Source organism: Salmo salar, unplaced genomic scaffold (assembly GCF_905237065.1).
Source record: "Salmo salar unplaced genomic scaffold, Ssal_v3.1, whole genome shotgun sequence".
Lineage (NCBI taxonomy): Eukaryota > Metazoa > Chordata > Actinopteri > Salmoniformes > Salmonidae > Salmo > Salmo salar.
In genome coordinates, this window is record NW_025548478.1 from 200190 (window position 1) to 272278 (window position 72089).

The 72089-nt window shown below is 42.5% G+C and overlaps 1 long non-coding RNA gene across 1 annotated transcript; it reads right to left on the reverse strand.

The window, feature by feature from the left end:
- Positions 1-52189: 52189 nt before the first annotated feature.
- On the reverse strand, positions 52190-58232 carry LOC123733091 (uncharacterized). Its single transcript, XR_006763570.1, has 3 exons — positions 58158-58232; positions 57226-57279; positions 52190-52219 (listed from the first exon to the last, which is right to left on the reverse strand). It is a non-coding gene; the product is annotated as an uncharacterized lncRNA (long non-coding RNA).
- Between the last annotated feature and the right edge of the window lie 13857 nt (positions 58233-72089).

Sequence of the window (72089 nt, forward strand, 5' to 3'; positions counted from 1 at the left end):
TACAAGTGTCATACATCATTTAAAAGCTTAGAATCTTGGCAATCGAACTGCGTTGTCAGATATCAAAAAGGCTTTACGGTGAAAGCATAGGTTTCGATTATCTGAGGACCACCCCACAACAACATATTTTCCAAACAAGCACAGGCGTCACAGAATCCCAAATAGCGATAAAATAAATCACTTACCTTTGAAGATCTTCCTCTGTTTGCAATTCCAAGGGTCCCAGCTACAGAATGAATGGTCGTTTTGTTCGATAAAGTCCTTCTTTATATGCCAAAATAGTCTGTTTAGCAGGCGCCATGACTTCAGAAATCCACTCCTTCAACATGCAGACAAAGAAGTTCTAAAAGCTACCAGTAAATTTCGTCCAAACAAGTCAAATAACGTGTCTATATCATCCTCAGGTTGTCTAAAATGTAAATAAACTATAATATTTCATACGGAAAGTACTGTGTTCAATAGGAATGACAAATTCGCAAGTGTGCACGCTCTCCATCGCGCGCAAAAACACTGATGTGACCCAAGCAGTCAGCTCACTGAAAGTGTAAATATTTATTTATTTTTCAAAATAGAAGCCTCAAAACCTTGAATAAATACTGCTGACATCTAGTGGAAGCTATTATGAATTGCAATCTGGGTGACAGACATAGGAGTTTTCAATAGCTTTACAAACTATGAGCCTGTGATTTTATTTATTTATTTTTTGGTCGGATTTTCTTCGGTTTTCGCCTGCCATATCTGTTCTGTTATACTCACAGACATTATTTTAACAATTTTGGAAACGTCAGAGTGTTTTCTTTCCAAATCTACCAATTATATGCATAGCTTCTGGGCCTGAGTAACAGGCATTTTACTTTGGGCTCGCTAGACTCTCCGAACTTCCAAAAACTGCCCCCTAGCCCTAAGACGTTTTAATGGTCCTCACACTGTTCATGCTCTCATTTCATAGACGCGTACTGCTCACCTGTTCATCTCGTAATGAATAATGTGGAAATTGAGCAAGTTGAGGTGACTAAACTGCTTGGAGTAACTCTGGATTGTAAACTGCCATGGTCAAAACATATTGATACGACAGTAGCTAAGATGGGGAGAAGTCTGTCCATAATAAAGCCGTGCTCTACCTTCTTAACCTGTTATGGCTAGGGGGCAGTATTTTCACGGCTGGATAAAAAACATACCTGATTTAATCTGGTTACTACTCCTGCCCATTAACTAGAATATGCATATAATTATTGTCTTTGGATAGAAAACACTCCAAAGTTTCTAAAACTGTTTGAATGGTGTCTGTGAGTATAACAGAACTCAAATGGCAGGTCAAAACCTGAGAGATTCCTTTACAGGAAGTGGCCTGTCTGACCATTTCTCGAACTTCTTTGCCATCTCTATCTTTTACAAAGGATCTCTGCTCTAACATGACACTTCCTACGTCTTCCATGGGCGCTCAGAGCCCGGGGAAAAAACAGAATGTCGTCATCCCAGCCCCAGGCTGAAACACATTATCGCCTTTCTCAAGTGGCCGATCAAGGGACTGTGGGCTTAGGCGCGTGACCTGGCCGCCCCGTCTTTGTGATTTTTCCTCTGTTTGCCGAAAAGGAGATTCCCGGTCGGAATATTATCGCTTTTTACGAGGTAAATTGCATAAAAATTGATTTTAAACAGCGGTTGACATGCTTCGAAGTACGGTAATGGAATATTTAGACATTTTTGTCACAAATTGCGCCATGCGCGCAACCCTGATTTACCATTTCGGATAGTGTCTGGGACGCACGAACAAAACGCCGCTATTCGGATATAACGATGGATTATTTTGGACCAAACCAACATTTGTTATTGAAGTAGCAGTCCTGGGAGTGCATTCTGACGAAGACAACAAAAGGTAATCAAACTTTTATAATAGTAAATCTGATTTTGGTGAAGGCTAAACTTGCCGGGTGTCTAAATAGCTAGCCCGTGATGGCTGGGCTATGTACTTAGAATATTGCAAAATGTGCTTTCACCAAAAAGCTATTTTAAAATCGGACATATCGAGTGCATAGAGGAGTTCTGTATCTATAATTCTTAAAATAATTGTTATGCTTTTTGTGAACGTTTATCGTGGGTAATTTAGTAAATTGTTAGCAAATTCCCCGGAAGTTTGCGGGGGTATGCTAGTTCTGAACGTCACATGCTAATGTAAAAGCTGGTTTTTCATATAAATATGAACTTGATTGAACAAAACATGCATGTATTGTATAACATAATGTCCTAGGTGTGTCATCTGATGAAGATCATCAAAGGTTAGTGCTGCATTTAGCTGTCTTCTGGGTTTTTGTGACATTATATGCTAGCTTGAAAAATGGGTGTCTGATTATTTCTGGCTGGGTACTCTCCTGACATAATCTAATGTTTTGCTTTCGTTGTAAAGCCTTTTTGAAATCAGACAATGTGGTTAGATAAAGGATCGTCTTGTCTTTAAAATGGTGTAAAATAGTCATATGTTTGAGAAATTGAAGTAATAGCATTTTTAAGGTATTTGAATATCGCGCCACTCGATTCCACTGGCTGTTGACTACATACCCTAGAGAGGTTAAAAGAGGAAGTAAACATAGACAAAGCTATATTAAAATTGTCAGTCTAGAGCACCAGTGAAAGGGATTTCGAAATGGGAGAAGTTAGGAGCAATTTATATAAGGACGGTATTTGGTATCATGATAAGTTACCAATACTACCTAAGTCATTGTGAAGAGATGCGGCAAGATTGACACATGGGCAGAGCCATGTGTCAAAAGGGGGGATAGTAGAGCAGGTTCGGAAACACTTTGTGGCCTATTGGATAACGTACTACTTAAAAAACATTTTTTATAATAGATAAGTATATTAAATGGGAAGAAGCGGTCCCAAATTACTGGATGGACATGATTAGGGTAGTTGGTTTACTAGGATCTATCTCTTTAAATAATGGATTACATTTTAGCTGATCAGGTAAACCATATAGAATGCCAGAGTTAGGGAGGCCAGAACAGGTAGACATAGAAGTTGAAGATATACTAACAGAACACATGGTTAACCAAACCCGTATGTCCGAGACTTTGTGTCCAACAGGTGAATTACAGGAGAAGATGATTCACTCAATCCAACCAGGAGACTGGGTGTGGATCCAGTCCCTAAGGAGAAAAGAACTGGAAGCAGCCACGGTGGGAGGGCCCATACCAAGTGTTCCTGGTAATAGCCTTCGCAGTGAGAATAGCTGAAAGAGCTACCTGGGGTCATATCACACATTGCGGGAGGGTAAGACACACTGACACTGTCGAACAATCAGAGTTAGGAGAAGAACCGAATACCAATAAGGTTCGGGGTTACCTCTCTAACGAAGATTCCCTAACCCGCCCGATCCTCACTGTGTGCGTTCATAGAAGTGAAAGTGTGGGTTGGCCTCTAGCCAGTGATATATTCACCGGGAGGGGGTGGGGCTTTACAGGGGTACTGGTCAGTCTGAGCTGTCTGATTGTGGGAGCCATATTCCTAATACACCATGAACCACTCGAGAAGTCAGAAAGTGGTAACTTGACCCATAGTGTAGAAGATGAGGAGTTTTTATGGCCTAGGTACAAAAGGTCACTCGATCTGGATAAAAAGGAAGTGAGAGTAGAGGTAGGGAAGGATCTCAATAGAGTTCTATGCAGACCAAATGGGGTCCCTAACCTCCTGGCAGTCTAGGACTCGGACTTCATGGGGAAGATATCTGTGTAGATCCCGGTGTAACTCATGGAATCGGGTCATAGCTCACACAGAGAGAGAAGGCTATGTCAATCCACACACCCAATATAGAAACAGATGGAGTATAGTGAAGGCCAGTGTTTTTGACTGCAATCCAGAGCAAGGGAAGTATTGCTTGAAGATAGGAATGACCATTAAAAGCATAAAGAAAGAGGATTTAGGGTTATGGTATGTTGGCCTTGACCAGACCATTGTCGACACTGCGGTACCATTCTGAGTAGTAGAGGTTAGGACAGGAGATAGTTCTACCGCCAGCCAGAATACCAGTAGTACCCCTGATAAAACGGACATTACCCGTGTAGTCATCCAGAGCCAAGGACCGGTGAGGATAGTTCAGACGAAAGATCTTAAGGAAGTGATTGAGGTGGAGACTTGGTTTGGGGATTCCAACCTATGGCTGGAATGGATTCAGTATACAGCTAGATCAGTAGCTAAAGAAGAAGGTTATGCCTGCGCAACAGCCAAACTTCAGTTGACAACCATCCCCTTTCTACCCGATGGAATTAATTTACCAAGGGGAATGGCCTGAATGGTAAAGCTGTTCATGAAGGCAAGGAAGCCAGACAGTTGCACTGATCTGCATTATCTGTATCCTATGTGCCCATTAGATCCAGACTTCCCCTTTCACAGTCGCAGGAGGAGACTATTATTGTGTGGCTCGACACAACACACACGGATGGAACGTAGGGGAAGTAAGAACATGCAATAGGACAGAGAATGTTACAACTGACACGACAATGAGGGACCTGACTGGGTGGTTGAGTTCCGAGGACTTTAGTAAGATAAAAAGGCCGAGAGCGGATGTCTGGTGGTTGTGTGGAGGTATGAAGCTGTGGCCAAACCTGCCTGCAAATTGGACTGGTATTTGTGCATTGGTACTGTTAGGCATGCCCTTCACCCTTATACAACACAAAGACCTAGTGCCAGGTGAAAGAGAGGGGAGGAGTGCTCCGTCAGGGTCCTTTGATGATAGAATTTACATTGATAGCATTGGGGTTCAAGGGGGGGTGCCTGATGAGTTTAAAGCTAGGAATCAGATATGGGCTGGATTGGAATCAAGTCTTTTTGGTGGTCGACTCTCAATAAAAATGTGAATTGGATAAATTACATTTATTATAACCAACAGCGTTTCATCAACTATACCAGAGAGGCAATTCCAGGGTTAGCTGAACAGACAGCTGCGACCACTTTGATGGTATTGCAGAATAGAATAGCTTTGGATATGCTTCTGGCTGAAAAGGGTGGTGTGTGTGTGATGTTCGGATCTGAATGCCGGTCTAAACAATTTAGCTCAGGAGTTAGCAGAAAATTCCGGGGTGGACACGGCACTCACGGGATGGTTTGATAGTACGTTCGGAAAATGGAAAAAGGTTGTAATCACTGTGTTGTGGGCTGCTTTCACCTGTATGACTGTGTTGATATTATGTGGTTGTTGTTTGGTCCCTTGTGCGAAAGGTCTCATTTCCAGGGCTCTGGAGAGATCGATGACGGAGCAGATGGTGAGATACAGACCGATTCCAAGTTCAGACCAGTGGGATGACAAATACCTACCGCCGAGCCTGGTGGAGGATTCATTCAATTATGAGGAGCCCATGTTTAGGAAGACTGTTTCTCTAAATGAAGGTCATAGCAAAAATCCTAATCCTGACTGGACATAGGCTTAGAACAGTCATTGATAAGTATGTAATGAAAATACATGTATTCGTTTTCTTTGATCTAGTTTGATTTTGTGTGACATTTCTGAATCCAATAAAAATAGATGTGTTATAGTGTATGTGAAATATTTAGCCAATAGGGTGGATTGTAATGGGAATAATATGATTAAACCTCTTGACGGGCTCGTCCCGTATGCGGACGGACATCCAGCGAAAAAATCCTATCGCCATTAGCACAACGATTTTTTTATTTTTTATTTTTTCAAATATAGGACTATGTTATATCATTTTATTGATACACCTCTCCTGAATCGAACCACGTTGTCCGATTTCAAAAAGGCTTTACAGCAAAAGCAAAACATTAGATTATGTTAGAGGAGTATATCGTAAAAGTAGCCACATAGCCATTTTCCGACCAACCACATGCATCACAAATAACCAAAAAACAGCTAAATGCAGCACTAACCTTTGACAATCTTCATCAGATGACACTCCTAGGACATCATGTTACACAATACATGCATTCTTTTGTTCGATAAAGTTCATATTTATATATAAAAACAGCATTTTACATCGGCGTGTAACGTTGACTAACTATTTTCCCTCAAATGCATCCGGTGAAACAGCGCTACAATTTACTAAATTACTATTCGAAAACATTTTTAAAATGTAATATTGTCATTCTAAGATTTATAGATGAATATCTCTTGAAAGCACCTGTAATGCCAGATTTAAAAATAACTTTACTGGGTAATCACACTTTGCGATAAAAGGGGATGCGATACTCAGAAAATAGGCTACCGTTACAGGTCAGCGCCATCTTGGAACAATCGCATATCAAATCTAGTCTTGTATACTATTGTCAATAATCCCTTACCTTTGATTATCTTCATCAGAAAGCACTTCTAGGAATTCCAGGTCCACAACAAATGTATTTTCGTTCGAAAAAGTTTATCCTTTATGTTCCAATAGCTTGTTCTTGTTAGCGCGTTCTGAAGGCTGCACCAAAAGTACCGTCGAAAAAAATGCATTTTTTTTATTTAGGTTTGTTCAAACATGTCAAACGTTGTATAACATAAATCTTTAGGGCCTTTTTCAACCTGAGCTCCAATATGATTCAAGGGGGATGATTGCATTGTCTTTCAAAACGTTTTGAAAGGGGAGGGTAGCCAGGGGAGCCGGCGTCATAATGGTGATGGCCCTCTCCGTGTGACCACGTTCCACAGCGTGTCATTCAGTCAGTTTTCACAGTAGAAGGCTCAAATCACTTTGTAAAGACTGGGGACATCTAGTGGAAGCAATAGGAAGTGCTCAATGAACAATTGCTCACTGTGTGAATTACAGGCAAAGTGGTGAAGTTGAGTCCGCAATTCAGAAATCCACATCCTGTTACGATCGGTCTCGGGGTTTTGACTGCCATATGAGTTCTGTTATACTCACAGAAACCATTCAAACAGTTTTAGAAACTTTAGGGTGTTTTCTATCCACAATTATTAATTATATGTATGTCCTAGCTTCTGAGTTTGAGTAGGAGGCCGTTTAAAATGGGCACGAATTTTTTTCAAAAATCGCTGTAGCGCCCCCTATCCTAGGCGACCGTCAAGAGGTTAAAGGTTTGACTAAATGATTTCACCCTGAAAAGGTATAACCAAGTGATTATAAGATGAATGTACTAATGTGTGTGTGTCGGAAAAGTTGAAGCTTAATGATTTAGCAATGTAAGCAACCAGACAGCAGACAACTTGTGACCACTGTGAAACTGATAACAGGAAGAAGGTCTCCCCAACCAGGGAGGGGAGAAACCTTTAGGCTTGCAGTAGATTATGTAACATGGGGCAGGATATGATAAGCAATGTATGAGATGGAGAAGACTTGTAAATAAGCATTGACAGTGTTAAAGAAGAGGAGGGGCATTTGTAAGGGGTATGACATATGGTATGACCAAATGTCAGGTATAAAAGGCTGTGTACATTGTATGATATTCAGAGCTCTCGTAAATAAACATTCTGACCAATTGTAGGCTGGCTCTCCGTCTGCTTCATTCAACCAGAATCTTACACCCTCTGGGGGGCAGACTGAGTAGTTTAATTGAAGTTCGGTTTATGAACATTGGGAACAGAAGTCCCATGACAGAAGGTAGAAACTAGGGCCTGTAGGACCTGCCTTGTTGACAGTGCTGTTAATAAGAAGGTAGAGCAGGGCTTTATTATGGACAGACTTCTCCCCATCTTAGCTACTGTCGTATCAATATGTTTTGACCATGGCAGTTTACAATCCAGGGTTACTCCAAGCAGTTTAGTCACCTCAACTTGCTCAATTTCCACATTATTCTTTACGAGATGAACAGGTGAGCAGTACGCGTCTATGAAATGAGAGCATGAACAGTGTGAGGATCGTTAAAAGTCTTAGGGCTAGGGGGCAGTTTTCGGACGTTCGGAGAGTCTGGCGAGCCCAAAGTAAAATGCCTGTTACTCAGGCCCAGAAGCTATGCATATAATTGGTAGATTTGGAAAGAAAACACTCTGACGTTTCCAAAATTGTTAAAATAACGTCTGTGAGTATAACAGAACAGATATGGCAGGCGAAAACCCAAAGAAAATCCGACCAAAAAATAAATAAATAAAACCAAATCAAATCAAACAAATTAATTTTTATAATTTATTTATAAAGCCCTTCTTACATCAGCTGAGATCTCAAAGTGCTGTACAGAAACCCAGCCTAAAACCCCAAACAGCAAGCAATGCATGTGAAAGAAGCACGGTGGCTAGGAAAAACTCCCTAGGAAAAACTCCAAAGGAAAGGCAAAAACCTAGGAAGAAACCTAGAGAGGAACCAGGATATGAGGGGTGGCCAGTCTTCTTCTGGCTGTGCAGGGTGGATATTATAACAGAACATGGTCAAGATGTTAAAATGTTCATAAATGACCAGCATGGTCAAATAATAATAATCATAGTAGTTGTCGAGGGTGCAACAAGCACGTCCGGTGAACAGGTCAGGGTTCCATAGCCGCAGGCAGAACAGTTGAAACTGGAGCAGCAGCACGGCCAGGTGGACTGGGGACAGCAAGGAGTCATCATGCCAGGTAGTCCTGAGGCATGGTCCTAGGGCTCAGGTCCTCCGAGAGAAAGACAGAAAGAGAGAAAGAGAGAATTAGAGAGAGCATATTTAAATTCACACAGGACACCGGATAAGACAAGAGAAATACTCCAGATGTAACAGACTGTCCCTAGCCCCCGACACATAAACTACTGCTGCATAAATACTGGAGGCTGAGACAGGAGGGATCAGAAGACACTGTGGCCCCATCCGATGATACCCCCGGACAGGGCCAAACAGGCAGGATATAACCCCACCCACGTTGCCAAAGCACAGCCCCCACACCACTAGAGGGATGTCTCCAACCACCAACTTACCGTCCTAAGACAAGGCCGAGTATAGCCCACAGCGATCTCCGCCATGGCACAACCCAAGGGGGGCGCCAACCCAGGCTCATATTTTGTAAAGCTATTGAAAACTCCTATGTCCGTCACCCAGATTGCAATTCATAATAGCTTCCACTAGATGTCAACAGTATTTATTCAAGGTTTTGAGGCTTCTATTTTGAAAAATAAATAAATATTTACACTTTCAGTGAGCTGACTGCTTGGGTCACATCAGTGTTTTTGCGCGCGATGGAGAGGGTGCACACTTGCGAATTTGGCATTCCTATTGAACACAGTACTTTCCGTATGAAATATTATAGTTTATTTACATTTTAGACAACCTGAGGATGATATAGACACGTTATTTGACTTGTTTGGACGAAATTTACTGGTAGCTTTTAGAACTTCTTTGTCTGCATGTTGAAGGAGTGGATTTCTGAAGTCATGGGGCCTGCTAAACAGACTATTTTGGGATACAAAGAAGGACTTTATCGAACAAAATGACCATTCATTGTGTAGCTGGGACCCTTGGGATTGCAAACAGAGGAAGATCTTCAAAGGTAAGTGATTTATTTTATCGCTATTTGGGATTCTGTGACGCCTGTGCAAGTTTGGAAAATATGTTATTGTGGAGTGCTGTCCTCAGATAATCGAAAGCTATGCTTTCACCGTAAAGCCTTTTTGAAATCTGACAACGCAGTTCGATTACCAAGATTCTAAGCTTTTAAATGATGTATGACACTTGTATTTTCATGAATGTTTAATATATTTCTATTTTGAATTTGGCGCTCTGCAATTTCACCGGATGTTGTCGTAGGTGTTTCGCTAGTGGTCCGCGAGCCCTAAGAGTTATTAAAACCATGTGCCCTGATTTAGTTAAAACTGGTTCCATCAGAGCCCTTACAAAACCTTTTACAACTGATTCATCACTGTCATACCTTATAGGGTCCAGAGATTTCCTGGTTAGGTCAACAGAGATGGACAAACTCTGGGCCCCAGGGCAAAAAAAATTGCCCCCCCACTCTGGGACCTATGGTTGCCACCAGTCTGCTTGCCGTTCTCAGTTATCGTCAGGTTCTGTATGTGGATGATCAGGGCTTTATTCAGAAAAAGTTTCTTGGGCTACTTTGATTTGCCAAGTGGGCGATATTTTAATTCCGTGTTTATCTTCATGGACAAACTTGTTGTTCTAACCTACGATGGCTCAGCTTCAAGGGAACGTATCTGCTATTTGTATTTCCAGCTGAGTCCCCTCCTGTTCCATGGTTTAACCTCTATGGGCTAGGCGGGACGAATTCGTCCCACCTACGTAACAGCCAGTCTAATCCAGTGGCGCGATTTGTGAATCGTTTGAAATACTATTACTTCAATTTCTCAAACAGCTTTTACATTAGCATGTGACGTTCAGAAAAAGCATACCCCCGCAAACTTCCGGGGAATTTACTAACAGTTTGCTAAATTACTCACGATAAACGTTCACAAAAAGCATAACAATTATTTTAAGAATTATAGATACATTACTCCTCTATGCACTCGATATGTCCGATTTTAAAATAGCTTTTCGGATGAAGCACATTTTGCAATATTCTAAGTACATAGCCCAGCCATCACGGCTAGCTATTTAGACACCCGGCAAGATTAGCCTTCACCATAATAACATTTCCTATAAGAAAAATGTTCTTACCTTTCCTGTTCTTCGTCAGAATGCACGCCCAGGACTTCTACTTCAATAACAAATGTAGGTTTGGTCCCAAATAATCCATAGTTATATCCAAATAGCGTCGTTTTGTTCGTGCGTTCTAGACACTATACGAATGGTAATCCACGGTCGCGCACATGGCGCATGGCGTGACAAAAAATGTCTAAATATTCCATTACCGTACTTCGAAGCATGTCAACCGCTGTTTAAAACCAATTTTTATGCCATTTATCTCATAGAAAAGCGATAATATTCCGACCGGGAATCTGCAATAAACTAAACAGCCGAATTAAAATACTCCACGGGGGCTAATCGCGCACGCGCCTCATTCCATTGTCACCTAATGGGACACTTGGATGAGGTGATAATCTGTTTCAGCCTGAGGCTGCCTCGTCAACCTTCATGATTTTCCCGGGTCCTGAGAGCCTATTGGAGCGCTGGGAATTGTCACGTTACAGCTAAGATCCTTACTCTTCAATAAACAGATGCAAGACGCACGACTCCTTGTTAAACAGGCCACTTCCTGCATGAAACCTTGTCAGGTTTTTGCCTGCCATAGGAGTTCTGTTATACTCACAGACACCATTCAAACACCATTCAAACAGTTTTAGAAACTTCAGGGTGTTTTCTATCCAAACCTGAACAATAATATGCATATTCTAGCTTCTGAGTTGGTGTAGGAGGCAGTTAAAAATGGGCACATATTTTTTCCAAAATTCTCAATACTGCCCCCTAGCCCAAACAGGTTAACAAGTGATGACCACTCCACTACCATTGTAAACTACCTCCTCACATGAACTGGAAGCCACGTCTCATGTGGCCCACTCATCCACTGGCACATTGAATGTTTCCTCTCCAAGTACTGTGAGGAAACCCCTGTCAATTTTTCTCTCATGACTTTATGTAGAGTCAATCACAATCACAATCACAATCACATTATTACACATCTATGATTTGACTTCTTGCTTGGACTAACTCATTCTTAGCTCTTTTGTCTCACTGTGTAGTGTTTTTGTGTTATTGTCTTCCCAGTCAAATACTGTCCTGCACTGGTCAAGCCTCTGAACACCTCAACTCATGCCTCATATCCTCATTCAATCACTGCTGTGATCCCTTCCCAAAATGGTGTAAGTAGCCCTCTCATTCCTATTCCCCATAATATTGTACTATAAGTGTCTTTATTAGCCTCTATGGGCTAGGCGGGACGAATTCGTCCCACCTACGTAACAGCCACTTGAAGCCTGTGGCGCGATTTTCAAAACCTTAAAAATCCTATTACTTCAATTTCTCAAACATATGACTATTTTACAGCTATTTAAAGACAAGACTCTCGTTAATCTAACCACACTGTCCGATTTCAAAAAGGCTTTACAACAAAAGCAAAGCATTAGATTATGTCAGCAGAGTACCAAGCCAGAAATAATCCAGACACACATTTTTCAAGCTAGCATATAATGTCACCAAAACCCAGAAGACAGCTAAATGCAGCACTCACCTTTGATGATCTTCATCAGATGACAACCCTAGGACATTATGTTATACAATACATGCATGTTTTGTTCAATCAAGTTCATATTTATATCAAAAACCAGCTTTTTACATTAGCATGTGACGTTCAGAACTAGCATACCCCCCGCAAACTTCCGGGGAATTCGCTAACATTTTACTAAATTACTCACGATAAACGTTCACAAAAAGCATAACAATTATTTTAAGAATTATAGATACAGACCTCCTCTATGCACTCGATATGTCCGATTTTAAAATAGCTTTTTGGTGAAAGCACATTTTGCAATATTCTAAGTACATAGCCCAGGCATCACGGGCTAGCTATTTAGACACCCGGCAAGTTTAGCACTCACCATAATCATATTTACTATTATAAAAGTTTGATTACCTTTTGTGGTCTTCGTCAGAATGCACTCCCAGGACTGCTACTTCAATAACAAATGTTGGTTTGGTCCAAAATAATCCATCGTTATATCCGAATAGCGGCGTTTTGTTCGTATGCGTTCCAGACACTACCGAAATGGTAAAGAAGGGTCGCACGCATGGCGCAATTCGTGACAAAAAAATTCTAAATATTCCATTACCGTACTTTTCGCTGCTGATATCCTTCTTCAACTTTCTCTCTCTCTTTCTCTACACTTGCCTTCTCGCCTTCTTCTCCAGGCTTCAGACAGCCACACCCTGGCTATGTCTAACCCTCGACCTGCTGTTTCCCTGTCTCGTCCCCACATACCTTATGTATCTTTCTGATCATTAGTCCCGACTTTTCTATGTCCAAACTTCCATCAAATTAATACTTCCTTCTCCACATCGGACTGAAATAAATATTTATTTTATAACATTTAACTCCATATACTGCTCATCTCCAGTTAATTCCTGCACCTCCTTTGAGGGTTTGCCACCCATGGTTATTCAATAACTATTTATTATTAGGTTGCACAATCTATGCGTGTGTTTCTATAATCTGTTATTATCTTTAATCTATGTATATATACTTTTACTCTGTTTCCATTTAAACCTTCTATGTGTATCACAATCTATGTGTTTATCACTCCTCTCTGTGTGGGTGCTCACACTCTATGCACACGATCTCTGTGTATGTGCTTTTCACTTCTCACAATCTATGTGTGTGTGCTTCCTCCTTCCATAGAATAGTCAGACCAATTTTTGCGCCCTGTTAGATCTCGACTACCCTCCCAGCTAATATACTCTAGATCAGTTATCCTTTAGATCTATGCGCATTAGCTTGCCTAATGTATATCGACCAGTTTAACCTTTAGGTCTCAACATTAGATAGTTTACATTGGTAGTGGCCACAGATACCTAGGGTCATTACGGACCCCCCCACACCTTGCCTAGGATGGCTCTACACCCAATTCCTCTCTTCCAATTGCATAGAATACTACCTATATCAGGGTTCTCCACACAATATTCTAAAGACAGGTCACCAGGTTAGTATGCCCCAACGGATATTTCGGTGTTTAACACCTAGACTACACTAACTCCCTTATCCACTACATGCAATCATAAAGGTATTACTCCCCAAATCCGCGTAAATAAAGATTTACTGACCTTTGTCTTGTAGGCTGGGAAAAGCAATGTAGGTTGGATTCCGTCACCGTCCCTGTCGACCTTAGATATTTACCGGCCTGATATGGAACCCCAATTTCAGGGGACAGGACAGTTTACGAGTCAATGACCTGCCCGTGCACGGTTTTCGGCGTGTTACCTTAGGAAGACAGGGACAGATGTTGGAATCCGGCTCGAAGAACCAAATTGTCATTGGAATTCTGTTCCCAATGTTCATAAACCGAACTTCAATTAAACTATTCAGTCTGCCCCCCAGAGGGTGTAAGATTCTGGTTGGATGAAGCAGACGGAGAGCCAGCCTACAATTGGTCAGAATGTTTATTTACGAGAGCTCTGAATATCATACAATGTACACAGCCTTTTATACCTGACATTTGGTCATACCATATGTCATACCCCTTACAAATGCCCCTCCTCTTCTTTAACACTGTCAATGCTTATTTACAAGTCTTCTCCATCTCATACATTGCTTATCATATCCTGCCCCATGTTACATAATCTACTGCAAGCCTAAAGGTTTCTCCCCTCCCTGGGTGGGGAGACCTTCTTCCTGTTATCAGTTTCACAGTGGTCACAAGTTGTCTGCTGTCTGGTTGCTTACATTGCTAAATCATTAAGCTTCAACTTTTCCGACACACACACATTAGTACATTCATCTTATAATCACTCGGTTATACCTTTTCAGGGTGAAATCATTTAGTCAAACCTTTAACCTCTTGACGGTCGCCTAGGATAGGGGGCGCTACAGCGATTTTTGAAAAGAATTCGTGCCCATTTTAAACGGCCTCCTACTCAAACTCAGAAGCTAGGACATGCATATAATTAATACTTGTGGATAGAAAACACCCTAAAGTTTCTAAAACTGTTTGAATGGTTTCTGTGAGTATAACAGAACTCATATGGCAGTCAAAACCCCGAGACCGATCGTAACAGGATGTGGATTTCTGAATTGCGGACTCAACTTCACCACTTTGCCTGTAATTCACACAGTGAGCAATTGTTCATTGAGCACTTTCTATTGCTTCCACTAGATGTCCCCAGTCTTTACAAAGTGATTTGAGCCTTCTACTGTGAAAACTGACTGAATGACACGCTGTGGAACGTGGTCACACGGAGAGGGCCATCACCATTATGACGCCGGCTCCCCTGGCTACCCTCCCCAAAACGTTTTGAAAGACAATGCAATCATCCCCCTTGAATCATATTGGAGCTCAGGTTGAAAAAGGCCCTAAAGATTTATGTTATACAACGTTTGACATGTTTGAACGAACCTAAATTAAAAAAAATGCATTTTTTTCGACGGTACTTTTGGTGCAGCCTTCAGAACGCGCTAACAAGAACAAGCTATTGGAACATAAAGGATAAACTTTTTCGAACGAAAATACATTTGTTGTGGACCTGGAATTCCTAGAGGTGCTTTCTGATGAAGATAATCAAAGGTAAGGGATTATTAACAATAGTATACAAGACTAGATTTGATATGCGATTGTTCCAAGATGGCGCTGACCTGTAACGGTAGCCTATTTTCTGAGTATCGCATCCCCTTTTATCGCAAAGTGTGATTACCCAGTAAAGTTATTTTTAAATCTGGCATTACAGGTGCTTTCAAGAGATATTCATCTATAAATCTTAGAATGACAATATTACATTTTAAAAATGTTTTCGAATAGTAATTTAGTAAATTGTAGCGCTGTTTCACCGGATGCATTTGAGGGAAAATAGTTAGTCAACGTTACGCGGCGATGTAAAATGCTGTTTTTATATATAAATATGAACTTTATCGAACAAAATAATGCATGTATTGTGTAACATGATGTCCTAGGAGTGTCATCTGATGAAGATTGTCAAAGGTTAGTGCTGCATTTAGCTGTTTTTGGTTATTTGTGATGCATGTGGTTGGTCGGAAAATGGCTATGTGGCTACTTTTACGATATACTCCTCTAACATAATCTAATGTTTTGCTTTTGCTGTAAAGCCTTTTTGAAATCGGACAACGTGGTTCGATTCAGGAGAGGTGTATCAATAAAATGATATAACATAGTCCTATATTTGAAAAAATAAAAAAATCGTTGTGCTAATGGCGATAGGATTTTTTCGCTGGATGTCCGTCCCGCATACGGGACGAGCCCGTCAAGAGGTTTAATCATATTATTCCCATTACAATCCACCCTATTGGTTAAATATTTCACATACACTATAACACATCTATTTTTATTGGATTCAGAAATGTCACACAAAATCAAACTAGATCAAAGAAAACGAATACATGTATTTTCATTACATACTTATCAATGACTGTTCTAAGCCTATGTCCAGTCAGGATTAGGATTTTTGCTATGACCTTCATTTAGAGAAACAGTCTTCCTAAACATGGGCTCCTCATAATTGAATGAATCCTCCACCAGGCTCGGCGGTAGGTATTTGTCATCCCACTGGTCTGAACTTGGAATCGGTCCGTATCTCACCATCTGCTCTGTCATCGATCTCTCCAGAGCCCTGGAAATGAGACCTCTTGCACAAGGGACCAAACAACAACCACATAATATCAACACAGTCATACAGGTGAAAGCAGCCCACAACACAGTGATTACAACCTTTTTCCATTTTCCGAACGTACTATCAAACCATCCCGTGAGTGCCGTGTCCACCCCGGAATTTTCTGCTAACTCCTGAGCTAAATTGTTTAGACCGGCATTCAGATCCGAACATCACACACACACACCACCCTTTTCAGCCAGAAGCATATCCAAAGCTATTCTATTCTGCAATACCATCAAAGTGGTCGCAGCTGTCTGTTCAGCTAACCCTTGAATTGCCTCTCTGGTATAGTTGATGAAACGCTGTTGGTTATAATAAATGTAATTTATCCAATTCACATTTTTATTGAGAGTCGACCACCAAAAAGACTTGATTCCAATCCAGCCCATATCTGATTCCTAGCTTTAAACTCATCAGGCACCCCCCTTGGAACCCCAATGCTATCAATGTAAATTCTATCATCAAAGGACCCTGACGGAGCACTCCTCCCCTCTCTTTCACCTGGCACTAGGTCTTTGTGTTGTATAAGGGTGAAGGGCATGCCTAACTGTACCAATGCACAAATACCAGTCCAATTTGCAGGCAGGTTTAGCCACAGCTTCATACCTCCACACAACCACCAGACATCCTCTCTCGGCCTTTTTATCTTACTAAAGTCCTCGGAAATCAACCACCCAGTCAGGTCCCTCATTGTCTTGTCAGTTGTAACATTCTCTGTCCTATTGCATGTTCTTACTTCCCCTACGTTCCATCCGTGTGTGTTGTGTCGAGCCACACAATAATAGTCTCCTTCTGCGACTGTGAAAGGAGGAAGTCTCGATCTAATGGGCACATAGCATACAGATAATGCAGATCAGTGCAACTGTCTGGCTTCCTTGCCTTCATGAACAGTTTTACCATACAGGCCATTCCCCTTGGTAAATTAATTCCATGTCCTAACCTCTACTACTCAGAATGGTACCACAGTGTCGACAATGGTCTGGTCAAGGCCAACATACCATAACCCTAAATCCTCTTTCTTTATGCTTTTAAAGGTCATTCCTATCTTCAAGCAATACTTCCCTTGCTCTGGATTGCAGTCAAAAACCCTGGCCTTCACTATACTCCATCTGTTTCTATATTGGGTGTGTGGATTGACATAGCCTTCTCTCTCTGTGTGAGCTATGACCTGATTCCATGAGTTACACCGGGATCTACACAGATATCTTCCCCATGAAGTCCGAGTCCTAGACTGCCAGGAGGTTAGGGACCCCATTTGGTCTGCATAGAACTCTATTGAGACATCCTTCCCTAACTTTACTCTCACTTCCTTTTTATCCAGATCGAGTGACCTTTTGTACCTAGGCCATAAAAACTCCTCATCTTCTAGACTATGGGTCAAGTTACCACTTTCTGACTTGTCGAGTAGTTCCTGGTGTATTAGGAATATGGCTCCCACAATCAGACAGCTCAGACTGACCAGTACCCCTGTAAAGCCCCACCCCCTCCTGGAGAATATATCACTGGCTAGAGGCCAATCCACGCTTTCACTTCTATGAACGCACACAGTGAGTATCGGGCGGGTTAGGGAATCTTCGTTAGAGAGGTAACCCCCGAACCTTATAGGTATTCGGTTCTTCTCCTAACTCTGTGATTGTTCGACAGTGTCAGTGTGTCTTACCCTCCCGCAATGTGTGATATGAACCCAGGTAGCTCTTTCAGCTATTCTCACCGCGAAGGCTATTACCAGGAACACTTGGTATGGGCTCTCCCACCGTGGCTGCTTCCAGTTCTTTTCTCCTCAGGGACTGGATCCACACCCAGTCTCCTGGTTGGATTGAGTGAATCGTCTTCTGTAATTCATCTGTTGGACACAAAGTCTCGGACATCCGGGTTTGGTTAACCATGTGTTCTGTTAGTATATCTTCAACTTCTATGTCTACCTGTTCTGGCCTCCCTAACTCTGGCATTCTATATGGTTTACCTGATCAGCTAAAATGTAATCCATTATTTAAAGAGATAGATCCTAGTAAACCAACTACCCTAATCGTGTCCACCCAGTAAGTTGGGACCGCTTCTTCCCATTTAATATACTTATCTATTATAAAAAATGTTTTTTTAAATAGTTCGTTATCCAATAGGCCACAAAGTGTTTCCGAACCTGCTCTACTATCCCCCCTGTTGACACATGGCTCTGCCCATGTGTCAATCTTGCTGCATCTCTAAACATTGACTTAGGTAGTATTGGTAACTTATCATGATACCAAATACCGTCCTTATATAAATTGCTCCTAACTTCTCCCATTTCGAAATCCCTTTCACTGATGCTCTAGACTGACAATTTTAACATAGATTTGTCTATGTTTACTTCCTCTTTTAACCTCTATGGGCTAGGTGGGACGCTAGCGTGCCACCCGTGGTGCACTCCATCAACAGCAGGTGCATTTCAAGAGCGGCAAATTTGAATCCAAATAAATGTCAAAATTCAAATTTTTCAAACATACAACTATTTTACACCCTTTGAAAGATAAACATCTCCTTAATCTAACCACGTTTTACGATTTCAAAAAGGTTTTACGGCGAAAGCATAAATTTAGAGTATGTTAGGACAGTACATTTACAAGAGTTGTGTGTAATGTTTTGTCAATTCAAAGACAGGCTCACCAAAACCATAAAACCAGCTAAAATGATGCACTAACCTTTTACAATCTCCATCAGATGACACTCCTAGGACATTATGTTAGACAATGCATGCATTTTTAGTTCTATCAAGTTCATATTTATATCCAAAAACAGCGTTTTACTATGGCATTGATGTTGAGGAAATCGTTTCCCTCCAATAACCGGCAGTCAAGTCAGCGTCACAAATTAAATAATTAAAATTAGAAAACATTGGTAAAATATTATATTGTCATTTAAAGAATTATAGATTTACATCTCTTGAATGCAATCAACTTGCCAGATTTAAAAATAACCTTACTGGGAAATCACACTTTGCAATAATCTGAGCACTGCGCCCAGAAAAATACGCGCTGCGATACAGACTAGACGTCATGTTGGGGAGATCTAAAATCGAAAATACTATGTAAATAATCCATTACCTTTGATTCTCTTCATCAGATGTCACTTCCAGGTATCACAGGTCCATAACGAATGTAGTTTTGTTCAAAAAAGCTCATCATTTATGTCCAAAAATCTCTGTCTTGTTAGCACATGATCTAAGCCAGCCGGACTTCTCGTCATGAACGAGGGGAAAAAATATATTTACGTTCGTTCAAACATGTCAAACGTTGTATAGCATAAATCATTAGGGCCTTTTTAACCAGAACATGAATAATATTCAAGGTGGACGAATGCATACTCTTTTATAACGTATTGGAACGAGGGTACCCAACATGAACTCGCGCGCAAGGTGTCTAATGGGCCATCATCGTTCCATGGCTCTTGTTCGGTCAGATCTCCCTCCAGAAGACTCAAAACACTTTGTAAAGGCTGGTGACATCTAGTGGAAGCAATAGGAAGTGCCAAAATATTCCTCAGCCCCTGTGTTTTTCAATGGGATAGGTTTAAAGGTAATACAACACATCAGGTATCCACTTCCTGTCAGAAAATGTCTCAGGGTTTTGCCTGCCAAATGAGTTCTGTTATACTCACAGACACCATTCAAACAGTTTTAGAAAATGTAGGGTGTTTTCTATCCATATGTAATAAGTATATGCATATTCTAGTTACTGGGTAGGAGTGGTAACCAGATTAAATCGGGTATGTTTTTTTATCCAGCCGTGTCAATACTGCCCCCTAGCCCTAACAGGTTAAGAACTGCTGTGTCGACGGCTGCGGTTTAACCTGTTTATGAATGATGACTCTGCAGTCCCTGGCTGAAAAACAGTAGCGCATTTGGATAGTGGTCGATCTGAGAACAATGAAACGGGCGCACGTGTGCACGTGAAGAGTCCATTTTACATTTTCAGTCTTTGAACAAAAACAACGTCGACCCGGTCGGAATATTATCGCTATTTTACGAGAATAGTGAGAATAGCTGAAAAAGCTACCTGGGTTCATGTCACACATTGCGGGAGGGTAAGACACACTGACACTGTCGAACAATCACAGAGTTAGGAGAAGAACCGAATACCAATAAGGTTCGGGGGTTACCTCTCTAACGAAGATTCCCTAACCCGCCCAATCCTCACTATGTGCATTCATAGAAGTGAAAGTGTGGGTTGGCCTCTAGCCAGTGATATATTCTCCGGGAGGGGGTGGGGCTTTACAGGGGTACTGGTCAGTCTGAGCTGTCTGATTGTGGGAGCCATATTCCTAATACACCATGAACTACTCGACAAGTCAGAAAGTGGTAACTTGACCCATAGTCTAGAAGATGAGGAGTTTTTATGGCCTAGGTACAAAAGGTCACTCGATCTGGATAAAAAGGAAGTGAGAGTAAAGTTAGGGAAGGATGTCTCAATAGAGTTCTATGCAGACCAAATGGGGTCCCTAACCTCATGGCAGTCTAGGACTCGGACTTCATGGGGAAGATATCTGTGTAGATCCCGGTGTAACTCATGGAATCAGGTCATAGCTCACACAGAGAGAGAAGGCTATGTCAATCCACACACCCAATAAAGAAACAGATGGAGTATAGTGAAGGCCAGGGTTTTTGACTGCAATCCAGAGAAAGGGAAGTATTGCTTGAAGATAGGAATGACCATTAAAAGCATAAAGAAAGAGGATTTAGAGTTATGGTATGTTGGCCTTGACCAGACCATTGTCGACACTGCGGTACCATTCTGAGTAGTAGAGGTTAGGACAGGAGATAGTTCTACCGCCAGCCAGAATACCAGTAGTACCCCTGATAAAACGGACATTACCCGTGTAGTCATCCAGAGCCAAGGACCGGTGAGGATAGTTAAGACGAAGATCTTAACCTCTTAGTGTTCACCTAGAATAGGGGGCGTTACAGCGATTTTTGAAAAAAATATGTGCCCATTTTAAACGGCCTCGTACTCAAACTCAGAAGCTAGGATATGCATATACTTATTAGATATGGGTAGAAAACACCCTAAAGTTTCTAAAACTGTTTGAATGGTGTCTTTCAGTATAACAGAACTCATTTGGCAGTCAAAACCCCGAGACAGTTTCTAACAGGATGTGGAAATCTGATATGCGCACTCAACTTCAGCTCTTTGCCTATAATTCACACCGTGAGCTATGGTTCATTGAGCACTTCCTATGGATTCCACTAGATGTCCCCAGTCTTTACAAAGTCTTTTGAGTCTTCTACTATCAAAACTGACTGAAAGAGAGGCTGTTTATGTTGGTCACGTGAGGAGGGCCATCACCATTATGACGCCGGCGCCTCTGGCGAGCCTCCCATTTGGAAACATTTTAAAAAACAATGCAACCGTCCCCATTGAATCTTATTGAAGCTGTGCTTGAAAAAGGCCCTAAAAATTTATGTTATACAACGTTTGACATGTTTGAACGAACTTAAATATATTTTTTTGACACTATCGTCACGAGAACTCCCGCGGACGACGGCACATTTGGATTACCCTTCAGAACGCGCTAACGACAAGAAAATTGTTTTCGAATAGTAATTTTGTAAATTGTAGCGCTGATTCAAATGATGCATTTGAGGGAAAAAAGTTTCTCAACGTTACGCGCCGATGTAAAATGCTGTTTTTATATATAAATATGAACTTTATTGGACAAAAGAATGCATGTATTGTGTAACATGATGTCCTATGAGTGTCATCTGATGAAGATTGTCAAAGGTTAGTGCTGCATTTAGCTGTTTTTTGGTTATTTGTGATGCATGTGGTTGGTCGGAAAATGGCTATGAGGCTACTTTTACGATATACTCCTCTAACATAATCTAATGTTTTGCTTTTGCTGTAAAGCCTTTTTGAAATCGGACAACATGGTTCGATTCAGGAGAGGTGTATCTATAAAACGATATGAAATAGTACTATATTTGAAGAAAAAAAAATATTACATTTTGTTATGCAAATGGCGATAGGATTTTTCGCTGGATGTCCGTCCCGCATACGGGACGGAGTCCGACCAAGGGTTAAGGAAGTGATTGAGGTGGAGACTTGGTTTGGGGATTCCAACCTATGGCTGGAATGGATTCAGTATACAGCTAGATCAGTAGCTAAAGAAGAAGGTTATACCTGCGCAACAGCCAAACTTCAGTTGACAACCATCCCCTTTCTACTCGATGGAATTCATTTACCAAGGGAAATGGCCTGTATGGTAAAGCTGTTCACGAAGGCAAGGAAGCCAGACAGTTGCACTGATCTGCATTATCTGTATCCTATGTGCTCATTAGATCCAGACTTCCCCCTTTCACAGTCGCAGGAGGAGACTATTATTGTGTGGCTCGACACAACACACACGGATGGAACTTAGGGGAAGTAAGAACATGCAATAGGACAGAGAATGTTACAACTGACACGACAATGAGGGACCTGACTGGGTGGTTGAGTTCCGAGGACTTTAGTAAGATAAAAAGGCCGAGAGCGGATGTCTGGTGGTTGTGTGGAGGTATGAAGCTGTGGCCAAACCTGCCTGCAAATTGGACTGGTATTTGTGCATTGGTACTGTTAGGCATGCCCTTCACCCTTATACAACACAAAGACCTAGTGCCAGGTGAAAGAGAGGGGAGGAGTGCTCCGTCAGGGTCCTTTGATGATAGAATTTACATTGATAGCATTGGGGTTCAAGGGGGGTGCCTGATGAGTATAAAGCTAGGAATCAGATATGGGCTGGATTGGAATCAAGTCTTTTTTGGTGGTCGACTCTCAATAAAAATGTGAATTGGATAAATTACATTTATTATAACCAACAGCGTTTCATCAACTATACCAGAGAGGCAATTCCAGGGTTAGCTGAACAGACAGCTGCGACCACTTTGATGGTATTGCAGAATAGAATAGCTTTGGATATGCTTCTGGCTGAAAAGGGTGGTGTGTGTGTGATGTTCGGATCTGAATGCCGGTCTAAACAATTTAGCTCAGGAGTTAGCAGAAAATTCCGGGGTGGACACGGCACTCACGGGATGGTTTGATAGTACGTTCGGAAAATGGAAAAAGGTTGTAATCACTGTGTTGTGGGCTGCTTTCACCTGTATGACTGTGTTGATATTATGTGGTTGTTGTTTGGTCCCTTGTGCGAAAGGTCTCATTTCCAGGGCTCTGGAGAGATCGATGACGGAGCAGATGGTGAGATACAGACCGATTCCAAGTTCAGACCAGTGGGATGACAAATACCTACCGCCGAGCCTGGTGGAGGATTCATTCAATTATGAGGAGCCCATGTTTAGGAAGACTGTTTCTCTAAATGAAGGTCATAGCAAAAATCCTAATCCTGACTGGACATAGGCTTAGAACAGTCATTGATAAGTATGTAATGAAAATACATGTATTCGTTTTCTTTGATCTAGTTTGATTTTGTGTGACATTTCTGAATCCAATAAAAATAGATGTGTTATAGTGTATGTGAAATATTTAGCCAATAGGGTGGATTGTAATGGGAATAATATGATTAAACCTCTTGACGGGCTCGTCCCGTATGCGGGACGGACATCCAGCGAAAAAAATCCTATCGCCATTAGCACAACGATTTTTTTATTTTTTATTTTTTCAAATATAGGACTATGTTATATCATTTTATTGATACACCTCTCCTGAATCGAACCACGTTGTCCGATTTCAAAAAGGCTTTACAGCAAAAGCAAAACATTAGATTATGTTAGAGGAGTATATCGTAAAAGTAGCCACATAGCCATTTTCCGACCAACCACATGCATCACAAATAACCAAAAAACAGCTAAATGCAGCACTAACCTTTGACAATCTTCATCAGATGACACTCCTAGGACATCATGTTACACAATACATGCATTCTTTTGTTCGATAAAGTTCATATTTATATATAAAAACAGCATTTTACATCGGCGTGTATCGTTGACTAACTATTTTCCCTCAAATGCATCCGGTGAAACAGCGCTACAATTTACTAAATTACTATTCGAAAACATTTTTAAAATGTAATATTGTCATTCTAAGATTTATAGATGAATATCTCTTGAAAGCACCTGTAATGCCAGATTTAAAAATAACTTTACTGGGTAATCACACTTTGCGATAAAAGGGGATGCAATACTCAGAAAATAGGCTACCGTTACAGGTCAGCGCCATCTTGGAACAATCGCATATCAAATCTAGTCTTGTATACTATTGTCAATAATCCCTTACCTTTGATTATCTTCATCAGAAAGCACTTCTAGGAATTCCAGGTCCACAACAAATGTATTTTCGTTCGAAAAAGTTTATCCTTTATGTTCCAATAGCTTGTTCTTGTTAGCGCGTTCTGAAGGCTGCACCAAAAGTACCGTCGAAAAAAATGCATTTTTTTTTATTTAGGTTTGTTCAAACATGTCAAACGTTGTATAACATAAATCTTTAGGGCCTTTTTCAACCTGAGCTCCAATATGATTCAAGGGGGATGATTGCATTGTCTTTCAAAACGTTTTGAAAGGGGAGGGTAGCCAGGGGAGCCGGCGTCATAATGGTGATGGCCCTCTCCGTGTGACCACGTTCCACAGCGTGTCATTCAGTCAGTTTTCACAGTAGAAGGCTCAAATCACTTTGTAAAGACTGGGGACATCTAGTGGAAGCAATAGGAAGTGCTCAATGAACAATTGCTCACTGTGTGAATTACAGGCAAAGTGGTGAAGTTGAGTCCGCAATTCAGAAATCCACATCCTGTTACGATCGGTCTCGGGGTTTTGACTGCCATATGAGTTCTGTTATACTCACAGAAACCATTCAAACAGTTTTAGAAACTTTAGGGTGTTTTCTATCCACAATTATTAATTATATGTATGTCCTAGCTTCTGAGTTTGAGTAGGAGGCCGTTTAAAATGGGCACGAATTATTTTCAAAAATCGCTGTAGCGCCCCCTATCCTAGGCGACCGTCAAGAGGTTAAAGGTTTGACTAAATGATTTCACCCTGAAAAGGTATAACCGAGTGATTATAAGATGAATGTACTAATGTGTGTGTGTCGGAAAAGTTGAAGCTTAATGATTTAGCAATGTAAGCAACCAGACAGCAGACAACTTGTGACCACTGTGAAACTGATAACAGGAAGAAGGTCTCCCCACCCAGGGAGGGGAGAAACCTTTAGGCTTGCAGTAGATTATGTAACATGGGGCAGGATATGATAAGCAATGTATGAGATGGAGAAGGCTTGTAAATAAGCATTGACAGTGTTAAAGAAGAGGAGGGGCATTTGTAAGGGGTATGACATATGGTATGACCAAATGTCAGGTATAAAAGGCTGTGTACATTGTATGATATTCAGAGCTCTCGTAAATAAACATTCTGACCAATTGTAGGCTGGCTCTCCGTCTGCTTCATTCAACCAGAATCTTACACACTCTGGGGGGCAGACTGAGTAGTTTAATTGAAGTTCGGTTTATGAACATTGGGAACAGAATTCCCATGACAATTTGGTCCTTCAAGCCGGATTCCAACATCTGTCCCTGTCTTCCTAAGGTAACACGCCGAAAACCGTGCACGGGCAGGTCATTGACTCGTAAACTGTCCTGTCCCCTGAAATTGGGGTTCCATATCAGGCCGGTAAATATCTAAGGTCGACAGGGACGGTGACGGAATCGAACCTACATTGCTTTTCCCAGCCTACAAGACAAAGGTCAGTAAATCTTTATTTACGCGGATTTGGGGGAATAATACCTATGATTGCATGTAGTGGATAAGGGAGTTAGTGTAGTCTAGGTGTTAACCTCTTGGGGCTAGGTGGGACGCTAGCGTGCCACCTGTGGTGCACTCCATCAACAGCAGGTGCATTTCAAGAGCGGCAAATTTGAATCCAAATAAATGTCAAAATTCAAATTTTTCAAAAATACAACTATGTTACACCATTTGAAAGATAAACATCTCCTTAATCTAACCACGTTTTACGATTTCAAAAAGGTTTTACGGCGAAAGCATAAATTTAGAGTATGTTAGGACAGTACATTTACAAGAGTTGTGTGTAATGTTTTGTCAAGTCAAAGACAGGGTCACCAAAACCATAAAACCAGCTAAAATGATGCACTAACCTTTTACAATCTCCATCAGATGACACTCCTAGGACATTATGTTAGACAATGCATGCATTTTTAGTTCTATCAAGTTGATATTTATATACAAAAACAGCGTTTTACTATGGCATTGATGTTGAGGAAATCGTTTCCCTCCAATAACCGGCAGTCAAGTCAGCGTCACAAATTAAATAATTAAAATTAGAAAACATTGGTAAAATATTATATTGTCATTTAAAGAATTATAGATTTACATCTTTTGAACGCAATCAACTTGCCAGATTTAAAAATAACCTTACTGGGAAATCACACTTTGCAATAATCTGAGCACTGTGCCCAGAAAAATACGCGTTGCGATACAGACTAGACGTCATGTTGGGGAGATCTAAAATCGAAAATACTATGTAAATAATCCATTACCTTTGATTCTCTTCATCAGATGTCACTTCCAGGTATCACAGGTCCATAACGAATGTAGTTTTGTTCAAAAAAGCTCATCATTTATGTCCAAAAATCTCCGTCTCGTTAGCACATGATGTAAGCCAGCCGGACTTCTCGTCATGAACGAGGGGAAAAAATATATTTCCGTTCGTTCAAACATGTCAAACGTTGTATAGCATAAATCATTAGGGCCTTTTTAACCAGAACATGAATAATATTCAAGGTGGACGAATGCATAGTCTTTTATAACGTATTGGAACGAGGGTACCCAACATGAAGTAGCGCGCCAGGTGTCTAATGGGACATCACCGTTCCATGGCTCTTGTTCGGTCAGATCTCCCTCCAGAAGACTCAAAACACTTTGTAAAGGCTGGTGACATCTAGTGGAAGCAATAGGAAGTGCCAAAATATTCCTAAACCCCTGTGTTTTTCAATGGGATAGGTTTAAAGTCAATACAACACATCAGGTATCCACTTCCTGTCAGAAAATGTCTCAGGGTTTTGCCTGCCAAATGAGTTCTGTTATACTCACAGACACCATTCAAACAGTTTTGGAAACTTTAGAGTGTTTTCTATCCATATATAATAAGTATATGCATATTCTAGTTACTGGGTAGGATTAGTAACCAGATTAAATCGGGTACATTTTTTTTATCCAGACGTGCAAATGCTGCCCCCTAGACCCAACAGGTTAATCTAACCACACTGTCCGATTTCAAAAAGGCTTTACAGCGAAAGCAAAACATTAGATTATGTCAGCAGAGTACCAAGCCAGAAATAATCAGACACCCATTTTTCATGCTAGCATATAATGTCACAAAAACCCAGAAGACAGCTAAATGCAGCACTAACCTTTGATGATCTTCATCAGATGACACACCTAGGACATTATGTTATACAATACATGAATGTTTTGTTCAATCAAGTTCATATTTATATCAAAAAACAGCTTTTTACATTAGCATGTGACGTTCAGAACTAGCATACCCCCCGCAAACTTCCGGGGAATTTGCTAACAATTTACTAAATTACTCACGATAAACGTTCACAAAAGCATAACAATTATTTTAAGAATTATAGATACAGAACTCCTCTATGCACTCGATATGTCCGATTTTAAAATAGCTTTTGGTGAAAGCACATTTTGCAATATTCTAAGTACATAGCCCAGCCATCACGGGCTAGCTATTTAGACAACCGAGCTAAGATCCTCACTCTTCAATAAACAGAGACAAGAAGAACGACACCTTGTCAGACAGGCCACTTCCTGCATGAAATCTTCTCAGGTTTTTGCCTGCCATATGAGTTCTGTTATACTCACAGACACCATTCAAACAGTTTAAGAAACGTTAGGGTGTTTTCTATCCAAAGCCAGTAATTATATGCATATTCTAGTTACTGGGCAGGAGTAGTAACCAGATTAAATCGGGTACGTTTTTTTATCCAGCCGTGAAAATACTGCCCCCTAGCCATAACAGGTTAACCTGTTAGGGCTAGGGGGCAGTATTGACACGGCTGGATAAAAAAAACATACCCGATTTAAGGAAGTGATTGAGGTGGAGACTTGGTTTGGGGATTCCAACCTATGGCTGGAATGGATTCAGTATACAGCTAGATCAGTAGCTAAAGAAGAAGGTTATGCCCCCCGAGAGGGGGGAACCTGATCCTAGATCATAATGAATCAGATTACAAGGAGAGGGGGACCTGATCCTAGATCAGAATGAATCAGATTATATGGAGAGGGGGGACCTGATCCTGGATCATAATGAATCAGATTACATGGAGGGGTGGACCTAATCCTAGATCAAAATGAATCAGATTACATGGAGAGGGGGACCTGATCCTAGATCATAATGCATCAGATTACATGGAGAGGGGGGACATGATCCTAGATTATAATGAATCAGATTAAATGGAGAGGGGGGCCTGATCCTATATCATAATGAATCAGATTACATGGAGAGGGGGAACCTGATCCTATGTCATAATGAATCAGATTACATGGAGAGGGGAGGACCTAATCCTAGATCATAATGAATCAGATTACATGGAGAGGGGGGACCTGATCCTAGATCATAATGAATCAGATTACATGGAGAGGGGGGGACCTGATCTTAGATCATAATGAATCAGATTACATTGAGAGGGGGGGACCTGATCCTAGATCATAATGAATTAGATTACATGGAGAGGGGGGGGACCTGATCCTGGATTATAATGAATCAGATTACATGGAGAGTGGGGACCTGATCCTAGATCATAATGAATCAGATTACATGGAGAGGAGGGACCAGATCTTAGATCATAATGAATCAGATTACATGGAGAGGGGGACCTGATCCTAGATTATGATGAATCAGATTACATGGAGAGGGGGTACCTGATCCTAGATCATAATGAATCAGATTACATGGAGAGGGGGGGACCTGATCCTAGAACATAATGAATCAGATTACATGGATAGGGAGGACCTGATCCTAGATCATAATGAATCAGATTACATGGAGAGGAGGGGACCTGATCCTAGATCATAATGAATCAGATTACATGGAGAGGAGGGGACCTGATCCTAGATCATAATGAATCAGATTACATGGAGAGGGGGGGACCTGATCCTAGATCATAATGAATCAGATTACATGGAGAGGGGGGGGACCTGATCCTAGATCATAATGAATCAGATTACATGGAGAGGAGGGACCTGATCCTAGATCGTAATGAATCAGATTACATGGAGAGCCGGATATATACACTGCTCAAAAAAATAAAGGGAACACTTAAACAACACAATGTAACTCCAAGTCAATCACACTTCTGTGAAATCAAACTGTCCACTTAGGAAGCAACACTGATTGACAATACATTTCACATGCTGTTGTGCAAATGGAATAGACAACAGGTGGAAATTATAGGCAATTAGCAAGACACCCCCAATAAAGGAGTGGTTCTACAGGTGGGGACCACAGACCACTTCTCAGTTCCTATGCTTCCTGGCTGATGTTTTGGTCACTTTTGAATGCTGGCGGTGCTTTCACTCTAGTGGTAGCATGAGATGGAGTCTACAACCCACACAAGTGGCTCAGGTAGTGCAGCTCATCCAGGATGGCACATCAATGCGAGCTGTGGCAAGAAGGTTTGCTGTGTCTGTCAGCATAGTGTCCAGAGCATGGAGGCGCTACCAGGAGACAGGCCAGTACATCAGGAGACGTGGAGGAGACCGTAGGAGGGCAACAACCCAGCAGCAGGACCGCTACCTCTGCCTTTGTGCAAGGAGGAGCAGGAGAAGCACTGCCAGAGCCCTGCAAAATGACCTCCAGCAGGCCACAAATGTGCATGTGTCTGCTCAAACGGTCAGAAACAGACTCCATGAGGGTGGTATGAGGGCCCGACGTCCACAGGTGGGGGTTGTGCTTACAGCCCAACACCATGCAGGACGTTTGGCATTTGCCAGAGAACCCCAAGATTGGCAAATTCGCCACTGGCGCCCTGTGCTCTTCACAGATGAAAGCAGGTTCACACTGAGCACGTGACAGACGTGACAGAGTCTGGAGACGCCCGTGAAGAACGTTCTGCTGCCTGCAACATCCTCCAGCATGACCGGTTTGGCGGTGGGTCAGTCATGGTGTGGGGTGGCATTTCTTTGGGGGGCCGCACAGCCCTCCATGTGCTCGCCAGAGGTAGCCTGACTGCCATTAGGTACCGGGATGAGATCCTCAGACCCCTTGTGAGACCATATGCTGGTGCGGTTGGCCCTGGGTTCCTCCTAATGCAAGACAATGCTAGACCTCATGTGGCTGGAGTGTGTCAGCAGTTCCTGCAAGAGGAAGGCATTGATGCTATGGACTGGCCCGCCCGTTCCCCAGACCTGAATCCAATTGAGCACATCTGGGACGTCATGTCTCGCTCCATCCACCAACGCCACGTTGCACCACAGACTGTCCAGGAGTTGGCGGATGCTTTAGTCCAGGTCTGGGAGGAGATCCCTCAGGAGACCATCCGCCACCTCATCAGGAGCATGCCCAGGCGTTGTAGGGAGGTCATACAGGCACGTGGAGGCCACACACACTACTGAGCCTCATTTTGACTTGTTTTAAGGACATTACATCAAAGTTGGATCAGCCTGTAGTGTGGTTTTCCACTTTAATTTTGAGTGTGACTCCAAATCCAGACCTCCATGGGTTGATACATTGGATTTCCATTGATTATTTTTGTGTGATTTTGTTGTCAGCACATTCAACTATGTAAAGAAAAAAGTATTTCATAAGATTATTTCTTTCATTAAGATCTAGGATGTGTTGTTTAAGTGTTCCCTTTATTTTTTTGAGCAGTATATAATATACCCTACTATTTTTTAATATTTAATATGCCATAAACTATTGTTTTTTTAAGTTTCATTAATTCATTGTAATTAACTTAATCATTATGACACACCCCTCTCTATTATCATTGGTTGCACTAATTGCACTGTTTGTCTACATAACCTGGTTCAAGTATTGATGACATCACCCTGAAGAAGGCACAGTGATGCTGAAACGTTGGTAAATACCCAATAAATTACTGGGAGTTTATATATGAAGTGTGGGATTCTCTTTATTTTTATAGTTTATAACTCTTATGTATGTGCCACCTTTTTGTGTTTTTCAGGCAGCCTGGGAAAGAACTGAAAAAACTCACTAAAGAGTCAAGACAGAGACACCAGAAAGACCCAAGAAGACTTGGACGCAGCATCTGAGGACAGAGAGGGATGTTCAGAACTCACTCAGTCTGGTAAGTTGGTGAGGGTAGACTTGGAGGCTGCTTACCTGACATGGAGGAAGTCCCCCCCCATTATGTTGGAACATCATGTTTATTTGTTTGAATCTTGTCTTTGTTTGTGATCAGGTTAGAAGAGAATGACTCCTCAACCCAAGAGGCCCTGGAGCAGCTGTGATCAGGTTAGAAGAGAATGACTCCTCAACCCAAGAGGCCCTGGAGCAGCTGTGATCAGATTAGAAGAGAATGACTCCTCAACCCAAGAGGCCCTGGAGCAGCTGTGATCTGGTTAGAAGAGAATGACTCCTCAACCCAAGAGGCCCTGGAGCAGCTGTGATCAGGTTAGAAGAGAATGACTCCTCAACCCAAGAGGTCCTGGAGCAGCAGTGATCAGGTTAGAAGAGAATGACTCCTCAACCCAAGAGGCCCTGGAGCAGCTGTGATCAGGTTAGAAGAGAATGACTCCTCAACCCAAGAGGCCCTGGAGCAGCTGTGATCAGGTTAGAAGAGAATGACTCCTCAACCCAGGAGGCCCTGGAGCAGCTGTGATCAGGTTAGAAGAGAATGACTCCTCAACCCAAGAGGCCCTGGAGCAGCTGTGATCAGGTTAGAAGAGAATGACTCCTCAACCCAAGAGGCCCTGGAGCAGCTGTGAGAGAGCATCAGTGTGGAAGCATTTGGGGAAATTTAAAGAAGGTTTCCTGGAAAAGAGGATTGACAGTTACGTAAAGGGTCAGAGCCACTGAGTGGACAAAATATTAAGGATACCTTCCTAATATTGAGTTACGCCTGGTCAGTTTGTCATGGAAAGAAAGGTGTCCTTAATGTTTTGTGTAAATTACATAATAATTATACATTTATGGATTGTTTTATGTAGCCTATTGTTTTCTCTTTATTCAACCTGCCATCTACCCACCTGGGGACTGAGGGTTATGAGAGAACCCCCACATCACTAGCTTCTCTTTATTCAACCTGCCATCTACCCACCTGGGGACTGAGGGTTATGAGAGAACCCCCACATCACTAGCTTCTCTTTATTCAACCTGCCATCTACCCACCTGGGGACTGAGGGTTATGAGAGAACCCCCACATCACTAGCTTCTCTTTATTCAACCTGCCATCTACCCACCTGGGGACTGAGGGTTTTGAGAGAACCCCCACATCACTAGCTTGCAGGTTCTGCAGCCTTGTAAAGATAGGGAGGGGACGACTGGGAGGCAGGTTGGCATTTATTGTCATGAATTACATTTTACATTTACATTTTAGTCATATAGCAGACACTCTTATCCAGAGCAACTTACAGTAGTGAATGCATACATTTCATACATTTTTTTTTTTTTTGTACTGGCCCCCACCTCTGGCGTTGCACACACCATGCTCTACCAACTGAGCCACAGGGAAGACTTGCCCTGGAGGTAGGTTGCCATTTATTGTCATGAATCTTGCCCTGGAGGCAGGTTGGCATTTATTTTCATGAATCTTGCCCTGGAGGCAGTTCAGCAAAGTATTCCCTAGCTGACACAGGCACAAAGTAATACAATCCGATTTTAATCCTAACCTCAACCCTAACCACACTGCTAATCCTTCCCTTAAATTAAGACCTTAAAACAACATTTTCCACAGCCAATTCTGACTTTGCAGCTGACATATCTAGAGGAAATCTCACAGTTCTGCCTCCAGGTCAAGATTCATGACAAACGTCAACATGAGACTGGGAGAAGCAATGTAAAATCAATAACTAAATTGTTTTCACAATTAACATGCTTTTTCTTGTTTCAAGTATGTTTTATTATGAAAAGTACAATATATCCATATATACTTGTACAACTATGGAGCGTATGTCCACATAATTGTACAATTAGTTTTTCCAACATAAAAGACAAGAAATGATCACATTGGTATTTTAACAGTGTTATTGTAAGAGTTTAAATGTTTAAACAGAGGATACATCTAAAACAGGATAAAACAAGTGCAGTATGTTGTGAGAATGTTACTTTAACGGCGACTCATAACGTCACACTATAACTTCATGGGAGTCTTGTGGAAAGACTGCATGTTGTTTTGGGTGGATTGAGTGACGTCTTCATCAACATTTTGCAGAATATTCCGGTAATATTTTCACCTCTTGTCGGCTGCAGACATTCATAAGGAGTTCCAGTAGTTTATTTGCCATTTGCAGGTATTAAAAGTAATACATACATTGTAATTCCTTGTTGGAGCTCTCTCACATACAGGACAGTACATACCAGAGGAGGCTGCTGAGGGGAGGACGGCTCATAATAATGTCTGGAACAGAGTGAATGAAATGGAACACATGGAAACCACGTGTTTGATACCATTCCACTTATTCCACTCCAGCCATTACAAGCCTGTCCTCCCTAAATAAGGTCCCACCAACCTCCTGTGGTACAAACACAAACAGTAAAATATATCATAATAAATGCAAAGTGGTAAAAGATCAGAAAATATTACAAGCCTGTCACGTGTGAGTGTCCAGTGTGTGTTTGTCCATTGTGTGTGTCCAGTGTGTGTGTTTGTATGTGTGTGTCCAGAGTGTGTGTGTGTATCCAGTGTGTGTGTGTGTGTGTGTGTGTGTGTGTGTGTATCCAGTGTGTGTGTATCCAGTGTGTGTGTGTATCCAGTGTGTGTGTGTGTGTGTGTGTGTGTGTGTGTATCCAGTGTGTGTGTGTGTATCCAGTGTGTGTGTGTATCCAGTGTGTGTGTTTGTGTGTGTGTGTGTGTGTGTATCCAGTGTGTGTGTCAAGCGTGTGTGTGTCAAGCGTGTGTGTGTCAAGCGTGTGTGTGTGTGTGTCAAGCATGTGTGAGTGTGTGTCAAGCATGTGTGTGTCCAGTGTGTTTGTCCAGTTTGAGTGGGTGGCCAGCGTGTGTGTGTGTGCCTAGTGTGTGTGTCTGTGTCCAGTGTGTGTGTGTTCCAGTGTGTGTGTGTGTGTCCAGTGTGTGTATGTCCAGAGTGTGTGTTTGTTCAGCATGAGTTCAGCGTGTGTGTGTGTGTGTGTGTGTGTGTGTCCAGTGTCTGTGTTCAGTGTGTGTGTTGAGTGTGTGTGTGTGTTGAGTGTGTGTGTCCAGTGTGTTTGTGTGTCCAGTGTGTGTGTGTGTGTGTATCCAGTATGTGTGTGTGTGAGTCTAGTGTGTCTAGTGTGTGTCCAGTGTGTGTGTGTCCAGTGTGTGTGTGTCCATGTCCATTTTGTTTCCAGTGTGTGTGTGTCCAGTGTGTTTGTAAGTGTGTGTGTAAGTGTGTGTGTACATGTGTGTCCAGTTTGTGTCCAGTGTGTGTGTGTGTGTGTGCGTCCAGTGTGTGTGTGTGTGTGTGTGTGTGTGTGTGTGTGTGTGTGTGTGTGTGTGTGTGTGTGTGTGTGTGTGTGTGTGTGTGTGTGTGTGTATGTGTCCAGTTATTATTTCAGGGACACTGAAGAGCCAACATAATCAACCCTAAATCCTGGATAGAGGGGCTCAGTGAATGTGGAGGTGAATGTGATCAGGTGGGTCAGTGTGTCAGAGGAGGCTCTATAGAAGGACAGAGTGCCGGCTGACCAGTCCAGATACACTCCTACTCTGTGGGAGCTGGAGGAGGGGACATCTATGGTAGTGGGATTATTATTGTGCCAGGCTCTGTATCTGTTGTCAGAGCAGAACAGACTCCAGGACTTGTCATTGTGTCCAAGCCAACAGTCATTAACCCCTCCTCTCCTGCTGATTCCTTTATATGTCACTCCTATAACAGCCCCCCACTCCACTCTACCTCCCAGTAACAGCGCCCAGTCAGACCCTCTCTACACAGCACCTGTTCACAGTCCTCAAATCTCTCTGGGTGATCAGGATACGGCTGCTTCTCTGTCCTACATGTCACCTTTCTGTTCTCCTCAGACAGAGAGAGGCGTCTGTTTACTGTGTTTAGGTCCAGTGTGAGATCACAGACATCTGATGGATGAAACCAGACACAATATTAGAAATCATCATCATTCACATTAGAATGTTAACTCACTTTTCACTAATTCATTTAATGTAGATGTTTCTAGGTATCAAAAGGAGAAGTTAAGGTAACTTGAGACTTGTTGAATGATCATATGTTATACTGTATGGTAATATAATACACACTTATTCACAATAATTACACACACACACTGTCATATCAAGTCTTTGTAAACGTTGGTGTCCCTGATTTCTGCTTCTGTAGAACTACAGATGATATTTAATATGACCAAGTCAGTAATGATGATGGTCTTTGACTTAACTTGAATTAAGACTTATTCTTAGTCATATTCTTCACAGCAGTCAACTTACATTTTCTAATCCCAGGTTTCATTCTGTTCTCTCCACCATGTTCCACACTGTAGCGGTAAGCAGAAAAACAGACAGTCATTGAGGGATACACCTGAACTCACACACACACACACACACACACACACACACACACACACAACACACACACACACACACACACACACACACACACACACACACACACACACACACACACACACACACACACACACACACACACACACACACACACACACACACACACAGTCAGCATATAACTTTGTCCAAGTGGTGGTCAGAATGTTTGTCTTAACTAGCCTGAGAAGTCAAACATATCTGATATGAACATTGACATAAACCCTCTACATACTTGAGTTTCTCCAGTCTGCAGTGTGGATCCTCCAGTCCAGCAGAGAGCAGTCTGACTCCTGAGTCTCCTGGGTGATTGTAGCTCAGGTCCAGCTCTCTCAGGTGTGAGGGGTTTGACCTCAGAGCTGAGACCAGAGAAGCACAGCCTTCCTCTGTGACTAGACAGCCTGACAGCCTGCAAAGAGTCAAATCATATTAAAATCACACTGCTATTCTTTGGTGGTGAAAATAGTGGCAGTATATTTCTTCAACATATTCAGATACATCAGTGTCCTGAAAACTTCCATATCTATACATACATTAACGTACGTTAATATAAATTACAGATTGTCAAAGTTTTGCCTGCAGATAGAAACATGTAAAATACAAATATTTGAGTAGACTGACCAGACCAGTTTAAAAGCAGTATCAGTCAAAAGACAGACAGTGAGGTATCAGATTTAGATTGTATTGAGTATACAGTCCACACCATATCTATTTTGACAGTGAAGATAACATTTTAACCTCTTACATCTAGACGTTCCGCTAGCGGAACACCTGCTCCAATATCCAATGATAGGCGTGGCGCGAATTACAAATTCCTCAAAAATACAAAAACTTCAATTTTTCAAACATATGACTATTTCACAGCATTTTAAAGACAAGACTCTCCTTTATCTAACGACACTGTCCGATTTCAAAAAGGCTTTACAGCGAAAGCAAAACATTAGATTATGTCAGCAGACTACCCAGCCAGAAATAATCAGACACCCATTTTTCAAGCTAGCATATAATGTCACAAAAACCCAGAAGACAGCTAAATGCAGCACTAACCTTTGATGATCTTCATCAGATGACATACCTAGGACATTATGTTATACAATACATGCATGTTTTGTTCAATCAAGTTCATATTTATATCAAAAAACAGCTTTTTACATTAGCATGTGACGTTCAGAACTAGCATACCCCCGCAAACTTCCGGGAAATTTACTAACAATTTACTAAATTACTCACGATAAACGTTCACAAAAAGCATAACAATTATTTTAAGAATTATAGATACAGAACTCCTCTATGTACTCGATATGTCCGATTTTAAAATAGCTTTTGGTGAAAGCACATTTTGCAATATTCTAAGTACATAGCCCAGCCATCACGGGCTAGCTATTTAGACACCCGGCAAGTTTAGCCTTCACCAAAATCAGATTTACTATTATAAAAGTTTGATTACCTTTTGTTGTCTTCGTCAGAATGCACTCCCAGGACTGCTACTTCAATAACAAATGTTGGTTTGGTCCAAAATAATCCATCGTTATATCCGAATAGCGGCGTTTTGTTCGTGCATTCCAGAAACTATCCGAAATGGTAAATCAGGGTCGCGCGCATGGCGCAATTCGTGACAAATAAATTCTAAATATTCCATTACCGTACTTCGAAGCATGTCAACCGCTGTTTTAAATCAATTTTTATGCAATTTATCTCGTAAAAAAGCGATAATATTCCGACCGGGAATCTCCTTTTCGGCAAACAGAGGAAAATTCACAAAGACGGGGGCGGCCAGGGCACGCGCCTAAGCCCACAGTCCCTTGATCGGCCACTTGAGAAAGGCGATAATGTGTTTCAGCCTGGGGCTGGGATGACGACATTCTGTTTTTTCCCGGGCTCTGAGAGCCTATGGAAGACGTAGGAAGTGTCACGTTAGAGCAGAGATCCTTTGTAAAAGATAGAGATGGCAAAGAAGTTCATGAAATGGTCAGACAGGCCACTTCCTGTAAAGGAATCTCTCAGGTTTTGACCTGCCATTTGAGTTCTGTTATACTCACAGACACCATTCAAACAGTTTTAGAAACTTTGTAGTGTTTTCTATCCAAAGCCAATAATTATATGCATATTCTAGTTACTGGGCAGGAGTAGTAACCAGATTAAATCGGGTACGTTTTTTTATCCAGCCGTGAAAATACTGCCCCCTAGCCATAACAGGTTAAATGTGGCTCTAAACTCCAACATTTTGGATTTCAGATCAAATGTTTCATATGAGGTGACAGTATATAATGTCACCTTTCATTTGAGGATATTTTCATACATATCTGTTTCACCGTTTAGAAAAATGAAAGCACTTCATGTATCTAGTCCCCCTATTTAAAGAAGTCATATGCTTTCTGACCAATTCACTCATAGTGGCTTAAAGTAGTCACAAGTTGCGTATTTGATCCGATATTCCTTGAACGCAGCGACTACATCAAGCTTGTGACTCAAACTCGTTGATTGATTTTGCAGTTTGTTTTGGTTGTGTTTTGGGTTGTGTTTTGCCCAATATTAAAATGGTGGATGGTGTAACGTCTGCTTCCAGCTCACACTCTCAAACACGTAGATCCCCCCTGAACGCAGCTCACTCTCCAGATCCCAGTCACCTGAATTCTGATCACCTGTTCACACACCTGTATGTCATTATCAAACTCTATTTAGTTCAGTTCTTTGCACCCCCATCATTGTGAAGTGTTGTTTGTTTTGTGACACAAGGCTGTTCGGAGTGCTGCATTTCCCGTAATTTACTCCTCCCGTGAATGATAGTTTTTGCCTGCCTCACTAATGATGCCTTTTGCCGTTTCCCTGCCTGTACTGTTGCCTTTTTGGACCCCCTGTGTATGACCTTCTGCCTGCCCCTGGACCCAGCTACCTGCCTCCTCCTGTGGTCCTTTACAATAAACACCTGCTGAGCCCTGCGCTTGAAACCAGCTCTCTGTCTCCCATCGTGTTCATTACAGATGGTGACTGGAGTCATTTTATTTACAAGTGAGTAGATAACATGTTTCTAAACACTACTAAAAGCATCCTGATGATGCCATGATTAAGAAAAATCATGAATGAATCATGAATAATAATAATGAGTGAGAAAGTTACAGAAGCTACAACAAAACATGCTAACCTCTCACCATTACCAATAACAGAGGCTACAACAAAACATGCTAACCTCTCACCATTACCAATAACAGAGGCTACAACAAAACATGCTTAACCTCTCACCATTACCAATAACAGGGGATAAAACAAAACATGCTAACCTCTCACCATTACCAATATCAGAGGCTACAAAAAAACATGCTAACCTCTCACCATTACCAATAACAGAGGATACAACAAAACATGCTAACCTCTCACCATTACCAATAACAGAGGCTACAACAAAACATGCTAACCTCTCACCATTACCAATAACAGAGGCTACAACAAAACATGCTAACCTCTCACCATTACCAATAACAGAGGCTGCAACAAAACATGCTAACCTCTCACCATTACCAATTTATTTATTTATTTCACCTTTATTTAACCTCTTGGGGCTAGGTGGGACGCTAGCGTGCCACCCGTGGTGCACTCCATCAACAGCAGGTGCATTTCAAGAGCGGCAAATTTGAATCCAAATAAATGTCAAAATTCAAATTTTTCAAAAATACAACTATGTTACACCATTTGAAAGATAAACATCTCCTTAATCTAACCACGTTTTACGATTTCAAAAAGGTTTTACGGCGAAAGCATAAATTTAGAGTATGTTAGGACAGTACATTTACAAGAGTTGTGTGTAATGTTTTGTCAAGTCAAAGACAGGGTCACCAAAACCATAAAACCAGCTAAAATGATACACTAACCTTTTACAATCTCCATCAGATGACACTCCTAGGACATTATGTTAGACAATGCATGCATTTTTAGTTCTATCAAGTTCATATTTATATACAAAAACAGCGTTTTACTATGGCATTGATGTTGAGGAAATCGTTTCCCTCCAATAACCGGCAGTCAAGTCAGCGTCACAAATTAAATAATTAAAATTAGAAAACATTGGTAAAATATTATATTGTCATTTAAAGAATTATAGATTTACATCTTTTGAACGCAATCAACTTGCCAGATTTAAAAATAACCTTACTGGGAAATCACACTTTGCAATAATCTGAGCACTGTGCCCAGAAAAATACGCGTTGCGATACAGACTAGACGTCATGTTGGGGAGATCTAAAATCGAAAATACTATGTAAATAATCCATTACCTTTGATTCTCTTCATCAGATGTCACTTCCAGGTATCACAGGTCCATAACGAATGTAGTTTTGTTCAAAAAAGCTCATCATTTATGTCCAAAAATCTCCGTCTCGTTAGCACATGATGTAAGCCAGCCGGACTTCTCGTCATGAACGAGGGGAAAAAATATATTTCCGTTCGTTCAAACATGTCAAACGTTGTATAGCATAAATCATTAGGGCCTTTTTAACCAGAACATGAATAATATTCAAGGTGGACGAATGCATAGCCTTTTATAACGTATTGGAACGAGGGTACCCAACATGAAGTAGCGCGCCAGGTGTCTAATGGGACATCACCGTTCCATGGCTCTTGTTCGGTCAGATCTCCCTCCAGAAGACTCAAAACACTTTGTAAAGGCTGGTGACATCTAGTGGAAGCAATAGGAAGTGCCAAAATATTCCTAAACCCCTGTGTTTTTCAATGGGATAGGTTTAAACTCAATACAACACATCAGGTATCCACTTCCTGTCAGAAAATGTCTCAGGGTTTTGCCTGCCAAATGAGTTCTGTTATACTCACAGACACCATTCAAACAGTTTTGGAAACTTTAGAGTGTTTTCTATCCATATATAATAAGTATATGCATATTCTAGTTACTGGGTAGGATTAGTAACCAGATTAAATCGGGTACATTTTTTTTATCCAGACGTGCAAATGCTGCCCCCTAGACCCAACAGGTTAACCAGGTAGGCAAGTTGAGAACAAGTTCTCATTTACAATTGCGACCTGGACAAGATAAAGCAAAGCAGTTCGACACATATAACAACACAGAGTAACACATGGAGTAAAACAAATGTAACCCTCTCACCAGGCTTGAATATGACTCTCACAATATTAACATATGTAGAGTATCTCAGCAGCATGGGATGTTAGGTGAGAAGGACATCTCCAATAAGAATTCCTATTGTAAACTATCTAGGGTTATGACAATAGGGTATTAACTTCAGATGAAATGATTCTAGGTTTCTGTTATTGAATCAGGATAAACCATCCCATGCATTAAATTAAAACAATTAATGACTCCACCAAGGCAACATACATAATGTTCCATATGTGTATTAAAACATTTTCAAACACAAATACATGTTCAGACACAACATCAAAAGAAATAAAAAATAATAAACCCCAATGAGTCGTGCACAACCAGTGTCCAAATTAAGCACCTCACATTGTGGTTACTCACGACTTGGTAGATATTCCCTCAGCGAAGTATGGCAGTTCCATGCAGGTTTCCTCACAAACTCCAAGGCAAGCACAGCTACACATGCAGACAGTACTCCTTAGCCGTAACCGATATCCCCATGGCAACACGAAGTCGTTAAGCTTCCCAAGCAATTATCTCCCGGTGTCACACGATGCTAGGCTAACCTCTAGGCTGGCTAATACCTCCACGACGAGACGGTAGCTTCAGTCTTTACTAAGTTTTAGCTAAATTATAACAACTCTTTTATTAAATAAAACATGTATTTCCCTTCATGTCTTAGTAGCTATGGGTTTTGTTGTAGTTCTGTCGTCTTCTTTTATAATTTTTCTTCACCAACCGTCCTGAGGTAAAACGTCCATCCTTTCATCAACGTCTTTTTCCCTCCCGTTAACCAGGTCAACTCCCATTGGCCACAACTTAACAAGCGACCTTATTGCTCAAAACTTAAACTTCAAAGTAAAACAAACTATTCACTTATACATTAAATAAATATTTCTTCAAAAAGCATAATGCATTAACAACATTACAGTTTAGGAGCAATTCAATCATCTTTTAAATATAAAACCAATTAATTATAACAAATAAACTCAATACTTGGTTCAAACAAGAGTATTACACAAACATACAGTCAATAATACAGTAGAAAATAAGTCTATATACAATGTGAGCAAATGAAGTGAAATAAGGGAGCTAAAGGCAAAAAAAGGCCATGGTGGCAAAGTAAATACAATATAGCAAGTAAAACACTGGAATGGTAGATATGCAGTGGAAGAAAGTGCAAAGTAGAAATAATTGGGTGCAAAGGAGCTAAATAAATAAATACAGTAGGGGAAGAAGTAGTTGGGCTAAATTATAGATGGGCTATGTACAGGTGCAGTAATCTGTGAGCTGCTCTGGCAGCTGGTGCTTAAAGCTAGTGAGGGAGATAAGTGTTTTGAGTTTTAGAGATTTTTGTAGTTCGTTCCAGTCATTGGCAGCAGAGAACTGGAAGAAGAGGTGGCCGAAGGAGGAATTGGCTTTGGGGGTGACCAGAGAGATATACCTGCTGGAGCGCGTGCTACAGGTGGGTGCTGCTATGGTGACCAGTGAGTGGAGATAAGGGGGGACTTTACCTAGCAGGGTCTTGTAGATGACCTGGAGCCAGTGGGTTTAGCGACGAGTATGAAGTGAGGGCCAGACAACGAGAGCGTACAGGTCGCAGTGGTGGGTAGTACAGTGGGGGAAAAAAGTATTTGATCCCCTGCTGATTTTGTACGTTTGCCCACTGACAAAGAAATGATCAGTCTATAATTTTAATGGTAGGTTTATTTGAACAGTGAGAGACAGAATAACAGCAAAAAAATCAAGAAAAACGCATGTCAAAAATGTTATACAATTATTTGCATTTTAATGAGGGAAATGAGTATTTGACCCCTCTGCAAAACATGACTTAGTACTTGGTGGCAAAACCCTTTCTTGTAGTTGGCCACCAGGTTTGCACACATCTCGGGAGGGATTTTGTCCCACTCCTCTTTGCAGATCTTCTCCAAGTCATTAAGGTTTCGAGGCTGACGTTTGGCAACTCGAACCTTCAGCTCCCCTCCACAGATTTTCTATGGGATTAAGGTCTGGAGACTGGCTAGGCCACTCCAGGACCTTAATGTGCTTCTTCTTGAGCCACTCCTTTGTTGCCTTGGCCGTGTGTTTTGGGTCATTGTCATGCTGGAATACCCATCCACAACCCATTTTCAATGCCCTGGCTGAGGGAAGGAGGTTCTCACCCAAGATTTGACGTTACATGGCCCCGTCTATTGTCCCTTTGATGCAGTGAAGTTGTCCTGTCCCCTTAGCAGAAAAACACCCCCAAAGCATAATGTTTCCACCTCCATGTTTGATGGTGGAGATGGTGTTCTTGGGGTCATAGGCAGCAATCCTCCTCCTCCAAACACTGCGAGTTGAGTTGATGTCAAAGAGCTCCATTTTGGTCTCATCTGACCACAACATTTTCACCAGTTGTCCTCTGAATCATTCAGATGTTCATTGGCAAACTTCAGACGGGCATGTATATGTGCTTTCTTGAGCAGGGGGACCTTGCGGGCGCTGCAGGATTTCCGTCCTTCACGGCGTAGTGTGTTACCAATTGTTTTCTTGGTGACTGTGGTCCCAGCTGCCTTAAGATCATTGACAAGATCCTCCCGTGGAGTTCTGGGCTGATTCCTCACCGTTCTCATGATCATTGCAACTCCACGAGGTGAGATCTTGCATGGAGCCCCAGGCCGAGGGATATTGAAAGTTCTTTTGTGTTTCTTCCATTTGCGAATAATCGCACCAAATGTTGTCACCTTCTCACCAAGCTGCTTGGCGATGGTCGTGTAGCCCATTCAAGCCTTGTAGGTCTACAACCTTGTCCCTGACATCCTTGGAGAGCTCTTTGGTCTTGGCCATGGTGGAGAGTTTGGAATCTGATTGATTGATTGCTTCTGTGGACAGGTGTCTTTTTTTAAGTTGCGGTTAGGAGCACTCCCTTTAAGAGTGTGCTCCTAATCTCAGCTCGTTACCTGTATAAAAGACACCTGGGAGCCAGAAATCTGTCGTGTCATTGGGGTACCATTAAACTGAAGACATGTTTATCAATTAACTCCCTGTAATTATTATCACACGATTAAACTGATTAATCGTTTAATTGTAATTAACTCGGAGATCGAGGCACCAAGGAGAATATTCAGATTACAAAGCTATAATTTTCCTAATATAACTTTCCTCTACTATAATATTATATTCTATTATAGTATAGGCCGATTATCTTCTGGTTTAAATGGTGTATTTTACCTCGAGTCCAGTCTCATTCCAAACATCGTAAATTGTTGTATCTGCACGAACCCAGTCTTTACTAAAATCATCCATACATCAATTGTCTTAAAATCATTTATTTACTACACTAAGTAATTAACCTCTATGGGCTAGGTGGGACGCTAGCGTGCCACCCGTGGTGCACTCCATCAACAGCAGGTGCATTTCAAGAGCGGCAAATTTGAATCCAAATAAATGTCAAAATTCAAATTTTTCAAACATACAACTATTTTACACCCTTTGAAAGATAAACATCTCCTTAATCTAACCACGTTTTACGATTTCAAAAAGGTTTTACGGCGAAAGCATAAATTTAGAGTATGTTAGGACAGTACATTTACAAGAGTTGTGTGTAATGTTTTGTCAATTCAAAGACAGGGTCACCAAAACCATAAAACCAGCTAAAATGATGCACTAACCTTTTACAATCTCCATCAGATGACACTCCTAGGACATTATGTTAGACAATGCATGCATTTTTAGTTCTATCAAGTTCATATTTATATCCAAAAACAACGTTTTACTATGGCATTGATGTTGAGGAAATCGTTTCCCTCCAATAACCGGCAGTCAAGTCAGCGTCACAAATTAAATAATTAAAATTAGAAAACATTGGTAAAATATTATATTGTCATTTAAAGAATTATAGATTTACATCTCTTGAACGCAATCAACTTGCCAGATTTAAAAATAACCTTACTGGGAAATCACACTTTGCAATAATCTGAGCACTGCGCCCAGAAAAATACGCGTTCGCGATACAGACTAGACATCATGTTGGGGAGATCTAAAATCGAAAATACTATGTAAATAATCCATTACCTTTGATTCTCTTCATCAGATGTCACTTCCAGGTATCACAGGTCCATAACGAATGTAGTTTTGTTCAAAAAAGCTAATCATTTATGTCCAAAAATCTCCGTCTTGTTAGCACATGATCTAAGCCAGCCGGACTTCTTGTCATGAACGAGGGGAAAAAAAATATATTTACGTTCGTTCAAACATGTCAAACGTTGTATAGCATAAATCATTAGGGCCTTTTTAACCAGAACATGAATAATATTCAGGGTGGACGAATGCATACTCTTTTATAACGTATTGGAACGAGGGTACCCAACATGAACTCGCGCGCCAGGTGTCTAATGGGCCATCATCGTTCCATGGCTCTTGTTCGGTCAGATCTCCCTCCAGAAGACTCAAAACACTTTGTAAAGGCTGGTGACATCTAGTGGAAGCAATAGGAAGTGCCAAAATATTCCTCAGCCCCTGTGTTTTTCAATGGGATAGGTTTAAAGGTAATACAACACATCAGGTATCCACTTCCTGTCAGAAAATGTCTCAGGGTTTTGCCTGCCAAATTAGTTCTGTTATACTCACAGACACCATTCAAACAGTTTTAGAAAATTTAGGGTGTTTTCTATCCATATGTAATAAGTATATGCATATTCTAGTTACTGGGTAGGAGTGGTAACCAGATTAAATCGGGTATGTTTTTTTATCCAGCCGTGTCAATACTGCCCCCTAGCCCTAACAGGTTAACAGAAAACATACAAACAGTAATTATCGTCACAAAGGATTGGTATAGTAATGTGCCCTAATGGCTAACAGGCATGGCTGGTCTGTTAGACAATGGGTCATAAACGGTCAGCTGAGAATGTACACAGAGTTCATTAATATTAACAATTGACAATTGAAGGCTCGCTCATTCGGGAACAATTGCAATCAATATATATTAACGCTCATGTGTCGTCGTCGGGATCCTTGTTGGAGCGTCGTTCTGTGGAGAGTTTTGTCTCTCTCTCTCTCTCGGTTAGAATGGATCTTTCAAAGCGACATTCATTAATGTTGTTATAGAATGGATGTTTCGTTGGTCTTCGCGTTCGATGATATAATTTACTTAGCTGCAGACTAATAATTAATATCAAAGACTTGTTCTTATTCTGTCGGTATCAATAGTCTAAAAGTTAACCACATGGTATGGTTCACTTTCAGTAAAGGAATTGGATGGTAAAACCTATTGGCCATGGAGTGGAGGCCTGGTCTGAAGAAATGTAAATCAGGGTGGGTTTTATAGTGACCCTTGAACAGGCTTGTGAAATGACGCCTGGTCCTGTCTGTGTCCCTTGGGGGCGTGCCGATGGCTGAGTGAAGCTTGGTACAGAAATCCAATTCTATCACATTAACATCAGTACATAGCATCTCAATGTATTACAAATAGCTTTATCCTTATTAATACATTTTATACAACCATTATGATGCAAGTCTTAAGCTGAGGCTATTATATAAACAGTTTTATGGTAATATGGCTATATTGTCTCTTCTGAGTATCACAAAATTGTACCAAGCGGACCAGTTCGTAGCTGGATTCTTCACCAATCTTCCATACCTTCTCCAGAACACAAATGTCGCTTGGCTCCCCAATTCTGTGAGTTGGAAGAATTTCCTGTGTCTCTCTATGGGCCATGTGGCCAGAGACTCCTCTTAGAGTTTTTACAACCCTTTCACACAGGGCCTGGGTGGTTGGGAAGGTAGGTTGGGGGATGGTACAAAGGGGAGGGGGTCAACTGTCCTTCCTGTACCCAAAGAGGCCAACGTCATGACAAATCTTTCTGATTGAGACAAAACGGATGGCACTGTGATAGACTGCATCTAATTTATTGAGTAGGGTATTGGAGGCTATTTTGTAAATGACATCGCCGAAGTCGAGGATCGGTAGGATGGTCAGTTTTATAAGGGTATGTTTGCAGCATGAGTGAAGGATGCTATGTTGCGAAATAGGAAGCCAATTCTAGATTTAATTTTGGATTGGAGATGTTTAATATAAGTCTGGAAGGAGAGTTTAAAGTCTAACCAGACACCTAGGTATTTGTAGTTGTCCACATATTCTAAGTCAGAACCGTCCAGAGTAGTGATGCTGAACAGGCAGGCAGGTGCAGGCAGCGATCAGTTGAAGAGCATGCATTTAGTTTTACTTGTATTTAAGAGCAGTTGGAGGCCACGGAAGGAGAGCTGTATGGCATTGAAGCTCGTCTAGAGGTTAGTTAACACAGTGTCCAAAGAAGGGCCAGAAGTATACAGAATAACACCAATAACAGAGGGGGTCTGATCTTTGTGCCTCTGTAAATTTCTCATTCATCATCATTAATGATTCATTCCTGATTATTCATAATCATGGTAGCATCCACATGAATGTAGAAGTGTTCAGAAACATGTTCTATTCTTACTGACAATACAAGTGAAGTGACTCCAAAATGACAGGACATTATTCACCATTCAGTTTCTATTAGGAAAAACATCATCCAAAACACAACCAAGACAAACTGCAAATGCATTCAACAGGTTTGTAGAATCACAATTGATGTAATCACTGCAGGCATGGATCATGGGACTAAATACTAAACTTATGACAACTTTAATACAATATAAGTGAATTTGTCCGAATATGTACAACTTTTTCAAATGGGAGAACTAAATACATAAAGTGCTTTCCTTTCTTAACAGTAACACAGCTATGTATGAAAATACCCTAAAATAAAAGGTGACATTCTGTACTGTCACCTAATATGAAACATTCTATCTCAAATCCAAAATGCTGGATCATAGCACCACATTTAAAACTGTAAGCTTCACTGTCAGAACACATATGGTGTGGACTATGTGTGCCTGGTAAACACATGTGGATCTGGTGAACAGTTATCACTTGTTGACCAACTACAGGAATACTGACCTCAGCGTCTCCAGTTTACAGTGTGGATCCTCCAGTCCAGCAGAGAGCAGCTTCACTCCTGAATCCTTCAGGTCATTGTTACTCAGGTCCAGCTCTCTCAGGTGTGAGGGGTTTGACTTCAGAGCTGAGACCAGAGAAGCACAGCCTTTCTTTGTGACTCCACAGCCTGACAGCCTGCAACGAGATCATCATGACTTCACAAACACACTGGTAATTTAACACCAGTAGTGTAGAAGGACAAGGGTAGATGCATTTGGTTCATATTCCCAAACAACACATAGATTCATCTTCCATCAATGCATTTATTCAATATGTTTTTCAATATACATATTATAATACATATTTTTCTCTAAACATAATATTTCTTCCTGATGAATACTTCTTATATGTCATTTTATTTACTCACAGAGCAGCTCTGGAGGCTTTGACCACTGGCAGCAGCCTCAGAAGAGTTTCCTCTGATCTGGAGAATTTCTTCAGGTCAAACACATCCAGCTCCTTTTCTGAAGTCAGCAATACAAAGGCCAGAGCTGACCACTGTGCAGGTGACAGGTTGGGTTCTGAGAGACTTCCTGATCTCAGGTAGCTTTGGATCTCCTCCACTAGAGAATGGTCATTCAGTTCATTCAGACAGTGGAACATATTGATGCTCCTCTCTGGAGAAGGATTCTCCCTGATCTTCTTCTTGATGTACTTGACTGTTTCTTCATGGCTCTGTGAGCTGCTTCTTGTCTTTGTCAGTAGACCTCGTAAGTGCTTCTGATTGGATTCCAGTGAGAGGCCCAGAAGGAAGCGGAGGAACAGGTCCAGGTTTCCTGTCTCACTTTGTAAGGCTTTATCCAGGGCACTCTTGTAGACAGTAACTTCAGTAACTTCAGGCTTGTCTCTGAACAGCGAGAAAACGTATCTGAACATTGATTGAGGTTCATCCATTAGATTCTCATTGTTGTTGATGAATGAGAGGAACACATATACAGCAGCCAGAAACTCCTGAATGCTCAGATGAACAAAGCAGTACACCTTGTTCTGGTACAGCCCACATTCCTCTTTAAAGATTGTGCTGTGTGCACAATCCTGAGTACACTGAGGCTTCATTGACATCAATGCCAGCCTCTTTCAGGTCTTTTCATAGAAAATCAGATTGCCCTTCACTAGCTGTTGAAAAGCCAGTTTTCCCAGTGACAGAATGCTCTCTTTATTCCAGTGTGGACCTGTCTCTTCTTTCCCAAGATACTTTTCATTCTTCTGTTTGGTATGAAACACCACAAGGTGTGTGTACATCTCAGTCAGAGTCTTGGGCATCTCTTCTCTCTTATGTTCCAGCATGTGTTCGAGGACTGTTGCAGAAATCCAACAGAAGACTGGAATGTGGCACATGATGTGGAGGCTCCTTGATGTCTTTATGTGTGAGATGATTCTGCTGGCCAGGTCCTCATCACTGAATCTCTTCCTGAAGTACTCCTCCTTCTGTGGGTCATTGAACCCTCGTACCTCTGTCACCTGGTCAACACACCCTGAAGGGATCTTATTGGCTGCTGCAGGTCGGGTAGTTATCCAGAGGAGAGCAGAGGGAAGCAGATTTCCCTTGATGAGATTTGTCAGCAGAACATCCACTGAGGTTGACTCTGTGACGTCACAACAGATCTTGTTCTTCTGGAAGTCTAGGGGCAGTCGGCACTCATCCAGACCATCAAAGACGAACAGAACTTTGTACTTGTCGTAGTTGGAGATTCTTGATTGTTTTGTTTCCATTGAGAAGTGATTGAGAAGTTCAATCAAAGTGTTTTTGTCCCCTTTCATCAAATTCAGCTCCCGAAAAGGGAATGAAAATACAAATTGGACATCCTGATTTGCTTTTCCTTCAGCCCAGTCCAGAATGAACTTCTGCACAGAGACTGTTTTTCCAATGCCAGCGACTCCCTTTGTCAGCACAGTTCTGATACGTTTGTCTTGTCCAGTTAAGGGTTTGAAGATGTCGTTACATTTGATTGCAGTCTCTGGTCTTGCTTGTTTCCTGGTTGTTGTCTCAATCTGTCTCAGCTCATGTTCATTATTGACCTGTCCTGTTCCTCCCTCTGTGATGTAGAGCTCTGTGTAGATCTTATTGAGAAGTGTTGGGTTTCCTTGTTTAGCGATCCCCTCAAATACACATTGAAACTTCTTCTTTAGATTAGATTTGAGTTCACGTTGGCAAATCACGGCAGGATCATCTGAATCTAGAAATAACACAGAGGATATTAATATTACATCTGTTTTAATGTCTACAGTATTGTAGGACTGTTATAACATTTTAAATTATAATCATTTATTCTCTTAACTGACTGTATAAATGTTTTCATAATGCATTCCAGACTGGTGTGACTGATTATATTATTATTGGTATTATTGATGGTATTATTAATGTTGTCTCTCTCTCTCTAAATTAATCAACACAACACATCCCTGCTGCTACTTGACGAGGTCACTAGGTGTTGTGTTAAGGTTGCTTCAATATCATTGAGTTACACAGCTACTTTAGCTGTACTTTAGCCACAGCTTTTAAATGTTATAAAACAGCATTCAACATGAGGCAGACAGATCTTACTTTTCTCCAGTGTGTCAGCAAGCTCCTTCTGGTTCATTTTCCTCAGGATGTGCAGTGTGATCTTCAGAGCCCCCTCTCTGGCACTGCTCTCCTGCTTCTCATCTTCAGCATACACCACTTCCTCATCCTGCTTCTGACTCTCAAAGCCTTCTGGGAGTTCTGGACTAAGAATCCTCTTGAACATCTTCAGCTCGTTCTTCACAAATATCATCATTTTCTTTTCAAGCAACTGAAATAAATCAAGTAAATAAGTTAAGCAAGAGAAGAAATGCTTTCTCATTAACACATTAATGAATAATTGACAGATCAACTTTACTTGAGGTAAACAAAAACAAATGTACATAACAGGAACACATACACTGAATATAGAGTCCAGGTCTGTTTGATGACTCTGGGAAGACTGACCACTGAGAATCTCTGACTCTGATCTCTCCTGTTGGTTTCTGTGGACAAAACATGAGATTACATCTCCTCATCCAGGGAGTGAGTGAGTACGGACAGACAAACAGACATAGACAGAAAGCGGGACAGACAGTCAGAGACAGACAGAGACAGACAGACAGACAGACAGAAAGACACAGACAGAGAGACAAACAGACAGACAGACAGAGACAGACAGACAAACAGAGACACAGACAGAAAGCGGGACAGACAGTCAGAGACAGACAGAGACAGACAGACAGACAGACGAGACAGACAGACAGACAGACAGACAGACAGACAGACAGACAGACAGACAGACAGACAGACAGACAGACAGACAGACAGAAAGCGGGACAGACAAACAGAGATAGACAGAGACAGACAGAGACAGAGACAGACAGACAGAGACAGACACAGACAGACACATACAGACAAAGAGAGACAGACAGACTGAAAGCGGGACAGACAGTCAGAGACAGGCAAAGACAGACAAACAGACAGACAGAGACACAGACAGAAAGCGGGACAGACAGTCAGAGACAGACAGACAAACAGACAGACAGAGACACAGACAGAAAGCGGGACAGACAGTCAGAGACAGACAGACAGAAAGATACAGACAGACAGACAGACAGACAGAAAGATACAGACAGACAGACAGACAGACAGAAAGATACAGACAGACAGACAGACAGACAGACAGACAGACAGACAGACAGACAGACAGACAGACAGACACACAGACAGAAACAGACATACAGACAGAGAAAGACACACAGACAGACAGAGACAGACAGAGACAGACAGACAGAAACAGACACAGAGAGACACAGAGACACAGACAGACAGACAGACAGACAGACAGACAGACAGACAGACAGACAGACAGACAGACAGACAGACAGACAGACAGACAGCGAAATACACACAGACAGAGAGACAGGCAAAGAGGCAGAGAGACAGATAGACAGACAGAGAGACACACACACACAGGGAGGGAATATTGTGTTTGTTTAATTAATATTGTTTTAGGACTATGAAAATGGACAAAAGTATTAGCCTATGGATTATGAAAACAACCAAAAGAAATGTGAAAATGGGAGAGGAGAAATGACTAGAGACAGTGTTGTTTAACTCACTGACCATGACCCATGAGTTCTTCTTACCTTTGTTCAGTAGAAAAGTCTCCCTCTCTAAAGTATATAGGTGTACACATGGACCAGTCACTCTTCATGGACACACAGCTGGGTACACGGGAGGCTGGTCTCTCCTGTTTGATTAGACTTTAACACAACAGAGACAAACATTACATCTCTCATCTACTCTGAGCTCAGATGGGAAACATAAGAAGAGCTCTGGATCAGACAGACAGACAGACAGACAGACAGACAGACAGACAGACAGACAGACAGACAGACAGACAGACAGACAGACAGAAAGCGGGACAGACAAACAGAGATAGACAGAGACAGAGACAGAGACAGACAGACACAGACAGACACATACAGAACAAGAGAGACAGACAGACTGAAAGCGGGACAGACAGTCAGAGACAGGCAAAGACAGACAAACAGACAGACAGAGACACAGACAGAAAGATACAGACAGACAGACAGAGACACAGACAGAAAGATACAGACAGACAGAGACACAGACAGAAAGCGGGACAGACAGTCAGAGACAGACAGACAGAAAGAGACAGACAGACAGACAGACAGACAGACAGACAGACAGACAGACAGACAGAAAGCGGAACAGACAGAAAGCGGGACAGACAAACAGAGATAGACAGAGACAGAGACAGAGACAGACAGACACAGACAGACACATACAGAACAAGAGAGACAGACAGACTGAAAGCGGGACAGACAGTCAGAGACAGGCAAAGACAGACAAACAGACAGACAGAGACACAGACAGAAAGATACAGACAGACAGACAGAGACACAGACAGAAAGATACAGACAGACAGAGACACAGACAGAAAGCGGGACAGACAGTCAGAGACAGACAGACAGAAAGAGACAGACAGACAGACAGACAGACAGACAGACAGACAGACAGACAGACAGACAGACAGACAGACAGACAGACAGACAGACAGACAGACAGAAAGCGGGACAGACAGAAAGCGGGACAGACAAACAGAGATAGACAGAGACAGACAGAGACAGAGACAGACAGGGGAGGCTGGTGTCTCCTGCTTTATTGGACTTCAACACAACAGAGACAAACATTACATCTTTCATCTACTCTGAGCTTGGTGTGTTTTTCACTATCTAATCATGACATTGTGTTGTTCAATGACAGACATGTATTTGTTTAAAAATCTATAACTTAATGATTTCATTTCAGAGAAGACAAATAATAATATTTTTTTACAAAATTTTATATATCTGCCTGCCTCTCAACTGTGACCGTTTCAATTCGTCATATGTAGCAACATTTGAAATTGTGTTTTTTACGTTGGATAAAAGTAGAGACTCAGAGCTAGAAAATGGTATATCAGACACTGCAGTTGAGGAACAATGGGAAAGTAATTCTGCTTTGAATGTTAATAAACTTGGAACCTCACTTTTGAGAAAAAGGTCCTTTGAATGTTTTGGTACCTACTGGAGAGCTCTTCTTTGTCTACAGGGCTGTTACTTTGGCAGATAATGTCACCCATCTAAATAAATAGTTTTATATATATAATTAACTAAATGTATGGTGTTTTTGTTTTATGTCAGTTTAATTGTTTGTTATGCTATAAACTTTTTATTTTATTATAAGTGGTAAAATGAACTAGAAAATGTTATATTTTTTTCAATTCTGAGTAATTACTACTTTAGTAAGGAATAACACATTACTCAGTACTACTGCAGTTGCTAAATAATTCCAATAGATGGCAGCATAAGACCACAAATGACATTTCAGAATATTAGTTTAGTTTTCTCCCTGGATACACCACCACTCCCCCTCACAGGAAAACTCCTGTGTGGCTTCTTTCTGTCCCTTTACACACTGCTAACACAAGAGGAAGGACTGAAAAAGCATTTAACAGACTACTGTGAAGTAATATAATGATGATTCATGTTTATTATTACCTGTTTTTATGCTCATGTTTTGAAATTATACTTCATTAATATAACGATTATCAATAAGTCTGAACATTAATTCAGTCACCTCTAGTTGAGAAAAACGTATTTTCCAGGTACATTCATTGTCAAATTCATCAACCAGCATCGAGCCACTCTGCCTTCTCTCTCTAGTAGTCAACTCAGCCCCGGTAAAAAGCTGGTGTCATCACTCTGCCTTCTCTCTCTAGTAGTCAACTCAGCCCCGGTAAAAAGCTGGTGTCTTCACTCTGCCTTCTCTCTCTAGTAGTCAACTCAGCCCCGGTAAAAAGCTGGTGTCGTCGCTCTGCCTTCTCTCTCTAGTAGTCAACTCAGCCCCGGTAAAAAGCTGGTGTCGTCGCTCTGCCTTCTCTCTCTAGTAGTCAACTCAGCCCCGGTAAAAAGCTGGTGTCTTCACTCTGCCTTCTCTCTCTAGTAGTCAACTCAGCCCCGGTAAAAAGCTGGTGTCATCACTCTGCCTTCTCTCTCTAGTAGTCAACTCAGCCCCGGTAAAAAGCTGGTGTCTTCACTCTGCCTTCTCTCTCTAGTAGTCAACTCAGCCCCGCTAAAAAGCTGGTGTCGTCGCTCTGCCTTCTCTCTCTAGTAGTCAACTCAGCCCCAGTAAAAAGCTGGTGTCGTCGCTCTGCCTTCTCTCTCTAGTAGTCAACTCAGCCCCGGTAAAAAGCTGGTGTCGTCGCTCTGCCTTCTCTCTCTAGTAGTCAACTCAGCCCCGGTAAAAAGCTGGTGTCGTCGCTCTGCCTTCTCTCTCTAGTAGTCAACTCAGCCCCGGTAAAAAGCTGGTGTCGTCGCTCTGCCTTCTCTCTCTAGTAGTCAACTCAGCCCCGGTAAAAAGCTGGTGTCGTCGCTCTGCCTTCTCTCTCTAGTAGTCAACTCAGCCCCGGTAAAAAGCTGGTGTCTTCACTCTACCTTCTCTCTCTAGAAGTCAACTCAGCCCCAGTAAAAAGCTGGTGTCGTCACTCTGCCTTCAATCTCTAGTAGTCAACTCAGCCCCGGTAAAAAGCTGGTGTCGTCACTCTGCCTTCTCTCTCTAGTAGTCAACTCAGCCCTGGTAAAAAGCTGGTGTCGTCGCTCTGCCTTCTCCAGGGGCATGTTGAGGTAAATTTACTAACCGGTAGGGTTTAATGATGTAATTTATTGGCGGGCTGGAAGACGCACTCTTGTCTTTTTCTATTCCGAGGTTGTTTACTCGCAATATCAGATATTAAGATTACTTTTTATAATGCATGTATACTGAGGTTGAGGTTTTGACTAGCGATTATTTACCCGGTGTTCAATACCTGCTATAATCACTATTTTGTTGCTCTCCCGAAAGCAATACAGGCCCATTACGAGATATATAGCTAACTAAAGTAATGAGTGACCATTTTAGAAAATCATGGGACATATAGTCTGTGGTTGCATGCTATTTTATGTCAATCCTATTGCTGCCTGTAGCCTATAACTGATGCTTCGTGGTCTTATGCTGCCATCTATTGGAAATCTTTAGCAATTAAAAGTTATTAATGCACATTCAGACGTTGGTGAGGCAGCTAAAAAAATGTTAAAAAATTGAATGTGTCCAGCCTACTTTAGGCGCCCCGAAAATAATATTCAAAAGATTGGTCCTTGGATACAGAGGGGTTAAACACTAAAGTTACCGTCCATCTAGTGAAGAGAGGAGAACCGGACAGAGGTAGCCAGCATCCGTCAACGAGAGAGGGAGGATAGGATAACTAGGATGCTGCTGGTAGAGTAGCGAGCTAGCTTACCTAGCTGTACCGACTAGCTAGGATAACTAGGATGCTGCTGGTAGAGTAGCTAGCTAGCTTACCTAGCTGTACCGACTAGCTAGGATAACTAGGATGCTGCTGGTAGAGTAGCTAGCTAGCTTACCTAGCTGTACCGACTAGCTTGGCTAGCTAGCAGAACGTTCGTCTGTCGTTTGTCTCGATGATGATGACGAATCCGGTAAACCACAAAATGAAACAAGGATAGAGAGTGAAAAGGATCTGGCTACACTCATACTGTCCCTGACCGTAAAGCAAAAAGCAAATTCAACAATAAACTTCGGCGTCTCAACACTGTAGTGAACTCTGTAGTTATTCCCCAAGATCACCTCAGCCCACTCTGCTCGTAACCAGACAATATCCTTGGCGCCACACCGTACGGGGACGCGGACAGTTCTTTACGGGGACGGGGACAGATCCAGAACGCGGACATAAGCAGTGCCACACAATCAACTAAACCCAGTCTTTACAGTGGGTTACATTAGTGATATTCATTTTTTATTATTATGTTAAACAAACATTTATTATAACAATATTTTGAGATCTGGGCCCATGTCCACAAAGCGTCTCAGAGTAGAGAATTGGTCATATAAGTGCTGAGAATAAAGACATTTGACACTTATGGGTATAAATTAAAGCTATGCATGAAGTCTCTAGTCCCACCTAGTCGGCAGATATTTAGGACACCTCGTGAGCTGTCCTAAGTAGTTAAGAGTTAACAGCAGGTATCTTGATAATACTATAGAATAATGCAGCGAGTCAGTGGTTCCTGCACCACATGTAAATACTTTGGAGTCGTAAAAATAATGTTTTATATTTCTATATGATCAATCCATAAAACAGTGTCCGGGTGCTGGAAAAACAGGAGGAATTGATCTGACCACTGGAGGGCTGCTGGGTTCACATCCTCAAAACATTCACCTTTCATTGATCAGAACTCTAGAGGTTCTTCTTCACTGAACCCCAAAATATATATAACTTTTAGTGGTTCCATATATTAAGGAAGTGATAGAAGCCTTTTTGGTTCTATAAGGAACCTTCTTTTCTAAGAGTGTAAAATTAACAAGTTTTTCTTTTGATTATTTAATTATCTACATCATGTTATTTCAAGATATCCCTTTGGAGCGCAACATCACGTTGTTAAGAAATTATCCTAAATTGGGCATGGCTTTAAAATGGGCAATTGAATGCATCTAGGGTGTTCCAGCAAAACAATGGATATATAGAGTTTTGCAATAAAACATTTTTTATACACAATCTAAAGAAATTCATAAATAATCTGAGAACAGGAATATTGAAGGTACCCATTAGCAACCATTTCTGATTAAAAAACAAATGTGAACATTTTTGGAAATATCATTTTTGAAATAAACTATTAATAATTCTTAAACAAAATTGTCATCTCACCTCTTAGATTTGGTGTCATGTTCCCCAGAGAGACTCATTTTAGAGAACTGACCCCTAAACAGAGATCCAGCATGTTGGTTGTGGTCAACACAGTGACAACTAAACAGAGATCCAGCATGTTGGTTGTGGTTAACACAGTGACAACTAAACAGAGATCCAGCATGTTGGTTGTGGTTAACACAGTAACAACTAAACAGAGATCCAGCATGTTGGTTGTGGTTAACACAGTGACGTCCTAAACAGAGATCCAGCATGTTGGTTGTGATTAACACAGGGCCAACTAATTATTGAAGGTCAATTGTTCTCTTTTATTCATTATCTCTTAGAAATAAAACATTTACTAACAGACATAGAAAGACACATCCAAACAGTTAGGTGATTTAATATTTTTCACAATTTCTCCATGTAGTGGAACTAATAATAATAAAACTATTTAACAACAACAATATAATATTAATAAGTCACTTTCTCTTTTAATAATTTCTCTCATTCTAGTGTGTTGCTTTGTTCAACAGGTATGATATAATTATGCTGTTACTGAATTCAGTTCATAATAACAATGTTAAGAAAAGTATGTTCAGTGGTTTCATACCAAATTACACAGGAAGCAGGAGCTCATTGTAGTTTAGAAAACAACAAATGTTCTGATATTCTGAAAGATGATTTAGAACTATGATACATTCAAATTTTTACAAATTGTAAAATAATCACGATAAACAAATCGTATAATACGATATATGAACAATATGTTTTTGAATTTGACTTGCCTACGCCCAGTTAGCGCCATTTTGTATGATTGAACTGTCACATAACTGTCCCAGGTGAAATGGACTTTTAGATCTGAGTGTTTTACTGTCAGTCACTATACTAAAATAACACCATACATTTAATTTCTCTACACACTTTACAATAATCACTGGGAAGATTCTTACCTTGTAGCCTGAATTCACAGCCAGAACATGTCAAGTCATTGAGATATTTTCCGTTGTTCTGAGAGAGCAGCTTCCTGATGACAAGTGTCTCTGTATCTATGTTCTAGGTACAGTTGATCTTTGGATGCAATAATATCTGGTCAAAGTCTAGTGACACAACACCATAGTATATCATAAACATAACAGCAGTTGGCCAGAAAAGGCCATGACATACTATAAAACAGGGTTTGTCAACTAGATTTGGCTTCGGGTGTCACGGTTGTCATAGAGAGGAGCGGACCAAAGTGCAGCGTGATTATCGTTCCACATATTTTATTGAACTGTGAAACTATGCAATACATACACATAAACTAAAGAACAAAAAAAAAAATGTGATGTAGAGGTGAAACATACACTACTCAAAAACAATCTCCCACAAACAAAGGTGGGAAAAACACCTACTTAAGTATGATCTCCAATTAGAGACAACGATGACCAGCTGCCTCTAATTGGAGATCATCCCAAACAAAACCAAACATAGAAACTAGAACTAGAAACTAGAAAACAACATAGAAAAACTAAACTAGAAAACCCCCCCTGTCACGCCCTGACCTACTCTACCATAGAAAATAACAGCTTTCTATGGTCAGGACGTGACATCGGGAGAATTTTTTTCTGAGTTAAAGTCGGAGGGCCAGAACATAATTAGCATATAATATTAGCACAATTAATATGCCTACACTACAAATTTAACAACACGTTTAACACATTTGATTAGTACATAGTACATTGAGTGACAATAAAATAATTTAGATCTGATTAAGTTCATAAAATCACCAATATCTCTATTCAATTATATTTTTTTGTTTATATCTCTGTGTGTTGATTGTTGGGGAAAAACATGTCTACGTAGCCTACTGTAGTCTACACTACTTTATTAATATCAACATTCATTCAGAACAATTAGCTTGATAGCAAGAGAACATGTCGCTCTCAAAAAGTAGCAAAAGAAAGGTGGATAATGAAAATCAAAGTTTCAGGGAAGAACGGACAGAGAGATATCCATTCATCTTACCATCTTTCTCCAATGCCAAGCCAGAGTGTCTTGTTTGCAATGAAAATGTCATTGTTTGCAAATAATTCAATCTCAGATGGCATTATGAATCTAAAAATGGTACTTTGAAAGTGGCCTTCCCGCCCCAGACAGAGGCCTGAAGCAGAAACACTGAAGCATTAACTACAAGCTACAAACACGGCAGTAGAATCCTCCTTCGTGGCCTGACCCAACAACAGAAGGTCACAAGTGCTTCCTAAAAGCATCCTGGGTTCTAACCAAACACAACATGCCCTTCACAGACGCAGAGCTGTTTAAAAAATGCATGGTGACAGTTTTGGAGGAATTGGCTACAGACAAGTCTATGGATAGCATAATCGCGTCTGTCAAACAGGTGCCCCTGTCTGTGACATCAGCCGGACGCCGTGTCTGTGCTCTGGCGGATGATGTGCATAGGATTGTTCTGGAGGGGCTCAGTCAGGCTGAGCATTTTCCCCTGGCTATTGATGAGAGTACTGACAACACCGATGTAGCACAGTTGTGTGTATATGTCCGTTATTTTCATGGGAAGGACACACCACCGGGACGTTCCCCTGGATGGACACACCACCGGGACGTTCCCTGGAAGGACACACCGGGGACGTTCCCCTGGAAGGACACACCGCCGGGGCGTTCCCCTGGAAGGACACACCGCCGGATGTCCCCTGGAAGGACACACCACGGGGGCGTTCCCCTGGAAGGACACACCGCCGGGATGTTCCCCTGGAAGGACACACCACCGGGACGTTCCCCTGGAAGGACACACCTCGGGGACGGTCCCCTGGAAGGACACACCACGGGACGTTTCCCTGGAAGGACACACCACGGGACATCCCCTAGCACACCTCCGGGGACGGTCCCCTGGAAGGCACACCACCGTGGACGTTTCCCTGGAAGACACAACCGGACATCCCCTGGAAGGACACACCACCGGGACGGTCCCCTGGAAGGACACACCACCGTCCTACCCGGGGCGTTCCCCTGGAAGGACACACCACCGGGGCGTTCCCCTGGAAGGACACACCGGGACGTTCCCTGGAAGGACAACCACCGGGACGTTCCCCTGGAAGGACACACCTCCGGGACGGTCCCCTGGAAGGACACACCTCGGGGACCTGAAACCCCGTTCCCCTGGAAGGACACACCGCCGGGACGTTCCCCTGGAAGGACACACCGCCGGGGACATCCTATTCACAAAGCTGGAACAATTGTTTACGTAGCATGGCCTGTCATTCGAAAAAGTCAACTTTGTGATCACCGTCAGGGCTCCTGCTATGGTGGACAGACACAGGGGCCTGGTCAGCAGGTTGAAGGAAATCGCCCCACAAATGAATGGCTTGCATTGTCTCATCCATCAGAGTGTGAAACCCTCTCTCTATACTGCACGAGGGAGAGAGTCTCCTCCAGGAATTTATGACCTGAGATAACAGAACCTGGGTGAGAGAGAGGGGGATGGAGGGAGAGAGAGGGGAATCGAGGGAGAGAGAGGAAGGGGAGAGGGGATGGAGGGAGAGAGAGGGGATGGAGGGAGAGAGAGGGGGATGGAGGGAGAGAGAGGGGATGGAGGGAGAGAGAGGGGGATGGAGGGAGAGGGGGATGGAGGGAGAGAGAGGGGGATGGAGGGAGAGAGAGGGGGATGGAGGGAGAGAGAGGGGGATGGAGGGAGAGAGAGGGGATGGGGGAGAGAGGGGGATGGAGGGAGAGAAGGGAAGGAGGGAGAGAGAGGGGATGGTGCTCGCTATACCCAATGAGGGCATCAGCTGACCACCATCGTTGTTGTAGTCAGCACATTCCTTTTATGTGCTAACTATGTTTGGATCAACTTCCACCTGTGAGTCCTCCTTTTCCTCTATGAATGCAATCGACTCACGACAGGAACCGGCTTTCACATAAGGCAACCGAGGACTGCCTGCTCATCAACATCACATCCCTCTCACCTGACATCCACAAGATCGTGTCCGAGGGGAAATGCAACTTTTCCCATTAAGTAAATAACTTAGTATTTAATAAATAGTAATATAGGCTACTAACATTATAGTAATTATTATTATTATTAATTATAATTGTTATTATTGTTATTATTATTATTGTGATTGTTAGTGCTTATCAATGGCTATTTTAGGTCTCATGATGACAGTATTTTCTGTTTGTTTTGTCGTTACAGGAGCAGGTTATCCCCAGACTCCTGGTACAGGGCTACAGACACTCAGGTTACTCTGGTCACTCCTGATACAGGGCTACAGACACTCAGGTTACTCTGGTCACTCCTGATACAGGGCTACAGACACTCAGGTTACTATGGTCACTCCTGATACAGGGCTACAGACACTCAGGTTACTATGGTCACTCCTGATACAGGGCTACAGACACTCAGGTTACTATGGTCACTCTGGTACAGGGCTACAGACACTCAGGTTATCCCAGACTCCTGGTACAGGGCTACAGACACTCAGGTTACTATGGTCACTCTGGTACAGGGCTACAGACACTCAGGTTATCCCAGACTCCTGGTACAGGGCTACAGACACTCAGGTTATCCCCAGACTCCTGGTACAGGGCTACAGACACTCAGGTTACTATGGTCACTCCTGATACAGGGCTACAGACACTCAGGTTACTATGGTCACTCTGATACAGGGCTACAGACACTCAGGTTACTATGGTCACTCCTGATACAGGGCTACAGACACTCAGGTTACTATGGTCACTCTGGTACAGGGCTACAGACACTCAGGTTATCCCAGACTCCTGGTACAGGGCTACAGACACTCAGGTTACTATGGTCACTCTGGTACAGGGCTACAGACACTCAGGTTATCCCAGACTCCTGGTACAGGGCTACAGACACTCAGGTTACTCAGGACTCTGATACAGGGCTACAGACACTCAGGTTATCCCAGACTCCTGGTACAGGGCTACAGACACTCAGGTTACTATGGTCACTCTGATACAGGGCTACAGACACTCAGGTTATCCCCTGGTCACTCCTGGTACAGGGCTACAGACACTCAGGTTACTATGGTCACTCCTGGTACAGGGCTACAGACACTCAGGTTACTCTGGTCACTCTGATACAGGGCTACAGACACTCAGGTTACTCTGGTCACTCCTGGTACAGGGCTACAGACACTCAGGTTACTCTGGTCACTCCTGGTACAGGGCTACAGACACTCAGGTTACTATGGTCACTCTGGTACAGGGCTACAGACACTCAGGGTACTCTGGTCACTCTGGTACAGGGCTACAGACACTCAGGTTACTCTGGTCACTCTGGTACAGGGCTACAGACACTCAGGTTACTATGGTCACTCTGGTACAGGGCTACAGACACTCAGGTTACTCTGGTCACTCTGATACAGGGCTACAGACACTCAGGTTACTATGGTCACTCTGGTACAGGGCTACAGACACTCAGGTTACTCTGGTCACTACTGATACAGGGCTACAGACACTCAGGTTACTCTGGTCACTCCTGATACAGGGCTACAGACACTCAGGTTACTCTGTTCACTCCTGATACAGGGCTACAGACACTCAGGTTACTCTGGTCACTCTGATACAGGGCTACAGACACTCAGGTTACTCTGGTCACTCCTGATACAGGGCTACAGACACTCAGGTTACTCTGGTCACTCCTGATACAGGGCAACAGACACTCAGGTTACTCTGGTCACTCTGATACAGGGCTACAGACACTCAGGTTACTATGGTCACTCTGGTACAGGGCTACAGACACTCAGGTTACTATGGTCACTCTGATACAGGGCTACAGACACTCAGGTTACTATGGTCACTCCTGATACAGGGCAACAGACACTCAGGTTACTCTGGTCACTCTGATACAGGGCTACAGACACTCAGGTTACTATGGTCACTCTGGTACAGGGCTACAGACACTCAGGTTACTCTGGTCACTCCTGATACAGGGCTACAGACACTCAGGTTACTCTGATACAGGGCTACAGACACTCAGGTTACTCTGATACAGGGCTACAGACACTCAGGTTTCCACTCTGATACAGGGCTACAGACACTCAGGTTACTCTGGTCACTCTGATACAGGGCTACAGACACTCAGGTTACTCTGGTCACTCCTGATACAGGGCTACAGACACTCAGGTTACTCTGGTCACTCCTGGTACAGGGCTACAGACACTCAGGTTACTCTGGTCACTCCTGGTACAGGGCTACAGACACTCAGGTTACTCTGGTCACTCCTGATACAGGGCTACAGACACTCAGGTTACTCTGATACAGGGCTACAGACACTCAGGTTACTCTGGTCACTCCTGATACAGGGCTACAGACACTCAGGTTACTCTGGTACAGGGCTACAGACACTCAGGTTACTCTGGTCACTCCTGATACAGGGCTACAGACACTCAGGTTACTCTGGTCACTCCTGGTACAGGGCTACAGACACTCAGGTTACTCTGATACAGGGCTACAGACACTCAGGTTACTCTGATACAGGGCTACAGACACTCAGGTTATCCCCAGACTCCTGATACAGGGCTACAGACACTCAGGTTACTATGGTCACTCTGGTACAGGGCTACAGACACTCAGGTTACTCTGGTCACTCTGATACAGGGCTACAGACACTCAGGTTACTATGGTCACTCTGGTACAGGGCTACAGACACTCAGGTTTGTCACTCTGGTACAGGGCTACAGACACTCAGGTTACTCCTGGTACAGGGCTACAGACACTCAGGTTACTATGGTCACTCTGGTACAGGGCTACAGACACTCAGGTTACCTGGACAGGGCTACAGAATCAGGTCACTCCTGATACAGGGCTACAGACACTCAGGTTACTATGGTCACTCTGATACAGGGCTACAGACACTCAGGTTACTATGGTCACTCCTGATACAGGGCTACAGACACTCAGGTTACCTAGACTCTGGTACAGGGCTACAGACACTCAGGTTACTATGGTCACTCCTGGTACAGGGCTACAGACACTCAGGTTATCCCAGACTCCTGGTACAGGGCTACAGACACTCAGGTTACTATGGTCACTCTGGTACAGGGCTACAGACACTCAGGTTATCCCAGACTCCTGATACAGGGCTACAGACACTCAGGTTACTCTGGTCACTCTGATACAGGGCTACAGACACTCAGGTTATCCCAGACTCCTGATACAGGGCTACAGACACTCAGGTTACTATGGTCACTCTGATACAGGGCTACAGACACTCAGGTTATCCCCAGACTCCTGATACAGGGCTACAGACACTCAGGTTACTATGGTCACTCTGGTACAGGGCTACAGACACTCAGGTTACTCTGGTCACTCTGATACAGGGCTACAGACACTCAGGTTACTCTGGTCACTCTGGTACAGGGCTACAGACACTCAGGTTACTCTGGTCACTCTGATACAGGGCTACAGACACTCAGGTTACTATGGTCACTCTGGTACAGGGCTACAGACACTCAGGGTACTCTGGTCACTCTGGTACAGGGCTACAGACACTCAGGTTACTCTGGTCACTCTGGTACAGGGCTACAGACACTCAGGTTACTATGGTCACTCTGGTACAGGGCTACAGACACTCAGGTTACTCTGGTCACTCTGATACAGGGCTACAGACACTCAGGTTACTATGGTCACTCTGGTACAGGGCTACAGACACTCAGGTTACTCTGGTCACTACTGATGCAGGGCTACAGACACTCAGGTTACTCTGGTCACTCCTGATACAGGGCTACAGACACTCAGGTTACTCTGGTCACTCCTGATACAGGGCTACAGACACTCAGGTTACTCTGGTCACTCTGATACAGGGCTACAGACACTCATGTTACTCTGGTCACTCCTGATACAGGGCTACAGACACTCAGGTTACTCTGGTCACTCCTGATACAGGGCTACAGACACTCAGGTTACTCTGGTCACTCTGATACAGGGCTACAGACACTCATGTTAATATGGTCACTCTGGTACAGGGCTACAGACACTCAGGTTACTCTGGTCACTCCTGATACAGGGCTACAGACACTCAGGTTACTGCTGATACAGGGCTACAGACACTCAGGTTACTGGTCACTCTGATACAGGGCTACAGACACTCAGGTTACTCTGGACTCTGATACAGGGCTACAGACACTCAGGTTACTCTGGTCACTCTGATACAGGGCTACAGACACTCAGGTTACTCTGATACAGGGCTACAGACACTCAGGTTACTCTGACAGGGCTACAGACACTCCTGATACAGGGCTACAGACACTCAGGTTACTCTGGTCACTCCTGATACAGGGCTACAGACACTCAGGTTACTCTGGTCACTCCTGATACAGGGCTACAGACACTCAGGTTACTTGGCACTCCTGATACAGGGCTACAGACACTCAGGTTACTCTGGTCACTCCTGATACAGGGCTACAGACACTCAGGTTACTCTGGTCACTCCTGATACAGGGCTACAGACACTCAGGTTACTCTGATACAGGGCTACAGACACTCAGGTTACTCTGGTCACTCCTGATACAGGGCTACAGACACTCAGGTTACTCTGGTACAGGGCTACAGACACTCAGGTTACTCTGGTCACTCCTGATACAGGGCTACAGACACTCAGGTTACTCTGGTCACTCCTGGTACAGGGCTACAGACACTCAGGTTACTCTGATACAGGGCTACAGACACTCAGGTTACTCTGATACAGGGCTACAGACACTCAGGTTACCCCTGGTCACTCCTGATACAGGGCTACAGACACTCAGGTTACTATGGTCACCCCTGGTACAGGGCTACAGACACTCAGGTTACTCTGGTCACTCCTGATACAGGGCTACAGACACTCAGGTTACTCTGGTCACTCTGGTACAGGGCTACAGACACTCAGGTTACTATGGTCACTCTGGTACAGGGCTACAGACACTCATGTTACTATGGTCACTCCTGGTACAGGGCTACAGACACTCAGGGTACTCTGGTCACTCTGGTACAGGGCTACAGACACTCAGGTTACTCTGGTCACTCTGGTACAGGGCTACAGACACTCAGGTTACTCTGGTCACTCCTGGTACAGGGCTACAGACACTCAGGTTACTCTGGGGTCACTCTGATACAGGGCTACAGACACTCAGGTTAGTCACTCTGATACAGGGCTACAGACACTCAGGTTACTCTGGTCACTCTGATACAGGGCTACAGACACTCAGGTTACTCTGGTCACTCCTGATACAGGGCTACAGACACTCAGGTTACTCTGGTCACTCCTGATACAGGGCTACAGACACTCAGGTTACTCTGGTCACTCCTGATACAGGGCTACAGACACTCAGGTTACTATGGTCGTACTCTGGTACAGGGCTACAGACACTCAGGTTACTCTGGTCACTCCTGATACAGGGCTACAGACACTCAGGTTACTCTGGTCACTCCTGGTACAGGGCTACAGACACTCAGGTTACTCTGATCAGGGCTAGCTCGGTCACTCTGATACAGGGCTACAGACACTCATGTTACTATGGTCACTCTGGTACAGGGCTACAGACACTCAGGTTACTCTGGTCACTCCTGATACAGGGCTACAGACACTCAGGTTACTCTGGTCACTCCTGATACAGGGCTACAGACACTCAGGTTACTCTGGTCACTCTGATACAGGGCTACAGACACTCAGGTTACTCTGGTCACTCCTGGTACAGGGCTACAGACACTCAGGTTACTCTGGTCACTCTGATACAGGGCTACAGACACTCAGGTTACTCTGGTCACTCTGATACAGGGCTACAGACACTCAGGTTGACTCTGATACAGGGCTACAGACACTCAGGTTACTGGCTGATACAGGGCTACAGACACTCAGGTTACTCTGGTCACTCTGGTACAGGGCTACAGACACTCAGGTTACTCTGGCGTACAGGGCTACAGACACTCAGGTTACTCTGGTCACTCCTGATACAGGGCTACAGACACTCAGGTTACTCTGGTCACTCCTGATACAGGGCTACAGACACTCAGGTTACTCTGGTCACTCCTGATACAGGGCTACAGACACTCAGGTTATCCCAGACTCCTGGTACAGGGCTACAGACACTCAGGTTACTCTGGTCACTCTGATACAGGGCTACAGACACTCAGGTTACTCTGGTCACTCCTGATACAGGGCTACAGACACTCAGGTTACTCTGGTCACTCCTGATACAGGGCTACAGACACTCAGGTTACTCTGATACAGGGCTACAGACACTCAGGTTACTCTGGTCACTCCTGATACAGGGCTACAGACACTCAGGTTACTCTGGTACAGGGCTACAGACACTCAGGTTACTCTGGTCACTCCTGATACAGGGCTACAGACACTCAGGTTACTCTGGTCACTCCTGATACAGGGCTACAGACACTCTGGTAACTCCTGATACAGGGCTATAGACACTCAGGTTACTCTGGTCACTCTGATACAGGGCTACAGACACTCAGGTTACTCTGGTCACTCCTGATACAGGGCTACAGACACTCAGGTTACTATGGTCACTCTGGTACAGGGCTACAGACACTCAGGTTACTCTGGTCACTCCTGATACAGGGCTACAGACACTCAGGTTACTCTGGTCACTCTGATACAGGGCTACAGACACTCAGGTTACTCTGGTCACTCCTGATACAGGGCTACAGACACTCAGGTTACTCTGGTCACTCTGATACAGGGCTACAGACACTCAGGTTACTCTGGTCACTCTGATACAGGGCTACAGACACTCAGGTTACTCTGGTCACTCTGATACAGGGCTACAGACACTCAGGTTACTCTGGTCACTCCTGATACAGTGCTACAGACACTCAGGTTACTATGGTCACTCTGGTACAGGGCTACAGACACTCAGGTTACTCTGGTCACTCTGATACAGGGCTACAGACACTCAGGTTACTCTGGTACAGGGCTACAGACACTCAGGTTACTCTGGTCACTCCTGATACAGGGCTACAGACACTCAGGTTACTCTGGTCACTCCTGATACAGGGCTACAGACACTCAGGTTACTCTGGTCACTCCTGATACAGGGCTACAGACACTCAGGTTATCCCAGACTCCTGGTACAGGGCTACAGACACTCAGGTTACTCTGGTCACTCTGATACAGGGCTACAGACACTCAGGTTACTCTGGTCACTCCTGGTACAGGGCTACAGACACTCAGGTTACTCTGGTCACTCCTGATACAGGGCTACAGACACTCAGGTTATCCCAGACTCCTGGTACAGGGCTACAGACACTCAGGTTTCTCTGGTCACTCTGGTACAGGGCTACAGACACTCAGGTTATCCCCAGACTCCTGATACAGGGCTACAGACACTCAGGTTATCCCCAGACTCCTGATACAGGGCTACAGACACTCAGGTTACTCTGATTCAGGGCTACAGACACTCAGGTTACTCTGGTCACTCCTGATACAGGGCTACAGACACTCAGGTTACTCTGGTCACTCCTGATACAGGGCTACAGACACTCAGACACAGACATCACCTTTTTTTCTTTAAATTATTGTTTTATGTAGGATGCTGCCTTTTTGGCCATGTTGCAGTTGTAAGTCGGCCTAATAAATAAATACAAATCCCTCTTCTATTAGGCCATGTTGTTGTCTTGTGAAAGATGCTGTTAAGCCACATAGCCTAGCACAGCCAGTTAAGTTATTTATATGGGCCTTCGCCCCAACACAGCCTAGCTCAGCCAGTTAAGTTATTTATATGGGCCTTCGCCCCCACACAGCCTAGCACAGCCAGTTAAGTTATTTATATGGGCCTTCGCCCCCACACAGCCTAGCTCAGACAGTTAAGTTATTTATATGGGCCTTCGCCCCCACACAGCCTAACTCAGCCAGTTAAGTTATTTATATGGGCCTTCGCCCCCACATAGCCTAGCTCAGCCAGTTAAGTTATTTATATGGGCCTTCGCCCCACACAGCCTAGCTCAGACAGTTAAGTTATTTATATGGGCCTTCGCCCCCACATAGCCTAGCTCAGACAGTTAAGTTATTTATATGGGCCTTCGCCCACACAGCCTAGCTCAGCCAGTTAAGTTATTTATATGGGCCTTCGCCCCACATAGCCTAGCTCAGACAGTTAAGTTATTTATATGGGCCTTCGCTCCACACAGCCTAGCTCAGCCAGTTAAATTATTTATATGGGCCTTCGCCCCCACATAGCCTAGCTCAGACAGTTAAGTTATTTATATGGGCCTTCGCCCCACACAGCTTAGCTCGACAGTTGTTATTTATATGGGCCTTCGCCCCCACACAGCCTAGCTCAGACAGTTAGTTATTTATATGGGCCTACGCCCCACACAGCCTAGCTCAGCCAGTTAAGTTATTTATATGTGCCTTCACTCTGAAGAAATAGACTCCAATTAAGCCCTCTTGTTGTTTTTAAAGTCAAATTAAAAGGAAGATTATTGTTGAAATGAATTACTCGACTGGTGTAGTTTTCTCCACCTGTTGATTGGCGCCACTTGAATTACAAGTTAGCTATATTATCAGCACCAGGCGCTGTTCACCTCCTATTGATTGAGCTGCTATATTATCAGCACCAGGTGCTGTTCACCTCCTATTGATTGTGCTGCTATATTATCAGCACCAGGTGCTGTTCACCTCCTATTGATTGTGCTGCGGTTGAGCTTTATTTCAGCACCACTAAATGGTCCTCTGCTTGCTTTATTAGGGTCTCCTGCATTCTCTCCTCATGAATGAAGTTAAAATGTAACTTGTGCATTATTTAGGGAGGTCACATTGTAGATACTCTACACCACCATTATTTAGGGAGGTCACATTGTAGATACTCTACACCACCATTATTTAGGGAGGTCACATTGTAGATACTCTACACCACCATTATTTAGGGAGGTCACATTGTAGATACTCTACACCACCATTATTTAGGGAGGTCACATTGTAGATACTCTACACCACCATCTAGAATACAGTAGGACCTCTTTCCATTTGTCCTTTTGAAACACACAGAAAACTATAGTATTTAGCCTAAAGCAGCATATGATTTTACAGTAGACTATAGATGTAGGCTACTGTATAGTCACAGGGCTCAGTGTTAAAATGTTAGAGCAGCCCATTGATCTGAACAAATCCTCTTAGTGAATGTCCCTTAATGAGAAAGAATTATCAAAATGAATAGAATACTGCATTTTGAAATGCAAATACTATTGAGTCTGTAGACAAATTGAAATAGTGATTCGGACGTCAGTGGATCTGCGTGGGATGCATCAGATGAATTAAGGCATTTTGGAGGGGGTTGAATGTTGCACCATTGATAAAGCAGATCAACTGAGCTAGGGTTAGAGTTAGGAAGAAAACTACAAAAGACGCCATATTTGTAGTTTCACAACTCTTAAAGCCTGACTAACCGATGTCTTTATATAGCCTTGCTACTCTTATTTTCAAATGTATTTTTACTGTTGTTTTATTTCTTTACTTACCACACACACACACACACACACACACACACACACACACACACACACACACACACACACACATACCTTTTTTTGCACTATTGGTTAGAGCCTGTAAGTAAGCATTTCACTCTAAGGTCTGTTGCATTCGGCGCACGTGACAAATAAACTTTGATTTGATTTGAGACCTATTTATTAACATAAAGTCCACCACTGTAAGAGTCCTCAGTTGTAGTGAGAACATTGTGTCATATGTTTAAGGGGGGTTTCATGACTGTGATTCCAAAATGTTCCAGTGCTGAGTGTGTGTCTTTTTTTTCCCAGTACGGGAAAATAAAAATGTATGAAATGTATGCATTCACTACTGTAAGTCGCTCTGGATAAGAGCGTCTCTAAATAACTAAAATGTAAATGTAAAACTGTAATGGTTTGAATACACACTGCGCTTTCGCGAAGAACTACAACTCCTGTTTCACGTTGCATCATCCAGCGACTTGGCAACCGGAAATGGCGCCAATTGTAGTTCTAACCCCTTTGTGGTTTAGTGGAAAGAGGAGGAAGGGAAGCTACTAAGGTACACAATAGTAAATGTTGGTAGACAGAAGGTGCTCTTTGGTAAAGGGGGTGAGTAGGTCATCAAAAGAAGGAGGACCAAGGCACTCTTCATATAATTGATTAAAATGCCTTTATTAGTATGGCATGTTCAATAGAAACAATGTTTTTGTTTAGAATAATTATTTATTAAATGTGCTGCTTTGACCCCACCATGGCCTCCAGTCTCCCCTCTCCTGCAAACAGTGAATTTATCTGAAATGACAAGAAGCTTCTCTGAATGTATGTTTCTCTGTAGGCTACATACTGAAACCTTAAAGCTACAATCCTTAGTTACTAATTCCATTTAGGTATTGGAGTTGGTTAAATTTTACAAGTGCCAGGCGAATCAGCTGCTAGAAGTTATTCATTTATTTAAAGATGACAATGGTGATCTAGATATTCACAACAAATTACAATAATCTACGTATGGTGTCTAGATTCAGTAAATATTTACACAATAATCTACATTGATGATGGTGATCTAGATATTCACATGACAATATTTGCTAAATAATCTAAATTGACTTGCCTAGTTAAATAAAGGTTAAAATAAAATATATTTACAAACTCCACAACTAACAGGTCAATAAAAGACAATACTTTTTAGAGGGAAGCAAACCTGTCTAGTTAGACTCTTGGTATATCAGGCTCAAGTCAGGTTCTCCTCACCCATGACATCAATAGTAAATGACATACAACAATGGCCTGTATCACATCTAACAATTAAACAGAAATGTAGCTTCTTTCAACCCCAAAGAGCAAAAAAACATACCATTATAAACAAAGGGAGAATACAGTGACATCAATTAAAAAGCTAATGGACATATTAAAAAACAACACAC